The following is a 72,089-nucleotide window of genomic DNA, read 5'->3' on the forward strand; positions in this document are numbered from 1 at the left end:
TCAGGTACGGAAATTGAGAGAGGATATTAAAGAAAGTCTAAGGAATTTTTACAGGAGCTTATGGGCTCATCTTTCAGAAATAGATCAAAATTTAATGAAATGGAGAAAGAAATACTGGATTTTAAAGATTTGGTGGAAGAGCAGAGTAAGGAGATGAAAAAATTAAAGGAATCAATTACTCCATTATTGTTATCTAGTACACAGACAGAAGAAAGACTGAATGAATTTAACCAAATTAATTTAGATTTGCAAAGGAAAATAGATGAAGTTCAAATTAATTTGAATTTAGAAAATAAAATAGATGATATTCAGGTTAAGGCTGATAAGGCAGAGGAAGAAAGGGTTATATTACAATATAAATTAATGGAATATGCTATAAGGGTAAGGGGCTTAAGAGAATCTAAAGAGGAAAATTTGAAAGAGATTTTTATTCAGGCCTTTGCCCAGATAGAGGGAATGGAACCAGAAGATTTTGAAGTTAATATTGAAAAAATTTATCGTGTTAATTCCTGGTGGGCAAGGCAGAAGTGTTTACCGAGAGATGTGGTTATTTATTTTACAAATAAGAGGATTAGGTATGGAATTTTGCGAGCATTTTATAAAAATAAATTTCAAATATTAGGACAAGATATAATAATGATGAAGGAAATTCCTCCTAAAATGTTAAGAAAGAGAAAAGAATTTGCCTTTCTGGTGGATGAGCTTAAGAAACATCAGATATATTTTAGATGGGAGGTTCCAGTAGGTTTAACACTGAATTATAAAGGAAGAAAGTATTTTCTCAACACAATTTGTAAAGCACGAGATTTTTATACTAATGTATTAAAGATTGGGAATTCTTTGTTAACAGATGTTAAGTTGAATGGTGAATAGATGGTCGAAAATGTGTAAGATAGAAGAAGGGGAGGGAGAATGTTTAACTTTATTACATATGATTATGGTTAATTTTGTAAATGATTTATTGTGGATATAAATGTGTAATTTTAGGGGTACTATATGATATATTAAAGGTATAAAGGAATAGGAAGATGGAATATTGTTTAATTTTGGAGGATAGATAGTAAAATTTAGGAATTTGGATTAAATATTATATTTAAGAGATGGATGTAATGTTAATTAGAATGTAATTGTTATAATAGATATATTTTGGATAAGTTATAGGTGTAATTTTAACAATGTTATTTGATATAAGTAAGGTAAAGTGAAGATTTTAATTACTACAATTGATACTTTGGATATTTGTAATATTATTTGTTGTATATATAAATGTTAAAGATGTGAAAAGATGGACTATTGCTTACCCTGAAGGTTGGACAGAAAAATTAAAGAAACTAAGTTGGAAATATGAACTATTTTGAGAGACTGCTAAGGAAGAAAGACATTTTAGAAGAACCCTTGGTGAATATTGGAAGATGGAACGTTGTTTTGATATTGATTGATGAAGGTTGGATATTAAAACTATGTACTTTATTCAAGAATAAACACTAACTCAATCGGAAACTTCTGAGAACTCTAGGAGTGGAATGGTCTGATATATAATGGAGTGGAAGAAAAGTATCTTCTTTGTCTTTGGAAGGGGAGTGGAGGTTTTAAGGAATGACTATGGATTATGATTTGTGCTAGATTTTAATTTTTGTTGTTAGTTTTATACCCTGTACTCGGTTCTCGGAAGTCCTGGGGGGTGGGGGGAGGAAGGGGAAGGGAGGGGCAGAAAATGGATTGATAGTTAATGTACAAAGATGATTGAAGATGTATAATTAATGTAAGATCGGACCTGCCTGGCTACTACTTTAGAATGAAGGAAAGAAGGAGTAGAAGAGAGAAGGAGGAAAGAGAAGAGGAGGAGGAGGAAAGGAAGGAAGAGGGAAGAGGGAGAAGAAAGGAGTAGGGAGGAAAGAGGAGAGGATGTAGATAAGAGAGGGGGAGGATGGTTATGGAAAGTAGAAGAAGGTAGAGAAGGAGAGTAAAAGGAAAAGGAAGGGGGTGGTGACCGGGCAGACCCGATTAATTGTATATGATGGTACATTAAATATGTTATTGGATATGTTATTGGATAAGAATGTCAAAATAAAACTTTTTGAAACAAAAGAAAACTACAAAGCTCAGAAAACCCTAAGAATTCAACAATCCATGGCAAAGTTTCTCAGTAATAATAATAATAATAATAATAATAATAATAATAATAATAATAATAATAATAATAATAATAATAATAATATCAGAGTTGGAAAGGACCTTGGAGGCCTTCTAGTCCAACCCCCTGCCCAGGCAGGAAACCCTACACCATTTCAGACAAATGGCTATCCAATATTTTCTTAAAAATTTCCAGTGTTGGAGCATTTACAACTTCTGCAGGCAAGTTGTTCCACTGATTAATTGTTCTAACTGTCAGGAAATTTCTCCTTAGTTCTAGGTTGCTTCTCTCCTTGATTAGTTTCCACCCATTGCTTCTTGTTCTTCCCTCAGGTGCTTTGGAGAATAGTTTGACTCCCTCTTCTTTGTGGCAACCCCTGAGATATTGGAACACTGCTATCATGTCTCCCCTAGTCCTTCTTTTCATTAAACTAGACACACCCTGTTCCTGCAACCGTTCTTCATATGTTTTAGCCTCCAGTCCCCTAATCATCTTTGTTGCTCTTCTCTGCACTCTTTCTAGAGTCTCAACATCCTTTTTACATCGTGGCGACTAAAACTGGATGCAATATTCCAAGTGTGGCCTTACCAAGGCATTATAAAACGATATTAACACTTCACGTGATCTTGATTCTCTCCCTCTGTTTATGCAGCCCAGAACTGTGTTGGCTTTTTTAACAGCTGCTGCACACTGCTGGCTCATATCTAAATGGTTGTCCACTAGGACTCCAAGATCCCTCTCACAGTTACTACTATTGAGCAAGGTACCACATATACGGTACCTGTGCATTTTGGGTTTTTTGGCCTAAATGTAGAACCTTACTTTTTTCACTGTTGAATTTCATTTTGTTATTACTATTATTATTATTATTATTATTATTATTATTATTATTATTATTATTATTATTATTATTATTATTATTATTTATTAGATTTTTATACCGCCCTTCTCCCGAAGGAGTCAGGGCGGTGTACAGCCAAGAATAAAACTCAATATATATACAATTAAAACCAGAAGTTAAAACAAAGCAAATTACAGAAAAAAGGCCGACCTTAAAATTTAAAAATTTAAAAACCCTAAAATAGTAAAAACCCAATTTAAAATAGTAAAACTATTAAGCCAGTCCCGCTTGAATAAATAAGTGTGTTTTTAGCTCACGGCGAAAGGTCCGAAGATCAGGCACTTGGCGTAAGCCAGAGGGAAGTTCGTTCCAGAGCGTCGGAGCTCCGACAGAGAAGGCCCTTCCCCTGGGGGCCGCCAACCGACACTGTTTGGCGGACGGCACCCTGAGAAGACCCTCTCTGTGAGAGCGTACGGGTCGGTGGGAGGCATAAGGTAACAGCAGGTTAGCTATCGGAGTATTCCAAAATACTGGAATACAGATAGTCTTAGATTGACAGTTGAGGCCAACATTTATGTTGCTAAGCGAGACAGTCATTAAGCGAACGCTGCTTCATTTTATGACCTTTTAGACACAGTTGTTAAGTGAATCACTGCAGTTTTTAAGACACTAACACGGTTGTTAAGTGAATCTGTCTTCCCCATTGACTTTGCTTCTCAGAAGGTCACAAGAAGGGGGGGGTGTCACGTGACCCCCGTCCCCTCTCCCCAGGACACTAAAACACTTTCTACTTATGACTGTATGACTATAACTTGTTGCTGGCAATCCTTATGATTTATATTGATATATTGATCATCAATTGTGTTGTAAATGTTGTACCTTGATGAACGTATCTTTTCTTTTATGTACACTGAGAGCATATGCACCAAGACAAATTCCTTGTGTGTCCAATCACACTTGGCCAATAAAAATTCTATTCTATTCTGTTCTAAAACCACAATAAATAAGAGTCAGTTGCCAAATATTGCTGCAGAGGTCATAAGTGTGAAAAACAGTCATTTTCAGTGCTGCTGTAACTTTGAATGGTCATTAAATGAACGGTTGTAAGTCAAGGACTACCTGTATTTTAGATTCAAAAGTTGTAAGCCACACTGATCGTTGACATGTTAATAATAAAGAAAGAAAACGTTTTGGTCTTTTTCTAAAATTCTGCTTCAGGATCAAATCAATAGTAGAATCCAAGCTTTATGCAATTCAGGTGGGAAAAAGGAGGATCTCTACAAATGATGACCATGCGATGGCTAAAATATATAAACTTGAAACAAAGAACAAGTGAAAAAGAGTACGATTAAAGGAGTTAAGCGCTTTGGAATTAATATACTGATGGAAAAATGGGAAAACATATGGCTGAAAAAACTAAATCTTTCGTTACAATTTGAAAGAGAACTTTATTTATTTATTTATTTATTTATTTTGTCACACAGTATATATAAGCATAAGCATGAAATAATTATACGATATATAAGCATATATATGAGTATGTAATAACTATATTAATTGGATATAACGAAAGGAAACAATAGGACAGGAACGGTAGGCACGCTTCTGCTCTTATGCACACCCCTTACAGACCTCTTAGGAATGGGGGTGAGGTCAATAGTAGACAGTTTTTGGTTGAAGCTTTGGGGATTTTGGGAAGAGACCACAGAGTCAGGTAGTGTGTTCCAAGCATTAATAACTCTGTTACTGAAGTCATATTTTCTGCAATCAAGATTGGAGCGGTTAACATTAAGCTTAAATCTATTACGTGCTCGTTTATTGTTGCGATTGAAGCTGAAGTAGTCTTCAACAGGAAGGACATTGTAATAGATGATTCTACGAGTTAAACTCAGGTCATGTCGAAGGCGGCGGAGTTCTAAATTTTCTAAATCCAGGATTTCAAGTCTGGTGGGATAAGGTATTTTGTTGTATTCAGAGGAGTGGAGAACTCTTCTTGTAAAATATTTCTGGACACGTTCAATTGTATCGATGTCAGAAATGTGGTATGGGTTCCAGACAGGCGAGCTGTATTCAAGAATTGGTCTAGTAAATGTTTTATATGCTCTGGTTAGTAGTGTAGTGTTTTTGGAGAAGAAGCTACACAAGATTAGGTTTACAATTGTTAAGGCCTTTTTTGCGATGTAGTTCCAGTGGGCTTTGGTACTTAGATCATTTGATATGAAAACTCCAAGATCTTTAACAGGGTGAGGGTCATCAGTAAGGTAATGTCCATCAAGCTTGTACTTGGTGTTTAGGTTCTTTTTTCCAATATGTAAGACTGAGCATTTGTGGGTTGAGATTTGGAGTTGCCAAGTTTTAGACCATTCAGATAAAAAGTCAAGGTCTTTTTGGAGGATAGCTGTATTGTTGGTGGTGTTAAATAGCTTGACATCGTCAGCAAAGTGAACACAATTACTTGTAAAATGGTCACAGAGATCATTAATGTATAATATGAAGAGTGTTGGCCCAAGAACGCTGCCTTGGGGAACGCCACTTTTAATAGGAACAGGATTTGATAGAGCATCGCCAATTTTGACCACGTTGTCTGTTTGATAGAAAAGCTGTTATCCAATTGTGGAGGGGTCCTGAGATGCCGTAGGGTTTTAGTTTTAGGAGAAGTTTATCATGTACTACTGAGTCGAAAGCTTTACAGAAGTCTATGTAGATTGCATCTATTGCTTTGCCCTGATCAAGATTTGTAGTCCATATGTTTTTGCAGTGAAGAAGTTGTAAATTACATGATAAATTTTTTCTGAAACCAAATTGTTTATTAGAGAGTAGGTTGTTTGATTCTAGATGGAGGGTAATGGATTGGTTGATGATAGATTCCATTACTTTGCAGGTGACACATCAAAGAGAGATAGGTCTGTAATTTTCAACTAGGCTGGGGTCTCCTTTTTTGAAGATAGGGATGACCGTGGCAAGTGACCAAAGTTTGGGAAGGGAACTGGTCATGAAAGCTTTTTCAAAAATTATGCTTAGGGGTTCTTCTATATTAGTGGAAATCTTTTTTAAGAAGTATGCACATAGTCCATCAAGTCCTATAGATAGGGATGGTTTAAGTTTGCGAAGAGCTTTTTCAACATTAACTTCTGTGAAATCTATGTGTGTTAGGTTGTTGCATTCATTGTTGGTATGATTGGGGAATGTTGGGTATAAGTCATTACTGTTAACAAAGACTGTGCCAAAAAAAGTGTTGAAGAGGTTTGCTTTAGCTGTTTCATCATTATATTCTTTGTCATTAGAATCTTTTAGTGGTGGAATGGATCTCAAATCTTTAAGTTTGTTGTTCACAAAATTATAAAAAGCACGATTGGAATTTTTATTATTATTATTATTATTATTATTATTTAGATTTTTATACCGCCCTTCTCCCGAAGGACTCAGGGCGGTGTACAGCCAGATTAAAACAATTCAATATACAAAATTAAAACAACAGTTAAAATACATATTCTATAAGTGGCCGAGAATTAAAACCATCGAATTGACCCATACTAAAATACCCCCATTAAAATTATTAAAAATTCAAAAATTTAAAAATTTAAAAATCAAGCCAGTCCCGCTTGAATAAACAGATACGTTTTCAGTTCACGGCGAAAGGTCCGAAGGTCAGGTAATTGGCACAAACCGGGGGGAAGTTCGTTCCAGAGGATAGGTGCTCCAACAGAGAAGGCCCTTCCCCTGGGGGCCGCCAGCCGACATTGCTTGGCGGACGGCACCCTGAGAAGACCCTCTCTGTGTGAGCGTACGGGTCGGTGGGAGGCATAAGGTAACAGCAGGCGGTCCCGTAAGTACCCAGGCCCTAAGCCATGGAGCGCTTTAAAGGGGGTAACCAACACCTTGAAGCGCACCCAAAAGACCACAGGTAGCCAGTGCAGACTGCGCAGGAGCGGTGTTACCCGGGAGCAACGTGTGGCTCCCTCAATCACCCGCGCAGCTGCATTCTGAACTAACTGGATCCTCTGAGTGCACTTCAGGGGTAGCCCCATGTAGAGAGCATTGCAATAATCTAGACGAGAAGTGACGAGAGCATGAGTGACTGTGCATAAGGCATCCCGGTCAAGAAAGGGGCGCAACTGGCGAACCAGGCGGACCTGGTAAAAGGCTCTCCTGGAGACGGCCGCCAACTGATCTTCAAACGACAGCCATCCATCCAGGAGAACACCCAAGTTGCGCACCCTTTCTGTTGGGGCCAATGACTCGCCCCCAACAGTCAGCTGCGGTTGCAGCTGACTGTACCAGGGTGCCGGCATCCACAGCCACTCCATCTTGGATGGATTGAGTCTGAGTCTGTTTCTCCCCATCCAGACCCATACAGCTTCCAGGCACCGGGACAGCACTTCGACAGCTTCGTTGGGGTGGTCCGGGGTGGAAAAGTACAGCTGAGTATCATCAGCGTACAGCTGGTAACTCACCCCAAAGCCACTGATGACCTCGCCCAACGGCTTCATATAGATGTTGAACAGGAGAGGCGAGAGAATCGACCCCTGAGGCACCCCACAAGTAAGGCGCCTCGCGGTCGATCTCTGCCCTCCTGTCAACACCGTCTGCGACCGGTCAGAGAGATAGGAGGAGAACCACCGATAAACGGTGCCTCCCACTCCCAAACTCTCCAACGGGTGCAGCAGGATACCATGGTCGATGATATCAAAAGCCGATGAGAGATCTAACAGGACCAGGGCAGAGGAGCAACCCCTATCCCTGGCCCTCCAGAGGTCATCCACCAACGCGACCAAAGCTGTCTCCGTACTATATCCGGACCGGAAGCCGGACTGGAACAGGTCTAGATAGATTTTGTGCGCAAGAGGTCTTCTACTTGCTTGGTGTGGTAATTGGTGCATTCAGTTTTTATTTGATTGCATGTAGCGGTTTTTGAAATTTGCTACATAGCCCTTTTCGTTTCTTCTCCAGAGGGATTTTTTTTTTTTTTTTTTGGATTGCAGCTTTTTTATTGATATGGGTAATTTGCTTTTTCTGGTTTTGGTGGTGGTTTGTGGTATGTAAAGATTAATGACTCTATTGACTTCAAGTAGAAAAACTTTATAGTAGTCTTCTGCAGTGATGCAGGTTGAGAACAAATTTTGCCAGTCAAGAAATGAGAGGTTGTAGTTTATAAGGTCATAGTTGGCTTTTTTGAAATTGTAGTTTGGAATACCATTATTATGACGATTTATGTAAGGGCATATATTGAGACAAAAGTCTATCATGCTGTGGTCACTGTTGGAAAAGGGTTCTTTTATTTGTAGTCCATAAATTGAGTTTGTGTTGTTGCAGAAGATGAGGTCAAGGCAGTTGTTGAGTCTTGTATTGTTAGTTACTAGTTGTTCTAGACCAAGGTTTGTAACAGCGTTGTATAGGGTAGTATGGATGGGTTCAGTTGTACAGTCATTTGTTATCCAGTTAATAGAAGGTAGATTAAGGTCACCCAGGAAGATGAGAGGATATGGGCAAGAGGTAGCCCATGTTAGCAGTGTTATTAATTTGTTCGCATTAGCGATGTCGTAGTCAGGGGCTCTGTAGCATAGTAAGAATCAAAGGGTGATGTTAAGGGACAGATTGCATACAATAGTCTCAGGAAGAGAAAGTTTATGTGTAACTTTAGGGGCCTCTAGTGGTTCAGATTGCTAAGACAGTCTGTTATTAACACAGCTGCTTGCAATTACTGCAGGTTCAAGTCCCACCAGGCCCAAGGTTGACTCAGCCTTCCATCCTTTATAAGGTAGGTAAAATGAGGACCCAGATTGTTGGGGGCAATAAGTTGACTTTGTATATAATATGTAAATGGATGAAGACTATTGCTTAACATAGTGTAAGCCACCCTGAGTCTTCGGAGAAGGGCGGGATATAAATGCAAATAAAAAAAAACTTCAATATTTTTTAGATTCAGTGACTTTTTGTAAAAGATAGCCACTCCACCTCCTCTGCGGGTTTCGCAATCTGACCGAAAAACATAATACTCTTTGTTTGAAATAATGGAGTCAGGGAGGGATGAGTTCAGCCATGTTTCGCAAACAAATATAATATCAAATGTACTAATGTTTAACAAGAGGATAAATTCAGGCAATTTATTTACAATGCTTCTTGCATTTATCAATTTGCATTTAAGATCTGCAGTGTTTGGTGTAGAAGAAGTAAGGGGCGTCTGTACCTAGTTTTGAATGATAGTTGGTTGAGGGTTATGTACGACGGGTGGTTGGAGGTTGGATGGTTGTTCAACATTTGGTTGAACAATGGATGGTTGAGCATTGGATGGTTGGAGATTTTGCACAGGTGGTTGGGGGTTGGTTGGTTGAACAAAGGTTTGTTGAACATCGGTTGGTTGCACAGTGGATGGTTGATGATTCTGTAAGATGGATGTTTGGAGGCTGGATGGTTGATTGAGGGTTCTGTACAACTGATGTTTTGAAGTTTAGTGAGAAAGATGTTTGGATGTTTTGATTGACGGATGTTTGGATGCTTTGATTGAAGTGGGGTTGGGTGTTGGCTAAATGATTATAAGTTTTTCTTTTTATGCAGTCAGCATGGTAGTCAATGTAAAGGTTGGTTTCACCTTCTTCTTGCCGTCTTTTGAGTTCTGTGCGAAGTTCACGGGATCGAATTTGTTGCATAAATGATAGGTCAGGTCTTGCTCTAAGTTTGTTGGGGCTGAGGTTGGTTCTGGCAATTGTGTTTATAATATGAATGAAATTACGTTTGCTGGACTCATTTATGCAGGTGACTGTACAGAATTTAGGTGCCACTGAGCCACCACTGTTTTTGAATTCAGGTCCATCTCTGGAGACTTAAGTTATTTCATTAGGGTTGAAGGTGGAGGATGAATTGTAATTTAAAATGATGTTACGTATTTTGTCGATATCTGGTTCATTTGTATTTTTTAGTCCAAATAATATAGCATTTTGGCATTTTTGTTCTCTCTCAATGGTATCTTTTACTAATATTGCTACATTGTTTGGATGATTGGCAGATGTTTGTGGTTTAGTTTGTGTAAAAGGCAATGTTTGTTGGATTGGGAATCGATTTTGATCAGCTGCATTTTCATTTTTTGTGCTGTAATTTTATTTTCAAGATTTGTGATACGTGGTTCTAAACATGCTAGTATTCTTTTTTCTAAGTTTGTTTGAATGGAATCAATGATAGTTTTTTCTAAGTTTGAGTGGAGTCAATGATATTTTGTTGTGATTTTTTAGTTGTATCCATGGTTTGTGTTCTATCAGACATGCAAATTAGGTTGTCTAATTTTGGAAGACAAGATGAACAAAGATGGATAAATTGAGTTTCAGATTGTAGTATGTTACCTAATGTTTTGTTTATTTTCAGGCAGGAGAGATGGGCATAGTTTATGCATAGTTTGCATTTCTTGATTTCTTCACTTTCTTTTATTAAATCATCACATTTATAGCATATTATTGATTCAATTTGGGCATTATTTGACATCTTTTGTTTGAGGACATTTGGCGTTTTTGTTGGAATTTCTTCTTGGCATGATTTATGTTCTGTTTATGTTTTACTAATATTAATATACTAATATTAATTTGATTAATATCAATAAATGGTAAGGTACACTCCTTTTGTTCTCCTTTTGTTCTCCTTTTTTGGAGATTTTTTTAGAGATTTTTGGAGATTTTTTTAGAGACTTTTGGAGATGTTTTGGATATTTTTGGAGATTTTTATGATCCTTTGTTTGAGACCTCTATGGGGTTTCCCCTGATGGAGTCGAGCAGAGTTTCTCTCTCTCTCTCCCTCAGTGGCAATGATGGGAGAATGGACTTGGGCAAAGGGCTGGAGGATGGGGGTGATGCCTTCCCAAGGACTCACCCGAACCTGGCGATTCCGGTCCTGGAAAATTCCGGTCCTGGCAATCACCGGTTCAGGCAGTCCCTGTTTAGCTGTGTTGGTGGTTGTTGCGGCAGTAGCGGCTGTTTCCTCGGTGGGGTTTTTTGTGGCTAGCCTCGCTAGCCTCGGAGCCAAATTCAGAGGAGATCCAGTTGCCAGCTTCAGGCTCGGCGGCGGTGGGGCGGCAGTGGCCTCAGCGGAAAAGCGGCTAGCCTAGGCTACCTCCAGCGGGGCTTCGGCGGCAGCGGCCACTTTGGTAGGGCGCCCAGCGGCGGCGGCTGCTCCGGCGGTGATTCTGACGCGGCGGACGCTCTGGTGGTGATTCGGCGGCGGTGGAAGGGCGGCTAATCAGGATTTGGCTGCGGCAGGTGTTTCAGCTATGGTGGCGGTGGTAGCTTGAGCAGCGGCCTCTTCTTATCACATTCTTGCAAGGCCAGCAATCTTTTTTATAACATTATGTGCAATTGGTATATGCCTCCAGAAAAATTATCTAGAATATATAAAGATGCTTCAACTTTATGTTGGAAATCCGGAACACACAAAGGCTCATTTTATCATGCTTGCTGGGCTTGCAAAAAAATAATAATAATTGGAGTTTAAATACCTACAGCTATATAGAGAATTGTAAAGATTACCCTTAAAGTCTATTCTATTCTATTCCAATAAAATTCTATTCTATTCTATTCTATTCTATAAATTCTATTCTATTCTATTCTATTCTATTCTATTCTATTCTATTCTATTCTATTCTATTCTATCCAGTTAAAACCAGAGTTTTTGCAATTAATGCATAGTTAATTTTAAAAGAATTGTGGAATATTGTTTTTATATATAATAACTGCTGCACAATTATACGCACAAAAGTAAAAAGATTCTAAAATATCCACAATGGAAGAATGGCTGGTAAGATATATAGGGTGGGTTGTGGCAGGGCAGGGTGGGGCGAGGTGGGATCGGCGGGGCCAGCTGTTGGTGAGATTTGCCGATTCTCCGAACTGTGCGGAATCATTACTTACCAGTTTGGTAGAACCGGTATGAACCAGCTGCATACCACCTCTGGGGGTGTACCCCTCTCATCTCGAAAGAGAAGACTTGAGGCACCGTCCCCTCCTTCAAAGAAGCAGACACCGTAGCATGGACAGGACAGGTATAGGAGAATCCGGCACAGAGGTGGCTAAGCTAACAGCACAGAGAGACCTCCCTACTTCATCAAGAGTCACAAGGTCAAATTTGGGTGCTTCAGCTGGACCCTAGTTGGAGTCCAGGTTGGAGTGGATCTGAGTATCTGCCAGATACTCAGAATGCCATGCCTGTCTCTACCCAACCTTTCTCTGAATCCTCATCAGATACCCAAATCTAATATGGAACCCCTGATATGCATTGGGCTATTCATAACTTGGGGACGCGGTGGCTCAGGGGCTAGGACGTTGAGCTTGTCGATCGAAAGGTAGGCAGCTCGGTGGTTCGAATCCCTAGTGCTGCCGTGTAATGGGGTGAGCTCCCATTACTTGTCCCAGCTTCTGCCAACCTAGCAGTTCGAAAGCACATAAAAAATGCAAGTAGAAAATTAGGGACCACCTCCGGTGGGAAAGTAACAGCGTTCCGTGCGCCTTTGGCGTTGAGTCATGCCGGCCACATGACCACGGAGACGTCTTCAGACAGCGCTGGCTCTTCAGCTTTGAAACGGAGATGAGCACCGCCCCCTAGAGTCGGCAACGACTAGCACGTATGTGCGAGGGGAATCTTTACCTTTACCTTATTCTTAACTTGGGAGAGGTCCACGGTTGCCATGGGTCACCCCAGAGTTTATGCTGCCAAGACCTGAGCACCAACAGATTAAGGGGACTCTATTGCCAGCTCAGCAACAGAATCCAGGTAGGGGCACCAGGGAAGTCAGTACAAAACCAACAATTTCAAGTGTTCCCAAATAAACTCTGTTGTTGTTTTTCCAGTTCTTTGTTATTTTTCTAACCTACCCTTCCTATTTGGAGAAATCATCTTCAATTCTGAGTCCTTCATTTTGGGTAAATATGATAATGCATATATGAAGACATATAAACCTATGTCACTAAGCAAAACTATGAAAAAAGAGACATAAAAGTAACGAATAAAAACAAGCTACAGGAGGGTCAAAAATCCATCGCAACTGATCTTGCTCTGCCAACACTGGGATTAACGAGGAACTACACGGATCTTCAACGGGAAAAGTTGCAACCCGGCCCCTATTACATGCTCCATGTTAAGTTCTTTTAGCCCTTCTGGATGCTGGAAGGTAAATGCTTTCATAAGGCTGGTGAAGAAAATGAAGAGCTCCATCAGAGCCAAAGTCTTCCCCAAGCATTCACGGGAGCCTAAAAATAATAAACGGAAGATCGTGAGATGCAGGCATGAACCACTACCAACGCTGATTGCGGTTATAACCTAGACCAGGGGTGTCAAACTTAAGGCCCGGGGGCCGGATTTGGCCCACGGGGTGTCTAGATCTGGCCTGCGGAGCCACCATGGAAATAGTGATGGACTGGCCCACTGTGCCTCTTGCCAGTGAAAACAGAGCTCGGGAAGGCCACGCGCTGTTCTTGCGAGCTCTTTTTTCACTGGCAGAGGGTTGCAGGAGGCTGTCATAGCCGGAAACGGAGCTCGGGAGCCGTTTTAGCTAGCCCACCCTGGCCGCGCCTACCCCAGCCTCCTGAGGTCAAAAACAACCCTCAATGAAAATGAGTTTGACCCTTCTGACCCAAATGCAGCTTGGTGAGCATTTTTTTAAAATAGCAATAGCACTTAATATACCGCTTCACAAGAGGGACACGGTGGCTCAGGGGCTAGGACGTTGAGCTTGTCGATCGAAAGGTCGGCAGCTCAGCAGTTCGAATCCGTAGTGCTGCCGTGTAACGGGGTGAGCTCCCATTACTTGTCCCAGCTTCTGCCAACCTAGCAGTTTCGAAAGCACGTAAAAATGCAAGTAGAAGAAATAGAGACCACCTTTGGTGGGAAGGGAACAGCGTTCTGTGCGCCTTTGGCGTTGAGTCATGCCAGCCACATGACCACAGAGTTGTCTTTGGACAGCGCTGGCTCTTCGGCTTTGAAACGGAGATGAGCACCGCCCCCTAGAGTCGGCAACGACTAGCACATATGTGTGAGGGGAACCTTTACCTTTTACCTATACCGCTTCACAGTGCTTTACAGCCCTCTCTAAGCGGTTTACGCAATCCACATATTGCTCCCAACAATCTGGGTCCTTATTTTATCGACCTCGGAAGGATGGAAGGCTGAGTCAACCTTGAGCCTGGTGAGAATTGAACTGCTGGCAGTCAGCAGAATTAGCCCGCAATACTGCATTCTGACCTCTGCGCCACCAGCGGTTAGAATGCTAGGGAAACTCTGGTCTCAGTCATGGAATGAGCAGATTAAAAAAGAACCAGTTGATGGTGAAAAGTTCCATGCAGTACAATTAGTCCTTGACATGAAGCCGGCCCATTATGATCGTATGTCACAATAGTCATAAAATGGGTGGGTTGTGTGAACTCATTACAGGACTTTTGCAAAACCTAAGGGTTGCCCAAGTGCCGAATCTATGGTTCAAAGCTACCGCTAAAGTTCGAAGATAGATCTGTTATATTGTCAGTGTATTTACCTGCCCCAAAGGAAAGGAAATCGTCTCTGGATACAAATTTCCCATCTTGATCCAAAAAGTGGTTCGGGTTGAACTGTCGAGGTCTCTCCCATTGTTTGGGATCCAGCAGAACAGAGCAGAGATCAGGGATCACCAGGCTACCCTGGAAAAAGAGAACATTATTAACTGCTGTTTTTGCAAAGCATGCTTAGTTTAGCCTGATGCCCCAATTAATATTCTCTCTCTCCCTCTCTCTCCCTTTCTCTCTCTCTCCCTCTCTTTCTCTCTCTCCCTTTCTTTCTCTCTTTCCCTTTCTTTCCCCCTTCTCTCTCTCCGTTTCTCTCTCCCCCTCCCTCTTCCTTCTCTCTCTCTTTCACTTTTTCTCTCTTACTCTTTCCCCCTCTCTCCCATCTCCTTCTCCCCCTCTCCCTTTCTCTCTCTCTCCCCCTCTCCCTCTCTCCCTCTCTCTTTCTCTTTCTCTCTTTCCTTCTCTCTTTCCCTTTCTCTCTCCCTTTCTCTCTCCCTCTCCCTTTCTCTCTCCCCTCTCTCCTCTCTCCTCTCTCTCTCTTTCCTTTCTTTCTCTCTCTCCTTTCTTTGTCTCTCTCTTTCCTTCTCTCTCCTCTCTCTTTCTCTCTCTCCTCTTTCTCTCTTTCCTTTCTTTCCCCTTCTCTCTCTTTCTTTCTCTCTCTCTTTCACTTTTTCTCTCTTACTCTTTCCCCCTCTCTCCCATCTCCTTCTCCCCCTCTCCCTTTCTCTCTCCCCCTCTCCCTCTCTCCCTCTCTCTTTCTCTTTCTCTCCCTTTCTTTTTCTCTCTCTTTCCCTTTCTCTCTCCTTCTCCCTTTCTCTCTCTCTCTATCCTTCTCCCTCTCTCCCTCTCTCTCCCTTTCTCTCCTTCTCCTTTTCTCTCTCTCTCCCCTTCTCCCTCCCTCTCTCTCTCTCTCCCTTTGCACTGTCCCAGATCCTCTTTTGCGACCTCCTGACCAGCAAAGTCAACGGGGTGACCAGATTCACTTAACAACCAGGTTACTAAACTTAAAAACCGCAGCGATTCACTCAACTGTGGCAAGAAAGCTCATCCTCTGGGGCAAAACACGCTTAACAAATGTTTCATTTAGCGACCTAAATTTTGGGCTCCATTGTGGCCATAACTCGAGGACTACCTGTATAAACTACCTTCATTGGCATGTCCTCAGGATGCCCACGTCTGAGGGACTTAAAGCTGTCCTTAGCCATTCCAATTTCAAAGAAAGATTTTTTCCTCTTTGGTCAACCGGACCTTTTCTGTGGGCATGACCTGGCACGATTCCCTGGTCCCCTTGAGGGGTTTTAAACTACTGGAGGTTTTTAAGACTAGATTGGACAACTGTTTGTCTGAACTGGGACAGGGTTTCTGTCATGTCCCACTCCTCCTCTGACGGCCGGGTCTGGGAAGTCTGTATCAAGCGTGGCCACGAAGCCTCTGCAGCTTTGCCAAATTCCTGTCAGAGTTCTCAGGGCAGGCAGGAATCCAAGGTGTGACTTCAGCAATCCAGATTAGACTTTGCCTGACTCAAGGAATGCCAGAAAGCAGATCCTTTATATAGGCCATGGGGTGTGGCTCCATGACTCAGCACTTATCCAGGCCTGCCCCTCCCTTCCTTTTGCTGACGTCGCCTCTCCATTCTCCGGAAGCGGGGATCTGTCCACTTTTCGTCTTCCTGCTCAGCTGCCGGCAATTCTAGCTCGTGGCTGGCTTCATGCTCACATGCTATAGGAGGGAGGTTTGTTTGCTCAGTCTGTCCGGGCATGGTGCCAGGGCTAGGGGCTGGAGGCATGCCAGGCCATTTTTCTTCACTATCAATCTCTGGCTAAGATAGCAGGAGATGGGAGGGGGTTGGACTAGATGGCCTCCAGGGTCCCTTCTGACTCTGTTCTTCTGTTATCCGCTCCTATTGGTCACCTTGGGATCCTGCATTGATGTCTCTCCCTTCCATATTGTCCTTGGAACTGGATGCCAAATACTGAACAACAGAGTTGGAAGGAACCTTGGAGGTCACTTAGTCCAACCCCCTGCTCAACCAAGGAGCCCCTATACCATTCCTGACAAGTTACCCGCTCTTACTTGAGCCTGTTATGACAGGGACTCAAAAAACCAGTGGTCCTGTTTTTATTTTTTAAGCGTGGGGTTAGTGCTGTCTTGTAGAACCGCTGATCCTGTGTTGCACAAAAAGATCAACTACACTTGGAGAAGTTGTGTTATGCTAATGCGGACTCCCCTGCCGTTTTCTATTGCTTTGACTGACAACATTGGGGTTTTCGTTTGTTTGTCTGGCATTGCTGTACTGTTATTCTGTACCTTTGGAATATAATAATCAAGTACGTGCAAATCTATTGTGCACAACCTAAAGAAGGTGGGAAATGCCACACTGCTGAGGCGCTGGGTTTCGTGAATGACGGCATAGGAATAAGGCAGTTTCTTCCGATCTTCATAGCAGATTGTTTTGTGGGGATCCAGGGCATTTTCGATCTCCTTCTGTACTTTCTCTGAGAATAAAAGAAATGAGCTCTGATTGACAAGCAAGTGAATAAATCTCTTTAGGGAAGCCTCAAGAAATTTGGTCTCCGCTTAATTGAAGCTCAGGGTAAATTTCAGTTACTAGCTAATCCGGCAAGAACGACATAACTAAAGGGAAAATTAATGCTATTATCAATACTTAGATAAATGAAATGAAATAGAGGTAGTTCTTGCTTAACAACCATCTAGGAATGACATGATAGCAGTCTTCCAGTATCTAAGGCAGGGGTGAAATGCTCCCGGTTCAGACCGGATCACCTGATCCAGTAGCGATGGTGGCGGGTGGTTCAGAGAACTGGTAGCAAAAATCCCTCCCCCCCCCCCCAGCTGAGCCGTGTGATCATCAGAGGTTGTTTTTTTTTTACTTTTAAAAACATTTATTCTTTGGCCGAAAAAATGCTTTTAAAAGGTTCCGGCGATCAGCAACTCAGCTGGGATCGTCAGAACCCTTTAAAAGCTTTTTTTCCTCTGGCGATCCCAGCTGAGTTGCCTGATCATCACAGGCTTTTTAAAAGCATTTTTTTACAACCTCTTCGGCCGAAGAGGTTGCAGAAAAAATGCTTTTAAAAGTAAAGGAAAAAAAGTTGGCCACGCCCACCCAGTCACATTACACACACACCCGCCACCAAGCCACGCCCACGGAACCGGTAGTAACAAATTTTACATTTCACCCTGATCTAAGGGGCTGCCACAAAGACAAAGAAGAGGGGATCAACCTACTCTCCAAAGCACCTGAAGGCAGGACAAGAAACAATGGATGGAAACTCAAGGAGAGAAGCAATCTGGAAATATGGAGACATTTCCTGACAGTGAGAACAATTAATTAATGGAACAGTTTGCCTCCAGAAGTTGTGGGTACTCCAATACTGAAGGCTTTTAAGAAGAGATTGGATAACCATCTGTCTGAAATGCTATAGGGCAGGGGTCTCCAACCTTGGTCCCTTTAAGACTTGTGGACTTCAACTCCCAGAGTTCCTCAGCCAGCTTTGCTTACTCTCTTATAATCCCTTCCTCTGCAATCTCTCCACTTTGGCGGATAAGAGGGGAAAAAACAGACATGTCCGGCTGAGGAATTCTGGGAGTTGAAGTCCACAAGTCTTAAAGGGACCAAGGTTGGAGACCCCTGCTATAGGGTTTCCTGCTTGAGAAGGTGGTTGGACTAGAAGACCTCCAAGGTCCCTTCCCTCTCTGTTATTCTTTTGTTATCATTCTGTTATTATTACCATTCATTCCGCAATCATCTGAGGTCACAAGAGCATTCAACGAATGGGATTCATGCTCAGTCCTCCGAGTTACGGCCATGCAGTCATGCGATCAAAATTTGGGCACTTGGTAGGCCCACCTACATTTAGGACCCGCAATGCAGCTTTGTAACCATTCATTTAGTAACTGTTCGAACTTAACGCGATCAAAATTCAGACCCTTGGCAACGGATTCATATTTACGACGATTGCAGTGTCCGGGGGGCTCCCGCGATTCCGTTTTGCGACCTTCTGACCAGCAAAGTCAATGGGGAAGCCAGATTGACTTAACAACCATGTTGTCAGTGTTCCAGAAAAAAACCCCCAACTCTAAGTAAAAACTCTGAAGCAAGCATTTTTTTAGAGTTCTATTTACTAGAATAGGTAAACTGGAACATCTGGGAAAACCCGAATCTGAGAGTTCTGGGTTTTCCCCCAGTAAATCAAAAACCCCTAACTGCATAACATAACTGCAATGATTCACTTAACAACTGTGGTGAGAAAGGTCGTAAAATGGGGCAAAATTCACATCCACCCTCTCACTTAGCAACATAAATATGCCTTTGAAAATCTTTTTTTCTACTGAAGGCTCTGATGATCAGGCAACTCAGCTGGGATTGTCAGAGCCTTTAAAAGCATTTTTTTACAACCTCTTCGGCCAGAGCCTTTTAACCTCAGACCCTTTTAAAAGCATTTTTTTTTCAGCCAAAGAGGTTGTAGAAAAAATGCTTTTAAAAGGCTCTGAAGATTCCCAGCTGAGCCGCGCAATCATCAGAGGCTTTTTTTTTTTTTGGCTGAAGAAAAAATGTTTTTAAAAGTTTTTTTTAAAAAATCTCTAATGATCGCACAGCTCAGCTGGGCATGGGGGGAGGCAGGGATTTTTGCTACCGGTTGTTGTGACCCAGGTTCCCGGACTTGGACTCCTGGAGGAGGATGATTCAGAAAGTGAGGAGGAACTGGTAAGGCCTGCTTCCCCTGGGCCGTCTCCCTCCCTGGCACCCACCCAGGAGGAGGAGGAGGGGCTGGCAAGGCCTGATTCTCCCGGGCCTTCTTCTGATTTGGCAACACCCCAAGAACAATCTTGGCTTGATGCAAGACTGCGCAGACGTAACCGGCGCGCGCACCAGAGGAAGTGTTGGGACAAGGTCAGAGAATGATGAGTCACGGGGTGACACCCACAGGGGCTATAAAGCAGGAGGCGGAACTTCCTGGCTTTTTGTCTTGGACAAAGCAGTGAATTTGCGTGGGCAAACTGTTTCAATGGAGGGAAGAAAATATTCGTAAGTAACTCTGGCCTTATCTATAATTTCCTAGTTATCTCCAGAGACTTGGCAGGCACGTGAGTAGACGTGGCCAGAAAATCTCTGTGCCAGAGGAATCCAGCCAAATCCAGCCATTTATGTAAATAAATTTGAAAAGAAGGCCTTTGACTGACTCTTTGTTGGGAGTATTGGGAGAGGGAAACAGAACACCGGTTCTCCGAACCACCCGCTGCCATCGCTACAGGATCAGACGATCTGGACTGAACCGGGAGCATTTCACCCCTGGATTCTATCCTTCCTATCTCCTTCTGTCTCTGGCTTTTTGGCCATCCTGCTCCATCACCGCCTCTGCTGCTTTGCCACCCTGCGCTTTAGTGCCTCTGCTACCCAGCACTCCATCCTGCACCCCCCCCCATCACTCTGTGCTCCGCTGCTCCTGCCACCCTGCACTTTGCCACCCCTGCTGTCCTCAGTTGACCTTTGCTGCTCCACTTCTTCCTGCTGCTGTACTCATGATGTACTCATCTTGGTCATTTTTGAGGCAGCTCAGTTGCGGGAGACAGGTGCAGAAGAGCCCAGAGCGACCAAAAGAGGAGAAATGGGGTGGAAGGGTTGAAGTGGAGGCCAGCGTGGCATGGCAGAAGCAGGAGGACCTTGCCTAACAGGCATGACAGTTTCTCCCCCTTCAAACACACACGGCCTCCAGGTCCTGGGGACAGAACCTCAAAAACCTCCCTTGGACAGCCCACAATTGGAAGATCCGAAGGTAAAGGTTGAAAAATGGAGGGAGGAGAGCTGTGGTGGGTTGCTCCCGGTTCTGTCTGTTCTTGCAAACAGGTAGTAAAAGCGGCGGGAGGCTCCGCCCACCTGCCCAGACGTCAGAATGGGCATGCGCAGAAGCACGTGCTCCCATTACGAACTGGTATTAAAGGTATGTAGAACTGACCCCTGGAGGAGAGCCTAGAATTCTTACCACAAGCAGGGGTGGAATTCTACCGGTTTGGACCGGTTTGAGTGAACCGGTATCTCTGACGGTTAGCTGGGAGCGAACTGGTTCGCTCCGACAATCAGGTTGGCCTACCCACCCACCTCTGCACTTTACTTACCTTTATCTTCTCAGCTGATTGGCGTGGCAGAGCAGATTACCCCGCCTCAGCTGTGTTACTCCCAAGCGGTAACACAGAAGGTTAGTATTTGTGAAACTGGGCATGCGTTAGGTGCGCTCACACGCAAAGCACATGTGCACGCACAAAGCGCGCGATCACCGAACCAGTTGTTGAACCGCCAGCATCCCGCCACTGACCACAAGCTTTTCTCACCTTGAATATTGGGGTGAACCGCCATAAAAAACAGACCCCAAGAAAGAGTGACAGCTATGGTGTCCGTGCCTGTGAGGAACAAGTCGATGATAACTTGAACCAAATTGTCTTCATGAAAAGTCGAGGTGGAGTCCTTTTTCTCCTATGGATCGGATGAACAAAACAAAACTGAAGCCCAAGATATTCAGAGTTATGGAGCCTTAATTCCAACCATTGTACGGCATTGTCACTTCGGAGGAGGGATTCCTGGCCACTGTATTATACCCCAGATCTGTCCGCGAGATGAGGAATCTTCTAAACAGACCTTAATACATAAGATAGATGGACTGGAGAATATATTTTTTTTGTATCCTAAGCCACTTAAGGCTGTATTTTCTTTTTTAGGACTAATGACCTTTCGACAGGAGGGCCGAATGTCAGCCTCTGCGTGCTAGGTTCCTTGTTTTATACTGATAGTTAATTGTTTTATTGTTTTCTTGCTGCTAGCTAATTGGTTTAGTGTCCTAGGTTTTATTGGGGAGTTTAGCTACAGGGTTTTGTATCTCTGATTGGGGTCTTGCAGCTTCGACTGTCATTAAATGGTGGGTGGGGGGAGGATTTGGCAGAAACGAAAATTATCTATAGAATTAGCTTTCTTCTGCAGAAATGAAACTTATTGTGTCTGCGAGATAACGACTTCTGACGATGATCCTCAAGTAGGGCTGGAGACGACGGTGGACTGGATGAGACTGCCTGAACTTTGGGGGGAGGCAGGATCAATGTGTGAACTTTATGTGTAACCCACCCCTATTTCCTCAGTGCTTGCTTTACTTGCATTGTATTCAGTTCATTCTCAGTCAAAGTACCTTTCTCTATAAACGATGGAGTTGGGGGTTTTCTTTCTTGAGTTTTGAAAGGAGGCAACGCCTGACAGTAGCCCAGTGTTAATATTTAAATTGTGCTTGATAGGTGATAGCAAACTATCCAGCATTTTTGGGATCATTGTTATATGGTTCCATTTAGCTACTTCACTTAAGGGCTGAGTAATTTCCTCCATAGAATGCACTGCAGTTAAGAAAGCAAGAGGTTTTTAGGGCAGGGATCCCTGAAGCTAAGTTACTCCATAGAATGCATTGCAGTTAAGAAAGCAAGAGGTTTTTAGGGCAGGGATCCCTGAAGCTAAGTTACTCTAAGTTACTCTTAGCTACTCTGTAGCTAATTAGCTACAGACATAGCTAGAACCCCAGCTGAGACCGAGCAGATGTTCATAATTATGGGGCTGTGGTGGCTCAGGCTGTAAGATAGCCTGTTATTAAAACACAGCAGCCTGCAATTACTGCAGGCTCGAATCCCACCAGGCCCAAGGTTGACTCAGCCTTCCATCCTTTATAAGGTAGGTAAAATGAGGAGCCAGATTGTTGGGGGGGCAATAAGTTGACTTTGTAAATATATAAATAGAATGAGACTATTGCCTTACACACTGTAAACCGCCCTGAGTCTTCGGAGAAGGGCGGGATATAAATGTAAATTTTAAAAAAATTATGACGGTCCTGGGGTCATGTGATCCCCTTTTGCGACCTTCTGACAAGCAAGGTCAATGGGGAAGCCAGATTCACTTTACAACCCTGTTACTAATTTAACAACTGCAGTGATTCACTTGCCACAAGTGTGGCAAGGAAATGGGGCAAAACTGACTTAACAATCATCTTGCTTAATAGCAATGGGAATTTGGGGCTCAGTTGTGGCCATAAGTCAAGGACTATCAGTAGTTGTATTTTCAGACTGGATTCAACGAAATTTTTCAAGTGAGACGGACTGTTTCTTTTGGCGGGAATAGTTGGCTCACTCGTAGCCTAACAATTCCTTAGTCACAATATCTCAGTCTTAACCTGGACGGATCATCTAATCCAGGGGTGTCAAACAGGATTTCTTCGAGGGCTGGATCAGTATTGTAGTTCTCCTCTGTGGGTCAGCCGGGGGAGGGCAGATGGGACAGACGCCTCCTGCAGCACCCTGCCGGCCAAAATGGGATGTGGAAGGGTGTCGCGAGGACCTCCGCAGCCCGTTTTCGGTCTGGACGGCCTCCTGCAGCACCCTGCCGGCCAAAATGGGATGTGGAAGGGTGTCGCGAGGACCTCCGCAGCCCGTTTTCGGTCTGGACGGCCTCCTGCAGCACCCTGCCGGCCAAAATGGGGTGCCAGGGGGCCACGTGAGACCCCTGTGCTCCATTTTAGGCCTCCTGCAGCACCCTGCCATCCAAAATGGTGCATGGGGGGCTCACACTGCCCCCCTGCACCCTATTTTGGCTGGCAGAGTGCTGCAGGAGACTGTCTAGGCCAAAAATGGGGCATGGGGGCCCATGTGCAGCCCCCCCAAGCCTCATTTTGGCTGCTAGAGGCACCACGGGCCGATCCTTGGCTATTTCCAGGCTGGCCCCACAGGCCAGATTTAAGCACCCCACGGGCCAGATCTGAGTTTGACACCCCTGATCTAATCTAACTCTGCCTGTAGGTAATTGTTAAGCAGCTATATCACCTCTCAGGTGGAAAGGAGAAATAGAACCAAATGCCAGCAACACTATATTCCAAACAGAGGTGGTATTAACTTACCTTCTCTACCGGTTCGCAAATGTGAGTGCACACGCCACCTCCCCACATGCTCAGGACCTTCTGCGCATGCGCAGAGCTTCAAAAACGGCATGTAGTAACGGGAGCCACCCGTGGCTCCCACGTAACATCACTGCTACGCAGTCTGCACTGGCTTCCTGTGGTCTTTCAGGTGCGCTTCAAGATTTTGGTTACCACGTTTAAAGCGCTCCATGGCTTAGGACCTGGGTACTTACGAGACCGCCTGCTGTTACCTTATGCCTCCCACCGACCCGTACGCTCTCACAGAGAGGGTCTCCTCAGGGTGCCATCCGCCAAACAATGTCGGCTGGCGGCCCCCAGGAGCAGGGCCTTCTCTGTCGGAGCTCCGACGCTCTGGAACGAACTTCCCCCTGGCTTACGCCAAGTGCCTGATCTTCGGATCTTTCGCCGTGAGCTAAAAACATACTTATTTATTCAAGCGGGACTGGCTTAATAGTTTTATTAAATTTTAAATTGGGTTTTTATTGTTTTAGAGTTTTAAATTTTCAAATTTTTATGTCGGCCTTTTTTGTAATTTGCTCTGTTTTAAATTTTGGTTTTAATTGTATATATATTGAGTTTTTATCCTTGGCTGTACACCGCCCTGAGTCCTTCGGGAAAAGGGCGGTATAAAAATCTAATAAATAAATAAATAAATAAATAAATAAATAAATAAATAAATAAATAAATAAATAAATAAATAAATAAATAAATAAATAAAATGTGATGATGTCCGGGGAAGTGGGCAGAGCCTCCTGCAGCCACAGCTACCGGTTCACCCGAACCGGATAGAACCGGCTGAATCCCACCACTGATTCCAGATTTGTAGATGTCCACCCAAAAATGTCAGGAGTCTGAACAGAACTCTCACTGCTATTCTCTACCACCCATCCTGCGTGCTTAAGTGCCATCGGGTGGCAGTCACGCACAGAGGAACAGATCTCTCATAGCAATATTGTGTCCTATCTGCATGCCGAAGGGGACAATTATCCCAGAGCCATGGTGGCGCAGTGGTTAGAATGCAGCATTGCGGGCTAATTCTGCCAACTGCCAGCAGTTCGATTCTCACCAGGCTCAAGGCTGACTCAGCCTTCCATCCTTCCGAGGTCAGTAAAATGAAGACCCAGATTGTTGGAAGCAATGTGTTGACTTTGTAAACCACTTAGAGAGGGCTGTAAAGCACTGTGAAATGTTATATAAGTCTAAGTGCTATTGCTATTATAGAATAGAATAGAATTTTTTAGAATTTTTATTGGCCAAGTGTGATTGGACACACAAGGAATTTGTCTTGGTGAATATGCTCTCAGTGTACATAAATGGGCCATGCCCATTTCAGTGTAGGCCCATCACCACAGCTGATCCACTCCGGGCATTCCTCCTTGACTGGTCCTCTGCTGGCACTTCTCCCCTGCACCCTCATTCCCCAAGAAGGGAATCCATTAGCCTCTTTAAAAGAAAGGCGTAAGACTGTAAGAAGAAGTAATATGTGAAGTTGGTATCGCTTCTTTTCTTTTTTTCTTTTTATTATTCTTTCCTATCTCTTTATTTTTATTGTGAGGGGATCTAAAGTTTCAAATTTTTAAAGGTGGGAGGTTATGTATATTTTGTATACTTTAGCTTGTGATTGTTGGTCATAATACCCGGTATTTGCTCTGGGAAGTCTGGGGGGGGGGGGAAGGGGGAGGAGGGGGGGAAAGGGGGGGAAATGATACATGGATAGATTATTAATGTGCAGTAATTTTTGAAGATATGAAATTAAAATTTAAAATGATATTGGGGATGCTCGACTGCCATTTCAGAAAGAAAAGGAGAGAGGAGTAGAAGGAGGGAAGAAAGTAGGTAGGAAAGAGTAGAGAAGGAGGAGGGGAATAAGAAGGTTAGATAGGGTGGAAGAAGGGAGGAGTGGAGAAGGAGGAGAGGAAGTAGTAAAGTGAAGGAGATGAAGGATGGGAAAGTAGTAGAGGGTAGAGAGGGAGGTTGTGAAGAAAGGAAGTGGCAATCGGGCAGGCCTGAATCAGTAATAAATAAAAATTAATGATTAATGATGGATAATAGTTTGTACATAAATATGATGTTGGAAAATGGAAATAAAAATTATTTATAAAAAAAAAGAAAAGAAAAGAAAGGCATTTTCTTGTAATAGATAATCCTGTCTTAGCACACAATTATGCTCCTAGCCAATACATTTCCTTTGATCTTATTAAGTCAATGTTTCTGATGGATTTCAATACAGGTAGTCCTCAACATACGACCACCGTTGAGTCCAAAATTTATGCTGTTCAGTGAGAATTGACCAGGCTGTTGGCTGTTTGCTGCAAGGAGGTAAATTGTTGGGAGGCAGAGGCAGAGGCAGATTTCTTTTTGCTTGTTTTCCTCCCCAAAAGCTAGGTGCATTTTATAGTCCGGAGCATCTTATAGTTTGAAAAATATGGTATTTCAGTTTTGGCAGTGAATGCTTCTTTAAAACCAAGAAAAGGATATTCCAAAAGTGTTGGTTTTTTTTTCAAAAGGCAACTGGACTTTCTTTCTTTTTTTTCCCCTTGAAAACATTTCACATCTCACTGAAGAAAGTTTTTCAGGTCAGAAGTACATACATAATACAACAAAATACCTTATGCCACCAGACTTGAAATCCTGGGTTTAGAAAATTTAGAGCTACGCCGCCTTCGACGTGACCTGAGTTTAACTCATAGAATCATCTATTGCAATGTCCTTCCTGTTGAAAACTACTTCAGCTTCAATTGCAACAATACACGAGCACACAATAGATTTAAGCTTAATGTTAACCGCTCCAATCTTGATTGCAGAAAATATGACTTCAGTAACAGAGTTGTTAATGCCTGGAATGCACTACCTGACTCTATGGTCTTTTCCCAAAATCCCCAAAACTTTAACCAAAAACTGTCTACTATTGACCTCACCCCGTTCCTAAGAGGTCTGTAAGGGGCGTGCATAAGAGCACAAGAGTGCCTACCGTTCCTGTCCTATTGTTTCCTTTCATTATATCCAATTAATATAGTTATTACATACTCATACTTATATATAGGCTTATATATTGTATAGTTATTTCATGCTTACGCTTATATATACTGTTGTACCTTGATGAACGTATCTTTTCTTTTATGTACACTGAGAGCATATGCACCAAGACAAATTCCTTGTGTGTCCAATCACACTTGGCCAATAAAATTATATTCTATTCTATTCTACTGTGTGACAAAATAAATAAATAAATAGATAAATAAATAAATAAATAAATAAATAAATAAATAAATAAATAAATAAATAAATAAATAAATATAAAAGTTCAGAAGCTTCTTGGATGAGAAGCGAGACATTTTCAAGGGAAAAAAATCCAAGGAAGTCCAGTAGTCTTTTGGAAAAACACCTTTGCGACAGGCCATATACATTAACTGCATTGAATTCAGTTCAGTTTTGCTTGCCTTGAAAATGTGTTTAGCCAAATTCTGGTTTTTGACTCTGCTCTTCCTGCTCCTACGTTGGAAAAAAAAGTTTTGTATTACTGTCCTGCTGGGCTAAGTCAATATTTTGGGCTTGGTGAATCAAAAACTAGGTACATGAAAACATGGAGGCTTACATCATCCATGTGAGCTAAATAGAAGTCGACGTAGCTTTGTGGCTCATGAGAGGCCTGAGAATTCTTAGAATTTTCCATCCTCTTTTTGATATAAGAAATCATAAATTCAAAGGATGAAACCGCCTTCTTGTGAGGCCCAGGGAGGTATTCCACAAGCGAAGGGAAGATGTTATACATCTGCAGGGAGAGAAAGAATCTTAATTATAATTCTCAATAACCTTGACAGCTTGGACATGTAACATATAAGCCACTGCGAGACGTTCTTGGAGCTCTCTTTCCTTAGTTATTGTCTTGTAGATGTTTCATCTGAAATGGTAGATGGTCCCCCGCTTGAGAAGCAGACCGTCAAAGTTCCCTTCCTGCTCTGCTATTCATCACCCAACTAGATAATACAATGATAAATATAACTTTTTTTTAAATTTGCATTTAAATCCCACCCTTCTCCGAAGACTCAGGGCGGCTTATACTATGTTAGCAATAGTCTTCATCCTATTTGTATATTTATATACAAAGTCAACTTATTGCCCTCAACAGTCTGGGTCCTCATTTTACCTACCTCAAAAAGGATGGAAGGCTGAGTCAACCTTGGGCCTGGTGGGACTAGAACCTGCAGTAATTGCAAGCAGCTGCTGTTAATAACAGACTGCATTAGCAGTCTGAGCCACAGAGGCCCAACTTATGCCTTGGTAAAAGCCAGTGATGAAATCTGAACCGGTTTGGTACCGGTTTGCTACTGGTTTGCTACCGGTTTGCTGGCTGTGCATGCACACTGCGCACCACACGCACGCTGTGCACGCATATGCACAGTTTGCACCAAATGCGCGCTGCACACTCATGCGCAACACACACCAAAAGGAAGGCTTGGGAAAGTAAGTAGAACAGCGGGGGTGGTGGAAGCGGAATCAGCTGTGGTGCGCGAACTTGGAAACCTTTTTATAACTTTTTTAAAGCATTTTTTACTACCTATTTGCCGGAACCAGTAGTTAAAAAATGCTTTTAAAAGGTAAAAAAAACCGGTTCTGACAATCGCGCAGCACAGCTGTGATCATCAGAACCTTTTTTTTTTTTTTTTACCTTTTTAAAGCATTTATTTACTACCGGTTCTGGCAAATAGGTAATAAAAAAAAGCTTTAAAAAAGAAAAAAAAAAGGCTCAATCACAGCTGTGCCGCGCAATCATCTGAGCCTTTTTTTTTACTTTTTTAAAACATTTTTTACTACCTGTTGTTCTGTCCTCCTTCGCCTCCGTCCGAATGATGGCTTAATTAGTCAGCACTATCAGCTCTGGCAGCAGAATAGCCAGCGTATGCCAAGTGGCTCTGTTATCTCCCTTGATGCTAATGAGTCACCCAGGAACAAACTTCAGCTCTTAGTTAATCAGTTGATTTGCCTGCTACGAAGAGGCATAGCACTCTCACTCCCTTTATATCTTGTGGGATGTGGCTTCATGACTCAGCACTTCCTAGGCCTGCCCCACCCCTGCTTCTGTTGTTCCCGCCTCTCCTGCCTACGAAACCTAGGGTCCAACCAAGCCTGATTGCCATCATCTGAGTCTGAAGGCGTGGCCTGGGGGGGAAGAGTCAGGGGATGGAGGCCTCGTTATCTCTTCCACCTGGCCTGCCTCTGGCTCCTAGAGCTGAGCCAGGGAAGCTGGTGCTCCTGAGGTAAGTCCTGACGGCCCTTCCCCCTCACTTTCCAAGTCACTTTCTGGCAGGAGGCCCGGCTCGGGGGGCGCAGACACAACACCTATTTTCCCGAACCGGTGGTAAAAAAATGCTTAAAAAGTAAAAAAAAAAAAAATCCGACAATCGTGTGTCGCTCAGCTGATTGTCAGAACATATTTTTTTTGCATTTTTTTACTGCTGATTCAGCAAACCAGTAGCATTTTTTTACTACCAGTTCGGTAGAACCGGCCCGAACCGGTAGCATTTCACCCCTAGTTAAAACCAGACTTGGAACATGCATTCAATTTTGGTCAGCACAATATTAAAAAGACTTTGAGACTCTGGAAAGAGTGCAGAAAAGAGCGACCAAGATGACTGATGGGGTGGGGGGGTGGCTGAAGGCTAAAACATATGAAGAATGGTTGCCAGAATTGGATATGTCTAGTCTAGTGGAAAGAAGGATTAGGGGTGACATTAAAACAGTGTGCCAATATCTGGGGGACCTCCACAAGAAAGAAGGGGGATCAAGCTATTCTCCAAAGCACCTGAGGGCAGGACAAGAAGCTATGGATAGAAACTACTCAAGAAGAGAAGCAACCTAGAACTAAGGAGAAATTTCCTGATAGTAAGAAAAACCAACAAGTGGAACAGCTTGCCTTCAGAAGTTGTGGGTGCTCCAACATTGGAGGCTGTTAAAAACCAGTATGGGGGTTGGATAGAGTTGTTCCCTTCCAACTCTGTTATTCTGTATGATTTTCCCTCTGCATTTCAAGATATATTTATATCTGTGATATAGATAGCATTGGACAAGGTGGATCAATAAAGCTGTTCTGTCCCCCCTCGCCTCTTTCTGAGCGATGGCTTAATTAGCCGGCACTATCAGCTCTGGCAGCAAACTAGCGAGCGTCTGCCAAGTGCCTCTGTTATCTCCCTTGATGCCGATGAGTCACCCAGGAACAAACAGTACTTCATCTCTTAGTTAAGCAGTTGATTTGCCTGCTATGAAGAGGCACAGCAGCTCTTGCTGCTTTTATATCCTGTGGGATGTGGCTCCATGACTCAGCACTTCCTAGGCCTGCCCCACCCTTGCTTCTGTTGTTCCCTCCTCTCCTGCCTACGAAACCTAGGGTCCAGCCAGGCCTGATTGCCATCAGCTGGGTCTGGAGGCGTGGCCTGTGGGGGGAAAATAGTCAGGGGACGGAAGCCTCATTATCTCCTTCACCTGGCCTGTTTCTGACTCCTGGAGCTGAGCCAGGGAAGCTGGTGCTCCCAAGGTAAGTCCTGACGGCCCTTCCCCCTCACTTTCCAAGTCACTTTCTGGCAGAGGGGGCACAGACACAACAAAAGCATTCCAGGAAGATATAAGGCCATACATTCTAAGACATTAAGAGGAAAACTTTCATTTACTTTATTTGCTTACCATTTCTCCAAAAGTGCCTCTGCATTTTGTAATGTTATTGATGTGTTCAACAAGTTTTTGGAACATGTCATCCACTCCGAGAACAGGTTCTCCAAAAACTGCTGTGTGAATCATTTGGGAGGCTGAATGCATGATCAGTGGGGAAGGATCCAGCGGTTGTCCTATACCCAGAAGTTAACAATCTGTTACAAACACAACAAAGCTGGTAGAAGAGAAAAAAATATTCTATAAAGCAAATTGCCTGCCATTGTTGCCAGCTGTCACCTTATGTATACTTGTGGTTTGCTGCCATGCAGTGAGTTTGTCATGAACTCTGGAGAGAGTGAATGGGAGGAGGGGATACTTGGGGGGAAATGAAAGTAACTGCCCTATCTCCTCATGATGCTGCTTCAAGGTCACCTGGCTGGGAGAAGAAGGCAGCTGCATACCAACCTACTTCTGAATTGATCATTCTGAAAACATCTTTTATTTTTATTTTATTTTATTCATTGATTTTGTCAAATACACATTAGATAATATATAGAAGCATACATTGAAAACATAAAATGAATACCTCTGGTGGCTCAACAGACTAATGCAGTTTGTTATTAACAGCAGCTGCTTGCAATTACTGCAGGTTCAAGTCCCACCAGGCCCAAAGATGACTCAGCCTTCCATCCTTTATAAGGTAGGTAAAATGAGGACCCAGATTGTTGGGGGCAATAAGTTGACGTTGTATATAATATACAAATGGATGAAGACTATTGCTTGACATAGTGTAAGCCGCCCTGAGTCTTCGGGGAAGGGCGGGATATGAATGCAAATAAAAGAAAAAAAGAATACAACTAAAGGGAACATAAGGACAGGAACAATAGGCTCGCTGGTGCTCTTATGCACGCCCCTTACAGACCTCTTAGGAATGGGGTGAGGTCAACAGTGGACAGTTTTGAGTTAAAGATTTGGGGATTTTTTTAATTTTTTTTTTAATTTGCATTTATATCCTGCCCTTCTCCGAAGACTCAGGGTGGCTTACACTATGTTAGCAATAGTCTTCATCCATTTGTATATTATAGAATAGAATAGAATAGAATAGAATAGAATAGAATAGAATAGAATAGAATAGAATAGAATAGAATAGAATAGAATAGAATAGAATAGAATAGAATTTTATTGGCCAAGTGTGATTGGACACACAAGAAATTTGTCTTGGTGCATATGCTCTCAGTGTACATAAAAGAAAAGATATGTTCATCAAGGTACTACATATATACAAGGTATTATATACAAAGTCAACTTATTGCCCCCAACAATCTGGGTCCTCATTTTACCTACCTTATAAAGGATGGAAGGCTGAGTCAACCTTGGGCCTGGTGGGACTTGAACCTGCAGTAATTGCAAGCAGCTGTGTTTATAACAGACTGTCTTACCAGCCTGAGCCACCAGAGGCCCATTTGGGGATGATCTTGCCTGAACCTGATTGGTTTTGGAGGGGGATCAGCAATGGGAGGCAGTTCTGGGAGGGGAAAGTTGAACTTAGGGATTTTGGCATGCAATTCTCTGTACTGGCTATGTTATAGTGACCAGATGTCCCGCTTTTAGCGGGACAGTCCCACTTTTTAATAATTTGTCCCGCGTCCTGCAGCAATTCCAAAAAGTCCCGATTTATTTTTTTTTGTTTGTTTCACTCCCATTCTATGCATCCATCCCAATGCATCTATCATCCAAAAAGACCTTGATCATCTAACCACTTGGTCTAAAACTTGGCAACTCCAGATCTCAACCAGCAAATGCTCAGTCTTACATATAGGAAAAAAGAACCCAAACACTAAGTACATACTTGATGGACATTACCTTACAGATGACCCCCATCCCGTTAAAGACCTTGGAGTTTTCATGTCAAATGATCTAAGTGCCAAAGCCCACTGCAACTACATCGCAAAAAAGGCCCTAAGAGTTGTTAACCTAATCCTGCATAGCTTCTTTTCCAAAAACACCACACTACTAACCAGAGCATATAAAACATTTGCTAGACCAATTCTAGAATACAGCTCGCCTGTTTGGAACCCTCACCACATCTCTGACATCAATACAATTGAGCGAGTCCAGAAATATTTTTATTTTATTTATTTATTTATTTATTTATTTATTTTTGTCATAACAATATATATATACAAGCGTTGCATAAAGGGTTATAAATATATGAACGTATATATGAGGAGAAATGAGGTACTAAAAACGTATATATACATAGGGAAAGAAACAGTAGGACAGGAACGGTAGGCACGTTTGTGCTCTTATGCACGCCCCTTTTGAGTCCTCTTAGGAAAGTGGTGAGGTCAACCGTGGACAGTTTTTGAGTGAAACCTTTGGGGTTATGAGAAGAAACCACAGAGTCAGGTAATGCATTCCAAGTATATACAATTCTGTTACAGAAATCGTGTTTTCTGCAATCTAAACTGGAATGGTTGACATTGAGTTTGAATCTGTTTGTAGCTCTTGTGATATTGTTATTGAAACTAAAAAGTCATTGACAGGAAGGACATTACAACGGATGATTTTATATGCTAAACCCAGATCCAGTCAAGGCGAAAGTTCCAAGTTTTCTAGACCCAAGATATCAAGTCTGGTGGAATAAGGTATTTTATTAGTTTCAGAGGAATGGAGAATTCTTCTCGTAAAATACCTTTGGACACGCTCAACTGTGTTGATGTCAGATATATGGTAAGGGTTCCAGACAGGAGAGCAGTAATCAAGAATTGGCCTAACAAATGTTTTATATGCTCTGGTCAGTAGCGTGGTGTTTTGAAAAGAAGCTACGTAAAATTAAGTTGACAACTCTTAGAGCCTTCTTAGCTATGTAGTTGCAGTGGGCTTTGGAACTTAAATCGTTAGATGTAAAAACTCCAAGGTCTTTGACAGGGTGGGGTCATCTGCAGGCAATGTCCATCAAGCATGTACTTTGTGATTGGGTTCTTTCTTCCAATGTGCAAGACTGAGCATTTACTGGTTGAAATTTGTAGTTGCCAAATTTTAGACCAGGCAGATAGATGATCAAGGTCCTTTTGAATTGTGGATGCATTGTCAGTGGTGTTGAAAAGTTTGACATCATCAGCAAAGAGAACACAGTTACTTGAGATATCAATACAAAGATCATTTATGTATATTATAAAGAGAGTAGGTCCAAGAACGCTGCCTTGAGGAACACCACTCTTGACAGGAACAGGATTTGAAAGAGCATTACCAATTTTAACTATTTGTTGTCTGTTTGACAAAAAAGCAGATATCCAGTGGTGTAAGGGTCCTGAAATGCCATAGGATTTTAATTTTAGGAGAAGTTTATCATGTACTACTGAGTCAAAAGCTTTGCAGAAGTCTATGTATATTGCATCTATTGATTTACCTAGATCAAGATTAGTAGTCCATAGGTTTTTACAGTAGAGAAGTTGTAGATTGCATGATAATTTTTTCCTGAAGCCAAATTGTTTATTTGAGAGAAGGTTGTGCATTTCTAAGTGTAAGGTAATGGATTGGTTGATGATGGATTCCATAACCTTGCAGGCGACGCAACATAGGGAGATAGGTCTATAATTATCAACTAAGCTGGGGTCGCCTTTTTTGAAAACTGGAATGACTGTGGCTAGCGACCAGAGACTGGGAAGGGAACTGGTTCTAAAGGCTATATTAAAGATTATACTTAGGGGTTCTGCTAGATTACTAGAGAGTTTTTTTAAAAAGTAAGCACAAAGACCATCAGGTCCAATGGATAGAGATGGCTTCAATTTACTTAGAGCTTTACCAACATTTTCTTCTGTAAAATCAACATTTGTTAAGTTGTCATGCTCATTGATTGTACAAATTGGGAATGTGGGATGAGTGCCATCACTGTTGACAAAAACTGATGCAAAGAATTTATTAAAGAGGTTTGCTCTAGATTCTTCATCATTGTATTCATTGCCATCAGGATCTTTTAGAGGTGGCATGCGTCTAGAGTTTTTAAGCTTGTTGTTGACAAAATTATAGAAGGCACGACTGGAATTTGTGCGCAGAAGATCTTCTTCTTGCTTGGTGTGGTAATTTGTGCATTCAGTTTTTATTTGGTTGCATATAGTTCTGTAGCGTTTTTTAAAATTAGCTACATAGCCCTTTTTGTTTCTTTTCCAGAGGGATCTTTTTTTAGATTGAAGCTTTTTTATTGATATGGGTAGTTTGCTTTTCCTAATCTTGATGGTAGTTAGTGGTACGTATAGTTCGATGACTCTGTTGATTTCGAGTAGGAAAACTCTATAGTGGTCTTCAGCAGTTATACAGGTTGAGAACAGATTTTGCCAGTCTAGAAATGAAAGATCATTGTTTATAAAGTCATAATTGGCTTTTTTGAAGTTGTAAATGGGAATGCTATTGATATGATGGTTTAAGTCACAACGTATATTAAGATGGAAGTCAATCATGCAATGATCACTGTTGGAAAAGGGTTCTCTTATTTGTAGTCCATAAATGGTATTGTTATTGTTGCAGAAGATGAGGTCAAGGCAGTTGTTTAGTCTTGTATTATTGGTTACAAGTTGTTCAAGACCTAGGTTAGTAACAGCGTTGTATATTGTTGTGTGGATTGGATCAGTTGTACTTTCATTTGTTATCCAGTTGATGAGAGGTAAATTTAGGTCACCCAGGAAGATGAGTGGATATGGGCAAGAGGCAGCCCAAGTTAGTAATGAGGTTAAAATATTAGCATGAGTAATATCGTAGTCGGGGGCTCTGTAGCATAGAATGAATCGAAGTGCGGTATTAGATGATAGATCACATACAATAGTTTCAGGAAGAGAAAGTTTGTGGGCAACTTGTATGTTTTTTAGTTTAAGTGACTTTTTATAGAAAATAGCCACTCCACCACCTCTTCGGTTTTCACGATCTGAACGGTGAACTTGATATTCTTTGTTTAAAATGATGGAATCAGGGATGAATTTTACAAGAAGAGTTCTCCATTCCTCTGAAAACAACAAAATACCTTATCCCACCAGACTTGAAATCCTAGGCCTAGAAAACTTGGAACTCCGTCGCCTTCGACAAGACCTAAGTTTAACTCATAGAATCATCTACTGTAATGTCCTTCCTGTTAAAGACTACTTCAGCTTTAATTGTAACAATACAAGAGCAACCAACAGATTTAAACTTAATGTTAACTGCTTTAATCTAGATTGCAGAAAATATGACTTCTGTAACAGAATCATCAGTGCTTGGAATACTTTACCTGACTCTGTGGTCTCTTCCCATAATCCTAAAAGCTTTAACCAAAAACTTTCTACTATTGACCTCACCCCATTCCTAAGAGGACCATAAGGGGCGTGCATAAGCGCACAAACGTGCCTACCGTTCCTGTCCTATTGTTTTTCTTTTCTTCTTCCTATATATATATAGATGCTTATACCTCCCAATATTTACTCATATATATGTTTATATACTATATAATCCTTTTTATATGATGTTGTGACAAAAATAAATAAATAAAAAATAAATTCTGAAAATAGGAGGCGGCAACACAAGAGGAGGAGGCGGAGGAGGGGGAGTGGCGGAGAAGGGGGCGCGAGAGGGAGGAGAGACGTCGCTTGACTTTACCCGAGAGGAAGACAAGAGCCGAGAGGAGAGCCGAGGAGAGCCCAGCCTGCCTGGAAGAGCCGAGAGGAGAGCCGAGCCCACCTGGAAGAGCGGAGAAGCAGCAGCCATTCCTCCTCCTTCAGGCAGGTGGCAAGACTCAGCGCGCATGCGCAGCCCCTTCCCCCGCCCCCCTCCCGTCAATGGTTTGGCTTTGCCATCGCTGAAATCTGGTCACTTTAGGCTATGTTTGACTACAATAGACTTCTAATAAAACTTTCCCAATGAATGGAGCCAAGGATCGTTTTTACTTAGAGATTTAAGTTGTGATAGTTCTGCCTCCCTAACCTTTCACCCATCAGCTACTGTACATACCATTGGTCTGGGCAAAAGTCTTTACCAGCTGACTCGCCTCCTCTTGTATGTGTTCTTCCAGCCCCTTTTTCATTTGTCCCAATTTCTGAAGGGTTGAATTTCCAAACTGTCTCTGCTGCTTCCAGGTTCTTCTATCGGAAAACATGATGCCTGCAGGAAACATGAACCGTTTGGATGCTTTATTAGAAATGTATTATTTTTATTAGAAACATTTACATTCAGGAAATCATGGCTGTATACATCACCGCCTCTCCTCCATTTTTCCCCACAGCAACAAGCCTGTAAGGTAGGTTGGGCTGAGAATGATTGGATCAAAATCACATTCAGTGGTTGAACCATTTAATCTCCTAGGTCCTTTCAAAGGCAACATCTGATTGGATCTCAGTAATGGTGATCTTGAATTTGAGCCAGCCGTGTGCAGCAGCAACCAAAAAAGCTAACAAAATCCTGGGTTGCATAAACAGAGGCATAGAATCAAGATCCCGTGAAGTATCTAGACCTATCAGCCTGACCTCAATACCGGGGAAGATTCTGGAAAAGATAATCAAGCAACGAATCATTGAACACCTAGAAGCAAACAAAGTAATAACCAAAAGCCAACATGGATTTGTCAAAAACAGATCGTGCCAGACTAATCTTATTGCATTCTTCGACAAAGTAACAAAATTAGTGGACCAGAGGAATGCTGTTGATATAATTTACTTGGACTTCAGTAAACCATTTGATAAAGTAGACCATAACCTACTACTGGATAAAGTAGAAAAATGTGGGTTAGACAGCATCACCACCAGATGGATTCGTAACTGGCTGACCAACCGCACTCAATGTGTAGTCCTCAATGGAGCTACATCCACATGGAGGGAAGTATGCAGTGGAATACCCCAAGGCTCTGTATTAGGCCCAGTACTCATCAACATCTTCATCAATGACTTGGACGAGGGGATAGATGGGGAACTCATCAAATTTGCAGATGACGCCAAGCTGGCAAGAATAGCCAACACTCCAGAAGATAGGCACAAGTTACAGAAAGATCTTGATAGACTTGAACATTGGGCGCTATCTAACAAAATGAAATTCAACAGTGAAAAGAGCAGGGTTCTACATTTAGGCAAAAAAACCAAAATGCACAGGTACCGTATATGTGGTACCTTGCTCAATAGTGGTACCTGTGAGAGGGATCTTGGGGTCCTAGTGGAAAACCATTTAGATATGAGCCAGCAGTGTGCAGCAGCTGCCACAAAAGCCAACACAGTTCTGGGCTGCATAAACAGAGGGATAGAATCAAGATCAGGTGAAGTGTTAATACCACTTTATAAGGCCTCGGTAAGGCCACACCTGGAATATTGCATTCAGTTTTGGTCGTCACGATGTAAAAAAGATTTTGAGACTTTAGAAAGAATGCAGAGAAGAGCAACAAAGATGATTAGGGGACTGGAGGCTAAAACATATGAAGAACAATTGCAGAAATCGGTATGTCTAGTTTAATGAAAAGAAGGACTAGGGGTGACATCATAGCTGTGTTCCAGTATCTCAGGGGTTGCCACAAAGAAGAGGGAGTCAAGCTATTCTTCAAAGCACCTGAGGGTAGAACAAGAAGCAATGGGTGGAAACTAATCAAGGAAAGAAGCAACTTAGAACTAAGGAGAAACTTCCTGACAGTTAGAATAATCAATAAGTGGAACAACTTGCCTGCAGAAGTTGTGAATGCTCCAACACTGGAAGTTTTCAAGAAAATGTTGGATAGCCATTTGTCTGAAATGATGTAGAGTTTCCTGCCTGGCAGGGGGTTGGACTAGAAGACCTCCAAGGTCCCTTCCAACTCTGTTATTATGTTAAGTATTAGTACAGTTTTATCAAACCCTAGTGAAACCACACCTGGAATACTGCAACCAATTTTGATCACCATACTACAAAAAAGATGTTGAAACTTTGGGAAAAGTTCAGAGAAGACTAACTAAGATGATCAAAGGCCTGGAGACTAAAACATATGAAGAACGGCTGCAGGATTTGGGGTTTGTCTAGTCTAAGGAAAAGATGAATTAGGGGTGACATGATAGCAGTATTCCAGTATTTGAGGGGCTGCCACAAAGAAGAGGGGGGTCAACCTATTCTCCAAAGCATCAGAAGGCAAGGCAAGAAACAATAGATGGAAACTAATCAAAGAGAGAAGCAACCTGGAATTAAGGAGAAACTTCCTAGCAGTGAGGATAATTAACCAGTGGAACAGCTTGCCTTCAGAAATCGTGGGCGCTTCATCAGTGGAGGTTTTTAAGAAAAGACTAGAGTAGATAGTCACTTATCTGAAAGAGTATAGGTTCTCCTGCTTGAGAAGGGGACTGGACAAGAGACGTCCAAGATTCCTTCCAGCTCTATTCCTATTCCTATTCCTATTCCTATTCCTATTCCTATTCCTATTCTCTTCTATTCAGTAGTCTCTTCTACTCTACTCTACTCTACTCTACTCTACTCTACTCCACTCTACTCCACTCCACTCCACTCTACTCTACTCTACTCCACTCCACTCCACTCTACTCTACTCTACTCTACTCTACTCCACTCCACTCCACTCTACTCTACTCTACTCCACTCCACTCTACTCTACCCTTCTCTACTCCACTCCACTCCACTCCACTCCACTCTACTCCACTCTACTTCACTCCACTCCACTCTACTCTACTGCAACCAATTTTGGTCACCATACTACAAAAAATATTCTATTCTAATATACAGCAAGATCTGAGACCTGGGTTCCAAAGTTTTGATCTATCCATCATCAAAATCCCTATCTCCCCAAACCACTGAACCCAGCCTACCCTAAACTTTCACCAAATATTAAAAATCCGCATAAAGTCACATTCTTATTATCCTGGTGGCAATAAAAAATAAAGACCTACTCCAGTACAAAAAGACTGAAAGGAGCAAGCGTCTATTTTCTTTCCACTTACCTTTTCCGCTTCCCAGAATTTTTGAAAAAGGAAATATTGGTCGCTCAGACATTGCTTCAGAATTATTCATTAATCCATTTTTCACAGCTATGAATCCAGTTAGCACAATCACAGGTGTGTGTCCTATCCAAAAGGTGAAGACATTCCCATATGTGTCGGTAAGCTGTAAATGGGGTCAAAATACTCAACAAAGTCACGGCAGGGAAAGGGTTAAGCGTTACGTGAAAAATATTGTTGCATTCCAAATATCCTTGACTGGGACTCCTTGCGCACGGTCACTCACGCCCTCGTTACTTCTCGCCTGGACTATTGCAATGCTCTCTACATGGGCTCCCCTTGAAGAGCACCAGGAGGCTCCAGCTAGTCCAGAATGCGGCTACGCGGGTAATAGAGGGAGCACCACATTGCTCCCATATAACACCTATCCTGCGTGGCCTGCACTGGCTGCCGGTAGCCTTCCGGGTGCAATTCAAGGTGTTAGTGACCACCTTCAAAGTGCTCCATGGCTTAGGACCGGGCTATTTACGAGACCGCCTACTGCCACCGCTGGCCTCCCAACGACCTGTGCGCTCCCACAGAGTGGGCCTACTCAGGGTGCCGTCGACCAAACAATGTTGGTTGGCGGCCCCCAGGGGAGAGCCTTCTCTGTGGCAGCACCGGCTCTTTGGAACGAGTTACCTCCGGGGTTACGCCAACTCCCTGATCTCCGAACCTTCAAGCGGGAACTGAAGACCTTACTATTTAATCGTGCGGGACTAGCCTGAGTGCATTTTAATTATAATTTTAAATTTTAAGGGTTTTTACGTCGGTCTATGACCGTTTTAGTTAAATTAGGCCTATTTAATATTTGTTTTAAATTTGTTTTAAATTTGTTATTTATATTATGTATTATTTGTGTTTTTAATAAGGCTGTAAACCGCCCTGACTCCTTCGGGAGAAGGGCGGTATAGAAATTAAACTATAAATAAATAAAATAAAATCTGTGTTTATTCATTTCTTTGTTTAAAAATAAATTATTAAATATTACAGATCAAATGAATACAAATAAAAATGAAAGAGTAGAGAGAAAAGTAAAAATAAAAATAATGAAATACTGTAAAAGAAAAATTGAGGGAAAAAATAAGAATAGAAAACAAGAAAAAAGAAATATAAAGAAGTAACATCTCCTTCCATCTAACAAGGATAAAAATTTAATAGCTAATCATTTTACCTTAAAATACAACTAACAAACTCTTCAGATCACATCTCTTATCTCTTAAGTAATAAATCTTTAAGACCTCATCATTTTAACATTTTTTAAAAAAATAAATAAATTTATAATCTTTCCCTTCTGTTTTATCAATCTTGATCTTTTTCTTCTTTCTCCCTTTTCATCAAGTTTTTCGAGGAACGAGGTGGCTCATGTCGTTAGGATGCTGGCTTGGAAGTTAGCAAGCCCATGTTCGAGACTCGAGTGCTGCCGTGAAGTGGAGTGAGCTACTGTCATTTGCTCCAGCTCCTTGATAGGGACATGAAAGGAGCCCCCACAGGATCCCGCAAGCAACAGTGATCTCACCAGATAATCATTTCAACCTGGAAGTGCCTTATGAGTTGCCTCTGACACAACTGGGATGGGGATCAAGTCTTTTAAAATTTTAACAGATCTCCTTTGTATATCCAATGGAATAAAATTACCCAAATCTCTCTCTTGATTGGTTAGTTGGTTATATGTTCTTTTTAATTATTAAAACAACAGCTACTCTCTTTGTATATCCAGTATTTCATTTTGTTCCAAATCATTCTTGTAGCCTGTCATTTTTAAATTCACATTCAGATATATTTCACTCTTAGCCAGTAAAACCTGTTCCTCTTCCATAACATCATTCACACAAAGTCTATTTATGATGGCAGACATTGTTAAAATTAACTTCTGAGACCACTGTTCACATATGTCCTCAGTATATTCAGTGTTAAGGTACTTTGCTCTATTCTGTGTTAATAGGTCAAATGATTAATTGTAATCCTTATTTCCTTTTAGTTATGGCGTCCAACCTTCAAAGTGTCTTCCTATCACTTTTTTTCCTGAAATTCCTAATATGTGTGATTTTTCCACAGGAAGGATACATTCATTTTATTTCAAAATTCATTTGAAGTCCATCTAGACTCTTAATCTATTTATTATTTTCCAAAAACTATACTCCAATGTCCTTTATTTGCTGTTCACACTTTTGCTTAGCAAAAATTGCTAACTCTTTGACATTACACTTAAAATTTCTTTTGTTAAGAATTGAGGGAAACTCACCCTGTATATGCAATCAGACTTTTGCCATTCAAAAGGTTCTTAATATTTGAAAGCAGCTTAAAAAGTAATTCTAAAAGTGATTAATAATAATAATAACAACAACAACAACAACAGAGTTGGAAGGCCTTGGAGGCCTTCAAGTCCAACCCCCTGCCCAGGCAGGAAACCCTACACCATCTCAGACAGATGGTTATCCAACATCTTCTTAAAAATTTCCAGTGTTGGAGCATTTACAACTTCTGCAGGCAAGTCGTTCCACTTATTAATTGTTCTGTCAGGAAATTTCTCCTTAGTTCTAAGTTGCTTCTTTCCTTGATTAGTTTCCACCCATTGCTTCTTGTCCTGCCCTCGGGTGCTTTGGAGAATAGCTTGACTCCCTCTTCTTTGTGGCAAAGAAATCCCTGAGATATTGGAACACTGCTATCATGCTAGTCCTCCTTTTCATTAAACTAGACATATCCAGTTTCTGCAACCGTTCTTCATATATTTTAGCCTCCAGTCCCCTAATCCTCTTTGTTGCTCTTCTCTGCACTCTTTCTAGAGCCTCAGCATCTTTTTTACATCACGGCGACCAAAACTGAATGCAGTATTCCAAGTGTGGCCTTATCAAGGCATTATAAAGTGGCACTAACACTTCACGTGATCTTGATTCTATCCCTCTGTTTATGCAGCCCAGAGCTGTGTTGGCTTTTTTGGCAGCTTCTGCACACGGCTGGCTCATATCTAAATGGTTGTCCACTAGGACTCCAAGATCCCTCTCATAGGTACTATTATTGAGCAAGGTACCACGTATATGGTACCTGTGCATTTTGTTTTGGTTTTTTTTGCCTAAATGTAGAACTTTACTAACCAAAACGTCCAGGATTCCTGAGCCCAGGACAATCCACCTGCTCTCTGATACTTGAGGTGCGTGGAGAGAAACTCAGACCACCATGGCAGAGGGCAGGATCACTGAAGAAAGCCTGCACCTGGAAACCCAGATGGAGAGAGAACCTGCCCCCACCCAGGAAACTCGAGGAGTTAGCAGCCCAAGCGGAACTCAACTACAACTGTCTCTGACCACAGAAGCCAAAACACCCAGGATGCCTGCCTCAGCAACCAAAGCAGAAAGGGATGAGTATTGGTGGAAGAGAATCCCTAAAGCAGTCGAGGTCGCAACCCCACCACCACCTCCCTTCACTGAGGCAATACATAAGTGAGTTAGAAAGACTGGAGTGGATGTGTTCTGTCCCCCCTCGCCTCCGTCCGAGCGATGGCTTAATTAGCCGGCACTTTAAGCTCTGGCAGCAAAAGAGCGAACATCTGCCAAGTGTCTCTGTTATCTCCCTCAACAACAATGAGTCACCCAGGAACAAACAGTACTTCAGCTCTTAGTTAAGCAGTTAATTTGCCTTCTACGAAGAGGAACAGCAGCTCTTGCTGCCTTTATATCCTGTGGGGTGTGGCCAGTGGTAGGATTCAAGTAATTTAACAACCGGTTCTCTGCCCTAATAATTTCTCCCAACAACCAGTGTGCCAAACTGCTCAGAAAATTAACAACCGGTTCTCCTGAAGTGGTGCGAACTGGCTTAATCCCACCACTGGGTGTGGCTCCATGACTCAGCACTTTCTAGCCCACCCCTGCTTCTGTTGTTCCCGCCTCTCCTGCCTATGAAACGTAGGGTCCAGCCAAGCCTGATTGCCATCAGCTGGGTCTGGAGGCGTGGCCTGGGGGGGAAGAGTCAGGGGACGGACGCCTCGTTATCTCTTCCACCTGGCCTGTTTCTGGCTCCTGGAGCTGAGCCAGGGAAGCCAGTGCTCCCAAGGTAAGTCCTGATGGCCCTTCCCCCTCACTTTCCAAGTCACTTTCTGGCAGGAGGCCCGGCTCGGGGGGCACAGACACAACAGGATGAAGGAGTGGGAAGAGGTCAGAACCCCAAAAACTCTACTGGGAGCCCCAGGTGATTCCTTAGAGCAACTGAGGGAGGAATTTGACCAAGCCACCCTTCATGATGAGGAGCCACCGTGCCACCCAAAAGAAAGGAGAAAAGAGATGTGGGGGGGTGCAATTGATCCCCATGAAGTGAGGTGAAGCTCCATCCAACCCTGCTTTTATTAGGGCATCGGGTCGGAACACCGACGCATCAAAGTTACAAAGAAACTGTCCCTTGTGCCAACAGTTTAATGATGGCTTATCTGTAGCAGAAGATCCTGTGGAATTTAGGGGAGGAGGAGGAAGAGAAAAAAAAATCTATGTGATTTATTAGCTGGTTGGTTTCATTCCCACACTGTGAGCCAAATGGTTGCATTCATTAACATAAAATGATAAGATTTGAATCTGTTCTTACAGCAAGCCGTTGTCATGCTTGGAAGTATATTTTACTTAGCGTGAATTTTGCGACAAAATTACATGGCTGCATTCAGCACCACCTTCCTGAAAAATCTGTGGATTTCCTGGACAACGTTGTCCCACGGTAATATCAGATGTGACCGCTGGGCTGAGCCTAGCCTTTTCAAAACCCAAAAGCAATTTTTTTCCCCAATTTTTTTCTCCCACGGCTCAGACTATTCTCATTCAGATTGCCAGACTGAAGGAAGCAGTTCTAGGGCACCCAATTTGAGGCCTACCTGTTGTGCCTGTCCTAAATTGGAGTTTTCCATCGAAATCAGATGCGTAGCATCCACAAACCTGGGAACAGCAAGTGCAAGGGCCGCGGTGTGGCTCAGGCTGTAAGAATTTATTTATTTATTTATTTATTCATATTTGTATACCACCCTATCTCCCGAAGGACTCAGGGCGGTTCACAGGCAAATAAAACATTTATGTACAATTAAGATAACCATTAAAAAACTTATTCTAATGCCAAATTATTAAAAATATAAATATAAATATTAAAACCAATTTAAAACCCTATGAATTTAAAATCTAGTCCAGTCCTGCACAGATGAATAAATGTGTCTTGAGCTCGCGACGGAAGGTTCGGAGGTCCGGAAGTTGAGTCCTGGGGAGTTCGTTCCAGAGGTGGGAGCCCCACAGAAGGCCCTTCCTGGGCGTCGCCAGGCGACACTGCCTAGCTGACGGCACCCTGAGGAGTCCCTCTCTGTGAGGCGCAGGTCGGTGAGAGGTATTCGGTAGCAGCAGGCGGTCCCGTAGATAACCCGGCCCTATGCCATGAGCGCTTTGAAGGTGGTTACCAAAACCTTGAAGCGCACCGGAAGGCCACAGGTAGCCAGTGCAGTCTGCGCAGGATTGGTGTCATCACAGGGAGCCACGAGGCTCCCTCTATAACCCGCGGCCGCATTCTGAACTAACTGCAGCCTCCGGATGCCCTTCAAGGGGAGCCCCATGTAGAGAGCATTGCAGTAATCCAGGCGAGACGTCACGAGGGCGTGAGTGACCGTGCATAGGGCATCCCGGTCTAGAAAGGGGCGCAACTGGCGCACCAGGCGGACCTGGTGGAAAGCTCTCCAGGAGACGGCCGTCAAATGATCTTCAAAAGACAGCCGTTCATCCAGGAGAACGCCCAAGTTGCGCACCCCTTCCATCGGGGCCAATGACTCGCCCCCAACAGTCAGCCGAGGACTCAGCTGACTGTACCGGGATGCCGGCATCCACAGCCACTCCGTCTTGGAGGGATTGAGCTTGAGCCTGTTTCTCCCCATCCAGACCCGTACGGCCTCCAAACACCAGGATAGCACTTCGATAGCTTCGTTGGGGTGGCCCGGTGTGGAAAAGTACAGCTGGGTGTCATCAGCATACAGCTGGTACCTCACACCGAAGCCACTGATGATCTCACCCAGCGGCTTCATATAGATGTTGAACAGAAGGGGCGAGAGAATCGACCCCTGCGGCACCCCACAAGTGAGGCGCCTCGAAGCCGACCTCTGCCCTCCTGTCAACACCGTCTGCGACCGATCGGAGAGATAGGAGGAGAACCACCGATAAACGGTGCCTCCCACTCCCAATCCCCCCAACCGGTGTAGCAGGATACCATGGTTGATAGTATCAAAAGCCGCTGAGAAGTCTAATAGGACCAGGGCAGAGGAACATCCCCTATCTCTGGCCCTCCAGAGATCATCCAACAACGCGACCAAAGCCGTCTCAGTGCTGTAACCGGGCCGGAAGCCGGACTGGAACGGGTCTAGATAGACAGTTTCATCCAGGTGTAGGGGAAACTGATATGCCACCATACTCTCTACAACCTTCGCCGCAAAGCGAAGGTTGGAGACCGGACGATAATTATCTAAAACAGCCGGGTCCAGGGAAGGCTTCTTGAGGAGGGGTCTCACCTCCTCAAGCCTGTTATTAAAACACAGCTGCCTGCAATTACTGCAGGTTCTAGTCCCACCAGGCCCAAGGTTGACTCAGCCTTCCATCCTTTATAAGGTAGGTAAAATGAGGACCCAGATTGTTGGGGGGGGCAATAAGTTGACTTTGTAAATATACAGAATGAGACTATTGCCTTACACACTGTAAGCCGCCCTGAGGCTTCGGAGAAGGGCGGGATATAAATATAAATAAATAAACAATAATAAGTAAATAAAGTTGTTTCAGTTTGCAGAAGAAAGGCTTCCCAGATCGGGTGTTGGTGTTGGTGTGTGCATTTGCCAAATTTCATAACAGTAATAATAATCGCTGACCGTGCTGCAAATGCCAAAACAGTAAACAAGTAAAAAAACACTCTTGTCTATTTGGGATTTTAACAAGAGTAAGAATTTATTATTTATTTTACTTATTTAGAATAGAATAGAATAGATTTTTTTATTAGCCAAGTGTGATTGGACACACAAGGAATTTGTCTTGGTGCATATGCTCTCAGTGTACATAAAAGAAAAGATACGTTCATCAAGGTACAACATTTACAACACAAATGATGGTCAATATATCAATATAAATCATAAGGATTGCCAGCAACAAGTTATAGTCATACAGTCATAAGTGGAAAGAGATTGGTGATGGGAACTATGAAACGATTAATAGTAGTGCAGATTCAGTAAATAGTCTGACAGTGTTGATGGAATTATTTGTTTAGCAGAGTGATGGCCTTCGGGGAAAAAACTATTCTAGTTGTTCTGGTGTGCAGTGTTCTATAGCGTCGTTTTGAGGGTAGGAGTTGAAACAGTTTATGTCCAGGATGCGAGGGGTCTGTAAATATTTTCACGGCCCTCTTCTTGATTCATGCAGTATGCAGGTCCTCAATGGAAGGCAGGTTGGTAGCAATTATTTTTTCTGCAGTTCTAATTATCCTCTGAAGTCTGTGTCTTTCTTGTTGGGTTGCAGAACCAAACCAGACAGTTCTAGAGATGCAAATGACAGACTCAATATTAACAAACTCTTCCTCACAGAGTGTTCTTGGGAGGTGTTCGGCTTCTGATGAAAAACTTCATTTGCCAAAGCATTCGTCACAAAGGCCGTTTGCAAAATATTTAGAGATGCGGTCAGGAGATCTGTTGGTAAATGTCAGGATTGCAAAAGAAACTGACCTTGGCTGTGGCAAACAGTGATTGAGGGCTTCACCCCTAGCCCTGCCTCTTGAAAAGTCACGTCTACCATGCCCATGTCCCAATAGGACAGCCATGTAAAGTGGAGGGAAGGGAAGGAAGAAGAAAGTGGTGAGGAAAAGGCTGGGAATCCCTTACAAACTACACCCATGTGGACACACACACACACACATGCTGATTCTGGATGTAATCTCCACCAGAGCAAAACTGAGATCACCTCAACTGAAGCAAGAACCAGACTTGAAATCCTGGGTTTAGAAAACTTAGAACTCTGCCGCCTTCAACAGGACCTGTGTTGAACTCATAGCATCATCTCTTGCAATGTCCTTCCTGTTGAAGACTACTTCAGCTTCAATCGCAACAATACAAGAGAAAACAATAGATTTAACCTCAATGTTAACCACTTCAATCTTGATTGCAGAAAATATGACTTCTCCGTCGCCTTCGACATGACCTAAGCTTAACTCACAGAATCATCTATTGTAATGTCCTTCCTGTCAAAGACTACTTCAGCTTTAATTGCAATAATACTAGAGCAACTAATAGATTTAAACTTAATGTCAACCGCTTTAATCTAGATTGCAGAAAATATGACTTCTGTAACAGAATCATCAGTGCTTGGAACACTTTACCTGACTCTGTGGTCTCTTCCCATAATCCTAAAAGCTTTAACCAAAAACTTTCTACTATTGACCTCACCCCATTCCTAAGAGGACCATAAGGGGCGTGCATAAGAGCACAAATGTGCCTACCGTTCCTGTCCTATTGTTTTTCTTTTCTTCTTCCTATATATATATATATATGCTTATACCTCCTAATATTTACTCATATATATGTTTATATACTATATAACCTTTCTGTATGATACCTACATATATTGTTGTGACAAAATAAAATAAATAAATAAAATAAAAATAAATAAAATAAATAAATAAATGCCTGGAACACACTACCTGACTCTATGGTCTCTCCTCAAAATCCCCAAAGCTTCAACCAAAAACTCTCTACTATTGACCTCACCCCATTCCTAAGAGGACCATAAGGGGCGTGCATAAGAGCACAAACGTGCCTACCGTTCCTGTCCTACTGTTTCCTTTCATTATATCCAATTAATATAGTTATTACATACTTATGCTCATATATATGCTTATATATTATATAGTTATTTTCATGCTTATGCTTATATATACTGTTGTGACAAAATAAAATAAATAAATAAATAAATAAAAGGAGGGAGGTCTGGTTGGAAGCCTTAAATGTTTAGCCAGTACAAGTGACGATGAAGGAAAAATACGTTAGCATAACAAGCTGGGTTTAACTAATTCCTATGGCTTAGAACAGCGCTCTCCAACCTTTCCAGCTTGGCGGCCCGGCACAGAGGGGAGCGTGCGAGTGGCAGGTGCAAACACATGTGCACAACTCCATTTGTGTGAGTGGAGGGAATGGCGCTTCGAATGGAGGGCGTTTGCGCTCGCACACAAAAACTCCAGTCAAGCGAGCGGAGGGCACTCGCGCTCATGTGTGAAGCTCCAGTCATGTGACTTATTTATTTATTTATTTATTTATTTTGTCACAACAATATATGTAACTATCATACAGAAAGGTTATATAGTATATAAAGGTATAGAAGAAAAGAAAAACAATAGGACAGGAACGGTAGGCACGTTTGTGCGCTTATGCACGCCCCTTATGGTCCTCTTAGGAATGGGGTGAGGTCAATAGTAGAAAGTTTTTGGTTAAAGCTTTTAGGATTATGAGAAGAGATCACAGAGTCAGGTAAAGTATTCCAAGCACTGATGATTCTGTTACAGAAGTCATATTTTCTGCAATCTAGATTAAAGCGGTTGACATTAAGTTTAAATCTATTGGTTGCTCTTGTATTATTGCAATTAAAGCTGAAGTAGTCTTTGACAGGAAGGACATTACAATAGATGATTCTATGAGTTAAACTTAGGTCTTGTCGAAGGCGACGGAGTTCCAAGTTTTCCAAGCCCAGGATTTCAAGTCTAGTGGGATAGAGTATTTTGTTGTTTTCAGAGGAATGGAGACCTCTTCTTGTAAAATATTTCTGGACACGTTCAATTGTATTGATGTCAGAAATGTGGTGAGGGTTCCAAACAGGCGAGCTGTATTCTAGAATTGGTCTAGCAAATGTTTTATATGCTCTGGTTAGTAGTGTAGAGTTTTTGGAAAAGAAGCTACGCAAGATTAGGTTTACAACTCTTAGAGCCTTCCACACACGAGCGCAAGCTCCCTCCACTGGCATGAGCGGAGCTTCGCACATGTATGCTTGCCCGTCACTTGTGTGAGTGGAGCTTCACATGTGCCTGGGCTTGCCCATCACTCATGTGGCCTGGTTTCTAACAGGCCGCAGCCTGGTACTGGGCCACAACCTGAAGATTGGGGATCCCTGGCTTAGAATTTTGCTGGACAGACTATCTTGAACCGAACACACTCAAAACTGTACAGATTATATTAGATTTTAGGAGAAGCCCTCATAGTCTACCATCTCCTACAATATTAGACAACACAGTATCAACAGTAGAGACCTTCAAGTTTCTAGGTTCTACAACATCTCAGGATTTAAAATGGAAACTCAACAGAGAAGAGAAGAGAAGAGAAGAGAAGAGAAGAGAAGAGAAGAGAAGAGAAGAGAAGAGAAGAGAAGAGAAGAGAAGAGAAGAGAAGAGAAGAGAATTCTTTACTGGTCAAGTGTGATTGGACACACAAGGAATTTGTCTTTGGTGCATATGCTCTCAGTGTACATAAGGAGAATAAAATACATTCATCAAGAATAAAAAGATACAACACTTAGTTATAGTCAAGGTTACTAATAAGTATCAAACTGTTCTAGTAAACAAATAAAACAATATAAATTGAAAGATACAAGCAACATGGTTATAGTCATAAGTGGGAAGAGATAGGTACCAGGAAGGAAAAGAATAATAATAGTAATGCAGTCTTAGTAAATTATTCGACAGTGTTGTCGGAATTAGTTGTTAAGCAGAGTGACATCAAACATCAAAAAGTCATCAAAAAAGCACAACAGAGATTATTCTTTCTGTGCCAACTGAGAAAGCTCAGGCTGCCCAAAGGAGCTGCTGATACAATTCTACAGGGAACTATTGAGTCTGTCATTTGCATCTCTATAACTGTCTGCTTTGGGCACAGCAACCAAACAAGGCAGACTTCAACAGATAGTTAGGACTGCAGAAAAAATAATTGCAACCAGCCTGCCTTCCATTGAGGACCTGCAGGAGCCAGAAAGAGCTGTGAAAAGATCTACAGACACCTCCCATCCTAGACATAAACTGTTTCAACTTCTTCCCTCAAGACAACGGCTATAGGGCATTGCACACCAAAACAACCAGACACAAAGACAGTCTCCACCCCCATACTATCACTCTGCTAAACCACTAATTCCCATCACAATGATTTATGGCCTGGAATGTCAAACTACTTGTGGTAGTACGGATGCATTACTATTACCCTTCTCATCTTTTATTAGCTTTTTATGACTATAACTTCGTTGCTTTCATCTCATGATTTACATTGATTGCTTTTATTTAGTGTCCTATTGTGATTTATGTTGATTATTTAGTATCCTATAACTGTCACTGTCATTATCCTATGACTGTAATCTATGAATTTGAATCTATGAATAATCTATGAATAGGGGGCCTCTGTGGCTCAGACTGGTAAAACAGTCTGTTATTAACAGCAGCTGCTTGCAATTACTGCAGGTTCAAGCCCCACCAGGCCCAAGGTTGACTCAGCCTTCCATCCTTTATAAGGTAGGTAAAATGAGGACCCAGATTGTTGGGGGCAATAAGTTGACTTTGTATATAGTATACAAATGGATGAAGACTATTGCTTGACATAGTGTAAGCCGCCCTGAGTCTTCGGAGAAGGGCGGGATATAAATGCAAATTTTAAAAAAAAATGAATGCTGTATCTTATGATTGTATTTTATGATTAGGATCATGATTTATCACTTACTGCTTGCATGTACACTGAGAGCTTATGCACTGGAGACAAGTTCCTTGTGAGTCCAATCACATTTGGCCAATAAAGTTTTCTATTCTATACTCTACAATAACAGAATCTTGAAAAACCTAATCATGTTCCTCCTTCTTTTCCTTTTATGCCAAAGAGACTCAAGGCAGGGTGATCTTGAGCATTTTCTTCACCCAGTTTTTCTGGGCTAAGTTTGTATTTTCCTAATGGCTGCCAGATATACAGTATTTTTCAAGGTTCAACAGTGAAAAAAGTAAGGTTCTACATTTAGGCAAAAAACAACAACAAAATGCACCGGTACCGTATATGTGGTACCTTGCTCAATAGTAGTACCTGTGAGAGGGATCTTGGAGTCCTAGTGGACAACCATTTAGATATGAGCCAGCCGTGTGCAGCAGCTGCCAAAAAAGCCAACACAGTTCCGGGCTGCATAAACAAGAGGGATAGACTCAAACTCACATGAAGTGTTAACATCACTTTATAATGCCTTGGTAAGCCCACACTTGGAATATTGTGTTCCGTTTTGGTCGCCACGATGTAAAAAAGATGTTGAGACTAGAAAGAGTGCAGAGAAGAGCAACCAAGATGATTAGGGGACTGGAGGCTAAAACATATGAAGAACGATTGCAGGAACTGGGTTTAATGAAAAGAAGGACTAGGGGAGACATGATAGCAGCGTTCCAATATCTCAGGGGCTGCCACAAAGAAGAAGGAGTCAAGCTATTCTCCAAAGCACCTGTGGGCAGGACAAGAAGCAATGGGTGGAAACTAATCAAGGAGAGAAGCAACTTAGAACTAAGGAGAAACTTCCCGACAGTTAGAACAATCAATAAGTGGAACAACTTGCCTGCAGAAGTTGTGAATGCACCAACACTGGAAGTTTATAAGAAGAGATTAGATAACCACTTGTCTGAAGTGATGTAGGGTTTCCTGCCTGAGCAGGGGGTTGGACTAGAAGACCTCCAAGGTCCCTTCCAACTCTGTTATTATGTTAAGGTTGTCTCCATACTCCCCCACAATAGGATACAAGACATTCCATATTCAGCAGCACATATAAACAAACAAACAAACAAACAAACATGGAAGGATACAGATCTTATGCAGGGGTGACCCCCCTAACAATGTGTGATACTGAACGCTGCTCATTGAGAAAGAAGGAATAAATCCCAATACCTTGGGAAATAGTTATTACTGTGGGCTGGAAAAAGTAATAATCAGTTGATCCTAGAGCAACTCTAATTACTCTTGATTACTGCTTTGAGGTAATGATAAGCAAATAAGCATGATATTAATGATGGGGAACAAGCAGATGATGAACTAAAAAAAAAATCCTTAGTCCTGAAATGCCACCTATTGTCTCCTCCCGCCCCTTGCTATTGCAATCAATCCACAAATGCCTTTAAAACGAAAGAAGACATCCCTTCAAAAATTGCACACCTTTGGGCAGGGGTGAAATGTAAAATTTGTTCTATGGGTGTGGCTTGGTGGGGGGGGGGTAATGTGACTGGGTGGACATGGCCAACTTTTTTTTTTTTACTTTTAAAAGCATTTTTTTACAACCTCTTCAGCCGAAGAGGTTGTTAAAAAATGCTTTTAAAAGCATCTGACGACCCCAGCTGAGCCACGCGATCATCAGAGGCATTTTTTTTACTTTTAAAAGCATTTTTACAACCTCTTCAGCCGAAGAGGTTGTTTAAAAAATGCATTTAAAAGCCTCTGACGACCGCAGCTGAGCCGCGCGATCATCAGAGGCATTTTTTTTTACTTTTAAAATCATTTTTTGCAACCTCTTCAGCCAAAGAGGTTGTTTAAAAAATGCTTTTAAAAGCATCTGATGACCCCAGCTGAGCCGCACGATCATCAGAGGCATTTTTTTTTATTTTTAAAAGCATTTTTTTACAACCTCTTCAGCCGAAGAAAAAATGCTTTTAAAAGTTAAAAAAAAACTTGATGATCGCGTGGCTCATCTGGGCATGGGGTGGGCAGGGATTTTTGTTACTGGTGCTCCGAACCACCCGCCGCCATCGCTACCGGATCAGGCGATCCGGTCCGAACCGGGAGCATTTCACCCCTGCCTTTGGGATATTTCTCCTAAACTTTCTTCTCTGGATCTTCTCCACCACCACTCCTATAAAAGCCTTCATCTATTTAAAAACTTCAACTATGTTCTCCCGATCATCAGAGCCAAACAGACCCATCGGACTCCAGTTTTTATCATAATTGACCCTAGTTCCTTTTGTCACACTTCTCCCAAATATACCTGCTGCCTTATTTAGAAAAATACCTTCATGAATGTATCCTGGCGGATCTTCCATCCGATCCTCCACAGGCTTCCAAAGAGAGGGAAAGGGACAGGTCCAGGAGGAAGTTTCCTTCGTGTCCAAAGGAGCATTAGGAACTGCACTATCAGAAAGCATATTCCCGTAGCAATCAGGAACTGACTCACTTCCATCTTTAACCGATAAAAGCCAAAGTATTGTCCTTGCTTCTTTTCTGGTTTGTGTTCTTAACAATATTCGCTTGAGAATGCCAACTGCTTATATGTGATGATTAAGTAGGCAAAACAATCAAGCCGATTGGCATCTTCTCCAACACATTAGAAATATTTCCTGCCTAGGAACGTGCCTTCCATCCTGTGTGCGTTATCTACACAAGCATAATTGCAACGGATCCTATGACTGTTTTTAAGAAGTTTGGCAGGGAAATAAGGAGCTATTAGTTCCACTTGAGTTTTTCTAACAGGTCAGGGGACCCTTAATTTTGAGTGGCAAGGACTCACAGGATGGAGGGATCAGCTACATTCCCAGTAACAATGTCTGACCACGTTGGCGAATTAAACCATTTGATCACTTTAACACGCTACACTAAACCAACACAAACCACCCAGTCGCTACACCACAAAATTATCTCACCGAGGTTCATACCAACCAAGCTTAGGTGGCTGTGCAACGTGACCTGGTCAAACATGTTGCACCAAGACTGCTCTAGGGGGAAGAAGAAAAGTTTCAAGGTAAATTGTCTATTAGAGAGAGGCCGGAGAGAAACACTGTGATACTTATAGACACCAATGGGCCCGTGCTGGGTACCATATTTGATACCCAAGACTCCTTACCTCGTTGCCTTTAATTTTGTTGAATTAAAATGAGCAAATAAATGTGAAAGCTGAACCACTGCAAAGCAGCATTCTCCAGAAGTATCTTTATTTATAAGAACGACCCTAGTTTATATATGAGAGTTTTGTATAACAGTTATTTATTTATTACCTGCTTGCTTGCTTACTTACTTACTTACACATGAGCCAGCAGTGTGCAGCAGCTGCTAAAAAAGCCAACACAGTCCTGGGCTGCATAAACAGAGGGATAGAATCAAGATCACGTGAAGTGTTAGTGCCACTTTATAATGCCTTGGTAAGGCCACACTTGGAATATTGCATTCAGTTTTGGTCGCCACGATGTAAAAAAGATGCTGAGGCTCTAGAAAGAGTGCAGAGAAGAGCAACAAAGATGATTAGGGGACTGGAGGCTAAAACATATGAAGAATGGTTGCAGGAACTGGGTATGTCTAGTTTAATAAAAAGAAGGACTAGCATGATAGCAGTGTTCCAATATCTCAGGGATTTCTTTGCCACACAGAAGAGGGAGTCAAGCTATTCTCCAAAGCACCCGAGGGCAGGACAAGAAGCAATGGGTGGAAACTAATCAAGGAGAGAAGCAACTTAGAACTAAGGAGAAACTTCCTGACAGTTAGAACAATTAATCAGTGGAACAACTTGCCTGCAGAAGTTGTGAATGCTCCAACATTGGAAATTTTTAAGAAAATGTTGGATAACCATCTGACTGAGATGGTGTAGGGTTTCTTGCCTGGGTAGGGGGTTGGACTAGAAGGCCTCCAAGGTCCCTTCCAACTCTGTTGTTATATATTATATATTATATAAATTTATCTGCCAGCCATCTCGTATCCAACAACTATGGGTGGCTTACAACAAAAGGCGCTGATGGTTAAGGCATCAGGCTAGAAATCAGGAGGCTGTGAGTTCTAGTTTCACCTTCGGCACCAAGCCAGCTGGGTGAACTTGAGCCAGTCCCTCTTTCTCAGCCCTAAGAAGGAGGCAAGGGCAAAGCACTTCTGAAATCTTGACAAAAAAACCCGCAGGAACTGGACCAGGCATTCATCAGGAATCAAAGCATGTAGTCCTCAACTTACAACCATTGGTTTAATGACCATTTGTTGCAATGAGAGTGAAAAAAGTTTAGAACTCACTACTTCTGCACCATCTCCATGGTCACAAGATCAAAATTTGGCGCTTGACAACCGGCAACTGTACTTGTGACAGTTTTTTTTTTATTTTATTTTGTCACAACAGTATACACAAATAAATCAGCAAAATATCACATAAGCATATATACGAGCAAAAGTATGTAATAATTGTATTAATTTGATGTAATTAAATTAATTTAATTAATTAATGTAATTTGATATAATTTAATTTGATATAATGAAAGGAAACATTAGGACAGGAACGGTAGGCACTTTTGTGCTCTTATGCACGCCCCTTATAGTCCTCTTAGGAATGGGGTGAGGTCAATAGTAGACCGTTTTTGGTTAAAGCTTTTGGGAGTCTGAGAAGAGACCACAGAGTCAGGTAGTGTGTTCCAAGAGTTAACAACTCTGTTACAAAGATCATATTTTCTGCAATCAAGATTGAAGCGGTTAACATTAAGTTTGAATCTATTGGTTGCTCTTGTATTATTGCGATTAAGCTGAAGTAGTCTTTAACAGGAAGGACATTGCAATAGATGATTCTGTGTGTTAAACACAGGTCTTGTCAGAGTCGGCGGAGTTCTAAGTTTTCTAATCCCAGGATTTCAAGTCTGGTGGTGTAAGGTATTTTGCTGTTTTCAGAGGAGCAGAGAACTCTTCTTGCAAAATATTTCTGGACACGTTCAATTGTATTAATGTCAGAGATGTGGTGAGGGTTCCAGACAGGCGAGCTGTATTCAAGAATTGGTCTAGCAAATGTTTTGTAAGCTCTGGTTAGCAGTGTAGAGTTTTTGGAAAAGAAGTTGTGGTGCCCAAGGATCATTGATCACCTTTTGTGACCTTCTGACACAGTCAATGGAGAAGCCAGATTCACTTAACAACCGTGTTACTAACGTGACAAGTTACTATCTTGTAATGATTGACTTAACAACTGCAGCAAGAAAGGTCATAAACTGGGTCCTAAGTCACTTAACCGCTGCCTTGCTGAACAACAGAAATATTGAGCTCAATTGTGGTCGTAAGTCAAGGACTACCAGTACTAAGTCGAAGGCACCAAAAATTCCGTATGGTCTTCAGAGAAATTTGTAAAATGGGGGGGGTGGGGAAATGGTGGCATGGATAACTGCATTGAGCATTCAGCTCACTGTCCAAGTCTCTTGTAAAAAGGAAAGAAAGCTAAGATGCTTCTTGGAACAGAGATTATATATTTGCTTTTTGTGCTTTGCGGCAGGAAACCCACACAACATGGCAACCATTTTCTGATTTGGCAAGTCCCTCATCCTGGCAGCCATTTTGTGACTAGGCAAGTCCCTCATCCTGGCACCCATTTTCTGACTAGACTAGACTAGACTAGACTAGACTAGACTAGACTAGACTAGACTAGACTAGACTAGAATAGAATAGAATAGAATAGAATAGAATAGAATAGAATTTATTGGCCAAGTGTGATTGGACACACAAGGACGATGCCGTGGCTGCAGCCCAGACAATAGTCACACACAGGGGCGCTTTCAGATGCCGCCGCCTCCAGTTTGGAATCAGTGTGGCCCCAGGTTTGTTTCAGAGCCTCATGGAGTGGCTATTGCAGGGCATACCGGGAGTCGTCCCATACTTTGACAACATTTTGGTCTCTGCCACCAGCCAAGCCGCTCTCATTAGCCGCCTAAGACAAATTCTCACTCGGTTTCAACACACGAGCCTTAAGCTTAAATGGTCTAAATGCAAATTTGAGGAATTAATGAAGGGATGGAGGCTTGAAGGTAACAACAACTCTTTATTTAGAAGGCTAACAGGCAATTAACAACGTCTGGCAAGCAAGGCAGTGCTAATTAAGGAAGAACAGAACCTTCCTGTCACAGCCACTATTTATATAACCGGTTGTCAAACTATCAGCCAATGGCAGCTGCTCAATTCTTCGCCGGCTAAAACCCCAGCGTCCCAGCCAATAGAATAGAATAGAAAAGAATAGAATAGAATAGAATAGAATAGAATAGAATAGAATAGAATAGAATAGAATAGAATAGAATAGAATAGAATAGAATAGAATAGAATAGAATAGAATAGAATTTATTGGCCAAGTGTGATTGGACACACAAGGAATTTGTTTTGGTGCATATGCTCTCAGTGTACATAAAAGAAAAAGAAAAAAATACCTTCATCAAGGTACAACATTTACAACACAAATGATGGTCATAGGGTACAATTTAACCCTTAATGATAGCAGCAAAAAGTTACAGTCATACAGTCATAAGTGGAAAGAGATTGGTGATGGAAACGATGAGAAGATTAATAGTAGTGTAGATTCAGTAAATAGTCTGACAGTGTTGATGGAATTATTTGAGTGATGGCCTTCGGGAAAAAACTGTTCTTGTGTCTAGTTTTTCTGGTGTGCAGTGCTCTGTAGCGTCGTTTTGAGGGTAGGAGTTGAAACAGTTTATGTCCTGGATGCGAGGAGTCTGTAAATATTTTCACGGCCCTCTTCTTGATTCGTGCAGTATAAAGGTCCTCAATGGAAGGCAGATTGGTAGCCATTGTTTTTTCTGTAGTTCTAATTATCCTCTGAAGTCTGTGTCTTTCTTGTTGGGTTGCAAAACCAAACCAGACAGTTATAGAGGTGCAGATGACAGACTCAATAATTCCTCTGTAGAACTGGATCAGCAGCTCCTTGGGCACTTTGAGCTTTCTGAGTTGGCGCAGAAAGAATAGTCTTTGTTGTCCTTTTTTGATGATGTTTTTGATGTTGTTATTATTATTATTATTATTATTATTATTATTATTATTATTATTATTATTATTATTGTTATTATTATTATTATTATTATTATTATTATTATTATTATTATTATTATTATTATTATTATTATTTATTCAATTTTTACACCGCCCTTCTCAGGGCGGTGTACAGCCAAGGTAAAACTGATAATGTAATATACAATTAAAATACGAATTAAAAAACTTATTACATAATTGGCCTAAAACTTTGGAACATAAAAACTAAAACCCACTAAAAATTAATAATAAAAATTTAAAACCAATAAAATTTAAGCCAGCCCCGATGTTAACTGTCCATTTTAGATCTTGCGATATGATAGAACCTAGAAATTTGAAGCTTTCTACTGTTGATACTGTGTTGTCAAGTATTGTGAGAGGTGGAAGTATGGAAGGGTTTCTCCTAAAGTCTACCACCATTTCTACAGTTTTGAGTGTGTTCAGTTCCAGATTGTTTCGGTTGCACCACAAGGCTAGTCGTTCAACCTCACGTCTATATGCGGATTCGTCATTGTCTCGAATGAGACCAATCACTGCTGTGTCATCTGCGAACTTCAGTAGTTTAACAGATGGATCATTGGAGATGCAGTCATTGGTATACAGAGAGAAGAGAAGTGGGGAGAGCACACAGCCTTGGGGGCCCCCTGTGCTAATTGTACAGGTATCTGATGTGATCTTGCTTAGCTTTAATTTTGACTCCTCTGTCCAGATCTTCACTGATTTAATTGTTGGTGTTGTGGTTTTAAGTCTTTGCCTTTACAGATAAATCTTGACACCAGCTAATGTTAATATATAGGCATAAATCTCCACCCTTCATTTTACCAGATGCTTCTGTAAATTAGGGTTAGGCAATTTAGGGTTAGGCAATGTTTCCTAGTTGCCAGGCAGAGGCATGGCTGTGTACGCTGCAAAAAAGATAGGATAAAATAGAATAGAATTAACAATTAAATCCAGGGTTCCTGATGGAGAATCCATTGCTTCCATGGCTAAGTAGATGATGATACATCTGACTAATCTTGTCTTGTCTCAGAAGCCAAGTAGGGTCTGCTTTAGAGAAGAATGAGAATTCCAGTGTTGCTGGCCAGCATAAAAGTTATAAAAATATATTGGAGGGTGGAGGTTTATGCAGTGGTGGGATTCAAGTAATTTAACAACCGGTTCTCTGCCCTAATGATTTCTTCCAACAACCAGTTTGACAAACTGCTCAGAAAGTTAACAACCGGTTCTCCCGAAGTGGTGTGAACTGGCTGAATCCCACCACTGGGTTTATGCCTATATACTAACATCAGCTGGTGTCAAGATTTATCTGTAATTTACAAATTCTGCGACAACCATTTAGAGACTTTAATTATCAACTGCACACCATACTATTCGCCTCCTGAATTTTCCTCATTTCTTCTAATTGCTGTTTATGTACCACCTCAAGCCTGTGTAAACAGGGCATTACAAACTCTAGCTGACCAAATCATGGAGGCTGAAGCCAAATACCCTGATTCACTGGCCATTATTTTGAGAGATCTTAACAAAGCAAACTTAAGGAAAGAGCTACCAAAATACTTTCAGCATATCAATTGTCCCACTAGAGGCAAGAATACTTCAGACCATTGCTACACAACACTAAAAGATGCTTATCAGTCTTTACCACGTGCAGCTGTAGGACACTCTGATCCTTGCATGATTCACCTTGTACCTGCTTACAGACAAAGACTTTTGTTAATTGTTAATTCTATTCTATTTTATCCTATCTTTTTTGCAGCGTACGCAGCCATGCCTCTGCCTGGCAACTAGGAAACATTGCCTAACCCTAAATTGCCTAACCCTAATTTACAGAAGCATCTGGTAAAATGAAGGGTGGAGATTTATGCCTATATATTAACATTAGCTGGTGTCAAGATTTATCTGTAAAGGCAAAGACTTAAAACCACAAAACCAACAATTAAATCAGTGAAGATCTGGACAGAGGAGTCAAAATTAAAGCTAAGCTGTCCCCTTCTTCTTTTGCCCTCAATCTTTCCCAGCATTAGGCTCTTCTCCAGTGAGTCCTTCCTTCTCATTAGGTGGCCAAAGTATTTGAGTTTCTTCTTCAGGATCCGGCCTTCTAAGGAGCAGTCAGGGTTGATCTCCTCTAGGACTGACCGGTTGGATCGCCTTGCAGTCCGAGAGACTCGCAGGAGTCTTCTCCAGCACCAGAGTACAAAACAAAAAATGGGTCTTTAGAGATGGATATTTTGTACTCCTTAAGATAGCCAGGCCATTCATAAACAAAACACCTTCAGCCACAGTCTCCCACAGAAGGCTGGAGCTGATGGGATTAAGATCTACATTCACCACCCAACTCCAAGGACAGGACATGAACTCCCAGCCATAATAGGAATTGGGCAACAATAATTAGAATAATTAGAATACAGCACCTTATAGAATTAACACCAAAAAATGATGTCCTTATCATCATGGGGGATTGGAATGATAAAGTAGGAAGCCAAAAGATAACCGGAATAACAGGCAAGTTTCGCCTTGGAGTACAAAATGAAGCAGGCCACAGGATGATAGAATTCTGTTAAGATAATACAATGGTCATAGCAAACACTCGTTTCCAACAACCCAAGAGACGACTCTACGCATGGACATTACCAGATGGTCAACACAGAAATCAGATTGACTATGTGCTCTGCAGCCAAAGATGGAGAAGCTCTATACAGTCAGTAAAAACAAGACTAGGAGCTGACTGTGTCTCAGATCATGAGCTTCTCCTTGCAAAATTTAGGCTTAAATTGAAGAAAGTAGGGAAAAGCCCCAGGCTACTCAGGTATGAACTAAATGATATCCCTGATGAATATACAGTAGAGGTGACAATAGATTTAAGGAATTAGATCTGATAGATAGAGTGCCTGAAGAACTATGGACGGAGGTTTGCAACATTGTACAAGAAGTAGCAACTAAAACCATTCCAAAGAAAAAGAAAGGTAAAAAAACAAAATGGCAGTGTGAGGAAGCTTTGCAAATAGCTGCAGAAAGAAGGGAAGCGAAAAGCAAGGGAGAAAGAGAAAGATACATCCAGTTGAATGCAGAATTCCAGAGAATAGCTAGAAGAGATAAGAATACATTCTTAAATCAACAGTGCAAAGAAATAGAAGAAAACAATAGAATAGGGAGGACCAGAGATCTCTTCAAGAAAATTGGAGATATGAAGGGAACCTTTCATGCAAAGATGGCCATGATAAAGGACCAAAGTGGCAGGGACCTAACAGAGGCAGAAGTGATTAAGAAGAGGTGGCAAAATTACACAGAAGAACTATACAAGAACGAGCTTAACATCCCTGATAACCACGATGGGGTGGTCACCGACCTTGAGCCAGACATCCTCGATTCTGAAGTCAAATGGGCCTTAGGAAATCTGAGCAACAACAAGGCTAGTGGAGGAGACAGTATTCCAGCTGAGCTATTCAAAATCTTAAAAGACAATGCAGTAAAAGTGCTACACTCAATTTGTCAGCAAATTTGGAAAACTCAGCAATGGTCACAGGATTGAAAAAGGTCAGTTTACATTCCAATTCCAAAGAAAGGCAATGCCAAAGAATGTTCAAATTATCACACCGTTGCACTCATTTCACATGCTAGTAAGGTTATGCTTAAAATCCTACAAGCTAGGCTCCAGCAGTATGTGGATCAAGAACTACCAGAAGTACAGACAGGAGAGGCAGAGGAACTAGAGAGCAAATTGCCAACATACGCTGGATCAGGGAGAAAGGTAGGGAGTTCCAGAAAAACATGTACTTCTGCTTCATTGACTATGCTAAAGCCTTTGATTGTGTGGATCACAACAAATTGTGAAAAGTTCTTAAAGAGCTGGGTGTACTAGATCATCTTATCTGTCTCTTGAGAAACCTGTATGTGGGTCAAGAAGCAACAGTGAGAACTGGACATGGAACCACTGATTGGTTCAAAATTGGGAAAGGAGTCAGGCAAGGCTGTATACTATCACCCTGCCTATTTAACTTATATGCAAAGCACATCATGAGAAAGGCGGGGCTGGATGAATCAAAAGTTGAAATTAAGATTGCCGGGAGAAATATCAACAACCTCAGATATGCAGATGATACCACTCTAATGGCAGAAAGTGAAGAGGAACTAAAAAGCCTCTTGATGCGGGTGAAGGAGGAGAGTGCAAAAATTGGCTTGAAACTCAATATTAAGAAAACTAAAATCATGGCATCCAGCCCTCTCAATTCCTAGCAGATAGATGGGGAAGAAATGGAGGTAGAGACAGATTTTATTTTCCTGGGCTCCAAGATCACTGCAGATGGGACTGCAGCCAAGAAATTAAAAGACGCTTGCTCTCAGGGAGGAAAGCTATGGCAAATCTAAACAGCATACTAAAAAGCAGAGACATCACCCTGCCAACAAAAGTGCGTATAATCAAAGCTATGGTTTTCCCAGTTGCAATGTATGGCTGTGAAAGCTGGACCACAAGAAAGGCTGAGCGCCAAAGAATGGAGGCCTTTGAACTCTAGTGCTGGAGAAGACTCCTGCGAGTCCTTTGGACTGCAAGGTGATCCAACTGGTCAGTCCAAGAGGAGATCAACCCTGACTGCTCTTTAGAAGGCCAGATCCTGAAGATGAAACTGAAATACTTTGGCCACCTAATGAGAAGGACTCACTGGAGAAGAGCCTAACTGTTATGTATTTGAATTCTTGGAGGGAAATTTGGGCGGGAAAAAGCACGTTTCTAATTGGCTGGTGCTTCAGCCCAAATGCTATATAAGGAGGACTGTTCTCCAATTCCAGTTGCTGGGTTCTCACAATAAACTTAAGAGCTGTTGTTACTGAAGTCCTGTCTCCTGCCTCCTTATTTTGCGAACACAACGCTAAAGTTGGGAAAGATGGAGGGCAAAAGAAGAAGGGGACGACAGAGAACGAGGTGGCTGGATGGAGTCACTGAAGCAGTCGGCGTGAGCTTAAATGGACTCCAGAGGATGGTAGAGGATAGGAAGGCCTGGAGGAACGTTGTCCATGGGATCGCGATGGGTCGGACACGACTTCGCAACTAACAACAACAACAACAATTAGAATACTATCTAAGGGCAGACTCAGGCACAGGTCAAAGTACATTTCACAACAAGCAGGCATCTCAATAATAAAGCCACAAAGAATGTATAAAGCCTTCCTCGATAGATAGATAGATAGATAGATAGATAGATAGATAGATAGATAGATAGATAGATAGATAGATAGATAGATAGATAGATAGATAGATAGATAGAGGTAGGTAGGTAGATGATGGATGGTTGATTAGTTTACTGTACATCTAACAACAATAAAATAGATGGCCTTAAGCCCTTTAATGCCACCAGCAACCGTGGCTTTCTTTAGCCAGGCTAATAACTTGCATAGCATAGACTTTTAATTCAATTGTGTTGGAAATGACTTCTGTTAAGTTCGGGAAGTAACGAGGCTGGAGACCAGGGTAGTGACAACAGCTCTTTAATATATGGTGAACCCAGCAACCAGGCTGGGGAAAAACCTCTCCTTATATACAGTCTAACCGGCGGCTTCAACCAATCAGCAACGTGCTTGTTTCCCGCCAAAATATTTAAAGATACATTACACTCCTTCCCTCCCAGAAAACACTTTACCCCTATTTACATGGTATTTACATATTATTTTTCAATGTAATCACGCAAATAGGCTGGGCGTCTCCTGACTCTTTCGGACCTGCACAGTTCATTCCCTGGGAGTGGGTCGAGCTGACCGGAGGGGCTGTTTGCTCCTCTCAGCTCCTCCTCTAGGCCATCCGGCCCTGGATTATTTGCAGAGTCGTCCCTGCTGTTTTCTAATGGAACCTGTTGGGGTCGCTGGACCTCCCGGAACTCAGATAAGTCCTGCGACTTTCCGGGGTTTGAGTCAGCTGTGGATTCAAACATTGTATAGTCAGGGCCTGTTTCGTCTAGATCGGATTGTTCGGCTATGCGTTTTCGTATTTGGTCTATGTGGCGCCTCCATACTCGGCCGTCCCTTAACTCCACCAAGTATGATTTTGGACCTGTTATGTTTAAGATTTGTCCTGCTACCCAGATTGGGCCTTCACCATAGTTGTGTGCCCACACTTGGTCACCTATTTCCATCCCTCTAGTTTTTTCAAGTCCCCCCTTGTACTCCTCCGGTGTATAGTTTGGATTTAACCAAGGGGACGCAGCATAGAGAGATTGGTCTGTAATTTTCAACTAAACTGGGGTCTCCTTTTTTGAAGACAGGGATGACCGTGGCTAGTGACCAAAGTTTGGGAAGGGAACTGGTCGTGAAGGCTTTTCCAAAGATTATGCTTAGGGGTTCTGCTATATTAGTGGAAAGCTTTTTTAAGAAGCATGCACATAGTCCATCAGGTCCTAGAGATAGGGATGGTTTCAGTTTGCGAAGAGTTTTTTCAACATTTTCTTCAGTGAAATCTATACGTGTTAGGTCGTTGTTGGTGCAGTTTTTCCTTTTGTGTAAAGACAGATGCAAAATATGAGTTAAGTAGATCTGCTTAATCCCTGTTGCTTGTCACCTTCTTGCCATTTTCTCCCAGCAATGGGCCAATTGTTTCCTTGACTTTTTTCTTGTTTTTAACCTGTTGGAAGAAGCTTTTTTTGTTATTTTTTACTTTTGTCACTAGCCTTTGTTCATTGTGAGCCTTAGCTTTCCTCACTTCATCTTTACAGGCTCGGGCTATTTGCTGATATTCTGCCTTAGTTATTTGCCCCTCTTTCCACTTTTTATATTTGTCCTTTTTGTCTTTCAATTTGTCAGATAGTTCTTTATGCATCCATGCTGGTTTCTTTTGAGATCTATTATTTTTCTTCTTCATTGGTATTGTGCTAGACTGCGCTTTTATAATCTCACTTTTCAAAATTTCCCAAGCTTCTTGAGTTGTTTTCCCCCTGAGGATTCTCATCCATTGAATCCTTCTCAAGCTCTCTCTAAGTTTATTGAAATTAGCTCTCTTAAAGTCCAAGACTCTAGTTTGACTTTGTTCTACTACTTGTATTTGCTTAATGTTGAATTCCAATATTGCGTGGTCACTTGCCCCCAAGGTTCCTGTAGCTTCAACACCTTCTATCATTTCATCTCTGTTAGTGAGAATTAAGTCCAGTATGGCTGATCCCCTTGTTGCCTTCTCTATTTTTTGGGAAACAAAGTTGTCTGCTAGGTTTGTTAGGAACCTGTTGGATCTTCCACTTGGTGCAGAGTTTGTTTCCCAGTTGATGTCAGGGTAGTTAAAATCCCACATTACTACTGTGATGTGCTTCCTAAATACCTTAGTTAGCTGACTAGCAAAAAGTTCATCTACTTCCTCTGCTTGGTTGGGTGGCCTATACTATAGACCTCTGGCAATATCGTTTTCACCCTTTTATATTGACCCAAATACATTCAAGATGATTTTCATCATTGTTGTGCTCTATTTCTGTAGAGATGTAGTTATTTCTTATATATAGTGCAACTCTACCTCCTCTTTTATTTGGTCTATTTCTTTTAAATAATTTATATCCCTCTAGCTGTATGTTCCATTTGTCAGTTTCATCCCACCAAGTTTCTGTAATGGCAACAATATCATATCTGCCCTCATTTACTTGAATTTCTAATTCACCCCGTTTATTCCTCATACTCTGTGCATTGGTGTATAGACATTTGAGTCCATTTGGATTGACCTTGTGTTTACTGTCTACATAACCTGTGTTGACTGCCCCTACTTTCTTGCCACCTGTTGGTTTAGTGTACATGGTATGGCACTCACTGTTAAATGCTTGGTTTTGCTTGATAGCAGGGCTGATAGTCTTACCCATACAGACATCTATGTTACATGCACTGATAACCCTTTTAGTTTTCGATTGCTGGGGACAGAAATTTTCTGTATCAGTTAATTCTCTGTCAGTAAGTTCCACAAGTTATAGATCAGTAAGTTCCACAAGTTATAGGTCAGTAAGTTTCACAACCACCTCCCCATTATTTCCAAAGATAATAACTACTTCTTAATAAGACCATTATTGCCTAATGATCTGCCGAGACTTTCACAATGTCTGTTGCATAATACAGAATCTCATACTATTCTCTGTGGTATCTACAATATCTGACCTTGACACCCGAACTGATACTGTCTGAGAACTTGTAACTAGATGTTGTGAGAAAACAAACAACGCAATTACAGGTAGTCCTTGTTTTGCAACAGTTCAATTGTTCAATTGTCGTTGTGAGCTAAGGACGACCTGTAGTGGATTCTCCCCTGGCTTTGCTTTCCCATCATCAATCCTCCCACTAAACATCACTGCCAGTGGGAGTAACAATCTCCAATTATTCTCCTTAATGCGATAAAAAGCTTTTTCGGAGTATGAAGTTTCCTTTGATGACAAATTTAGCTATAAGGTCACCCAATTAGAAGATCACAAGGATAGATGTTTTCCATGTCTGTGATCTACCAGAGATCTAAATGTCTATCGAGATTCTTAGACATACAGGTCGTGGCTGTCCCAAAACTACTGTTCAAGAGACTTTCAAGGTCTCAAGGAAAATAACCAAGAAAGTCCAGTTGCCTCTTGGAATATCAGTAGTCTTGTGCTCTTAATTTCCAAAAATGGAGGAGCTGAGAGGTCCCAAACTGAAAGCAGGATGGAGGGTGAATTACGGGACGTCTCCTACCTGGAATTGCCAGATGAATTATTATCTGGACTGAGGTTTAGCATTCTTTCAAAAAATGGCTTTAAGCTATTTCAAATATGTAGAGAAGGCAATGGCTACCTTACAGTCTTGTAGAATGTTTTAATGGTTGGTTTTTATTTTTATTTTTTTTATTTTTTTATTTATAATTTAATTTCTATACCGCCCTTCTCCCGAAGGACTCAGGGCGGTTTACAGTCATATTAAAACACAAAATACAAATAACAAATTTAAAATTTAAAAATTTAAAAAAGAATTAAAAACAAATATTTAGTAGGCCGAATCAATTACAACGGTCATAGACCGACATAAAACCCATTATTAAAATTACAATTAAAAAATACACTTAGGCTAGTCCCGCACGATGAAATAATAAGGTCTTCAGTTCACGTTTGAAGGTCCGGAGGTCGGGGAGTTGGCGTAACCCTGGAGGCAGCTCATTCCAAAGGGCCGGTGCTGCCACAGAGAAGGCTCTCCCCCTGAGGGCCGCCAACCGACACTGTTTGGTCGACGGCACCCTGTGAAGGCCCACCCTGTGGGAGCGCACAGGTCGTTGGGAGGCTATCGGTGGCAGAAGGCGGTCTCGTAAATAACCCGGTCCTAAGCCATGGAGCGCTTTAAAGGTGGTAACCAACACTTTGAATTGCACCCGGAAGGCTACTGGCAGCCAGTGCAGGCCGCGCAGGATAGGTGTTACATGGGAGCAACGCGGTGCTCCCTCTATCACCCGCGCAGCCGCATTCTGGACTAGCTGGAGCCTCCTTTTCTTGTATGCTGCCCACTTTGATTAACATGATTACCTCCATGGAGTTGGCTGATGTTTTTTTTTTAGTATTACTCATACTGTTAACAGAATTGCAGTTATGTTGCCCTTAAGGTAAGAACATAATACTCCTGTAATCAGGCAGTAGTCCTTTTCAGAGATGGATTAGAAATGGAATGGAGTAGCACGGATGGGTGTGTGCCTCCTGCCGACCAGCTGGTCTTCAGGTCTCTGCTGCGCATGTGCAGTGGGGGGTGGGCATGTGCGGGGGGTGGGCTTGCACACATGCGTGGGGTGGTGAGCCACATGCATGGAGGCTGTGCACACATTGCATTTGGGGGGAGGTTCGGGCGTGTGTATGCGTGCTTGGTCCGGGAAAGGTTAGCCATCACTGGAATAATTAGAATAGAATAGAATAGAATAGAATAGAATAGAATAGAATAGAATAGAATAGAATAGAATAGAATAGAATAGAATAGAATAGAATAGAATAGAATAGAATATTTGTTATTAGCCAAGTGGGATTGGACACACAAGCAATTTGTCTCTGGTGCATAAGCTTTCAGTGTACATACAAACAACAAAGTGTTCATAATCCTAAAATACAGTCATAAATCATAAATAAAAACAAGTAGCCTTGTGGTGCAACCAAAACAATCTGGAACTGAACACACTCAAAATCGTAGAAATGGTGGTAGACTTTAGGAGAAACCCTTCCATACTTCCACCTCTCACAATACTTGACAACACAGTATCAACAGTAGAAACCTTCAAATTTCTGGGTTCTATCATATCGCAAGATCTCAAATGGACAGCTAACATCAAAAACATCATTAAAAAAGGACAACAAAGAATGTTCTTTCTGCGCCAACTCAGTAAGCTCAAACTGCCCAAGGAGCTGCTGATCCAATTCTACAGAGGAATTATTGAGTCTGTCATTTGCACCTCTATAACTGTCTGGTTCGGTTCTGCAACCCAACAAGAAAAACACAGACTTCAGCGGATAATTAGAACTGCAGAAAAAATAATTGCTACCAACCTGCCTTCCATTGAGGACCTGTATACTGCACGAATCAAGAAGAGGGCCGTGAAAATACTTGCAGATCACTCGCATCCTGGACATAAACTGTTTCAACTCCTACCCTCAAAACGACGCTATAGAGCACTGCACACCAGAACAACAAGACACAAGAACAGTTTTTTCCCGAAGGCCATCACTCTGCTAAACAAATAATTCCATCAACACTGTCAGACTATTTACTGAACCTGCACTACTATTAATCGTTTCATAGTTCCCATCGCCAATCTCTTTCCACTTATGACTGTATGACTATAACTTGTTGCTGGCAATCCTTATGATTTATATTGATATATTGACCATCAATTGTGTTGTAAATGTTGTACCTTGATGAACGTATCTTTTCTTTTATGTACACTGAGAGCATATGCACCAAGACAAATTCCTTGTGTGTCCAATCACACTTGGCCAATAAAAAAAATTCCAATAAAATAAAAACAAGTGATAAGGTAGTTGAAAGATGAGAGATTGAGAAAGGTGAGAAGATGAGAAGGATAATAGCAATATAGCCCTACTACATGGGTAATATCTTTAGGCTAGTCCTGTGGAAATTAGGTGTTTGCTAACCTAAGTGGTTGCATAAGGGAAAACTGATTTTGTACTTTGTTTTATTTTTAGTTATTTATGTTATTTGTTTTATTTTTGTACTTCTATCACTTTCTAATCCCTGCAACAGATGCTTGGAATTGTTGCTTCTAATTCAGAAATAATATTGAAGCGTCGAAGCTGATGACTCTGATAAAAAAATAGCCTTCTCTCTAGTTCTCAGGAATAATTGACTCACTGAACCTGTTTGATGGAATTTGATAGTACTAACATAATGGCTATCAGTGTTCCAGAAAACCCCTCCTGCAGAAAAGACTCCGAAACCAACATCTTTCAAAGTTATTTTACTAGCATAGGTAAACTGGCACAGTTGGGTGAAAACCGAAACTGGGGATTCGGGTTCATCCCTCAGTAATACAAACCTCAAAATCTCCACCCTCATGACTCCTCTGCCAATCACATGTTCCAATCCCCAACCCTCCCAGGTCGAAACCTCACTCCAGCCACTCCTTCTCCAGATGCTAACCCAGCCTGACCTTGACCGTCACGAAAAAAAAGTTGTTATGTCTAATCATCCCTTGCACTACCATCCTCCTCCCCTCCTTTCCCACAGAGGAGAATTGTGGCAGCGTATGGAAGCCTTCGGCCTAGTATGGCTTCCAAAGCTGACAGTGGCTTTCCAAGAGGTTATTCATTATCAACCATCTATAATAGACTATCTGACATTCTGCTTTCTCAGGAAGCCATTGATTTGTTCCATCAAATTGGATCAATCCATATTCTTCTTCATTCTCTCAGAGATCTCCAATATTTGATAAGACATTCCTTTCACCATTCATATGAGATCACTGAAAGGACACTGTGTTTTTTCCTCCGCAAGATTTGAATTTGTGTGTGTAGATGATAGATAGATGATGGATGGATGGATGGATGGATAGATGGATGGATGGGATAGATAGATAGATAGATAGATAGATAGATAGATAGATAGATAGATAGATGATAGATAGATAGATAGATAGATAGATAGATAGATAGATAGATAGATAGATAGATGATAGATAGATACCCTGTTTCCCCGAAAATAAGACCCAACCAGAAAATAAGTCTTAAAATGATTTTTCAGGATACTCATAATATAATCCCTACCCCCGGAATAAGTTAAGATTGTCAGCCATTTTGTCAGAAAATGAAGGCCAACACCAGCTAAAGAGCTGGGCACAGTGATATCACGCTGTTATATAATAATAATAATAATAATAATAATAATAATAATAATAATAATAATAATAATAATAATAATAATAATAATAATAATAATAATAATATATAATATATAATAATATAATAATAATAATGTAGCAAAGAACTGGTGGGATCATAAGCCTGAAAAAGTGATTGAAAATGAGCATGCAAAACTACTGTGGGATTTCCAAATACAGACTGATAAAGTTCTGGAACACAATACCCCGGATATCACGATTGTGGAAAAGAAAAAAGTGTGGATAGTCGACATTGCTATACCTGGTGACAGCAGAATTGATAAGAAACAACTTGAAAAAGTCACCAGATATCAAGATTTGAGAATCGAATTGCAGAGGCTCTGGCATAAACCAGTGCAGGTGGTTCCAGTGGTACTCGGCACACTGGGAGCTGTGCCTAAAGACCTAGGCAAGCACTTAAAAGCAATTGGCGCTGACAAGATCACCATTGGTCAGCTGCAGAAGGCCACCTTACTGGGATCTGCTCACATAATTCTCCTTACTGGGATCTGCTCGCATAATTCTCATAATTATCATGCAGTCCTAAACACTTGGGAAGTGTTCGACTAGTGATCTGTGATACGAAATCCAGCATAGTTATCTCGTTTGCTTGTATACTGTCATTTTGTGTAAATATAATAATAGTAGTAGTAGTAGTAGTAGTAGTAGTAGTAGTAGTAGTAGTAGTAGTAGTAGTAGTTGGATAAAAATGCCAAATCTAATCTATACATCTGGCTGACAGTGCGGCAAATCATCATCATGCGGCCAAGAAGAATTTATGGGGATTTTTAAATAGATTTTTAAATAAGGGGTTTTTAGGGGGGGGGAGGGACAAGACGGGTGGGGGAGAGAACCCGTCGGGGAGGGATCCAGCCCCGGTGCTTGTTCGCGGCATTACGACATCTGGTCTGGAGGCAGGGGGGGAGGGGTCTGTTCCAGGATTAGAGGGTGGTTCAATCTGTACGGTAAGTGGGAGAGGCAGATATGGCGGGGGGGCCCGTATTGAGTATGGGGAGCACGTGCTCGATGTTTGAAAGCGATCACGTGCTCTGGCCCCTCAGTCCCTACCCGTTCCTTGGGCGGCCATGATCCTCAGAGCTTGGATCTTCGGTTGATGTTATGTAATGCCCGGTCCGTGGCCAATAAAGCTCCCCTGATTTGTGATCTTATTCAGGGGGAGTCCGCGGACCTTATGGGCATTACGGAGACCTGGTTGGGTCCAGAGGGGGGGGTTCCCCTCATTGAGTTGTGCCCTCCGGGTTTCCGAGCATTTCATCAACCGAGGGCCCAAAGTAGGGGTGGGGGGGTGGCGGTTGTCATTAAGGAAGATCTAGAGCCAAGGGAGGCCACTGTTCCTCAGATTGCTGGCTGTGAATCCCTCTATGTGAGGTGGGGCCATAGGAATCAGTTGGGTTTGTTGATCGCGTACCTGGCTCCTTGCTACGTGACCACAGCCCTGCCCGAGCTGCTGGAGGTACTTGCCAGTGTGGCGGTTGAGACCCCCAGACTTATAGTCATGGGGGATTTCAACCTGCCATCAACTGGCTTGTTATCAACGGCAGCTCGGGAGTTCCAGGCTTCCATGACGGCCTTGGACCTGATTCGAGTAAATGATGGCCCTACGCACATGGGAGGAGGCACGCTAGACCTAATTTACATCTCTGGACAGTGGCTAAATGATCTGGATTTAGATGACGTAGTAACAGAACCGATGTCATGGTCAGATCATTTTCTCCTTCGCCTGGACTTCCAAACCGCCGCCCACCATCGCAGGGAGACGGAACCTGTACGTTGGTTCCGTCCCAGGCGCCTGATGGACCCTGAGAGGTTCCTGACGGAGCTTGGGCCATTCCCTGAGGATCTGGCCCACGGCTCGGCTGAGGAACTAGTTGTGGCCTGGGAACAGGCCGCGGCTGGGGCCTTGGACCATGTCGTG

At 42.1% G+C, this 72,089-nt stretch overlaps 1 protein-coding gene across 1 annotated transcript; it reads right to left on the reverse strand.

Annotated features, from left to right (window-relative positions):
• Window positions 1-12,790: 12,790 nt before the first annotated feature.
• On the reverse strand, window positions 12,791-53,340 carry LOC131200727 (cytochrome P450 2A3-like). The gene is made up of 9 exons (XM_058187923.1): window positions 53,072-53,340; window positions 39,009-39,171; window positions 36,064-36,213; window positions 30,121-30,281; window positions 27,038-27,214; window positions 20,834-20,975; window positions 16,793-16,980; window positions 14,479-14,620; window positions 12,791-13,198 (listed from the first exon to the last, which is right to left on the reverse strand). The coding sequence occupies exons 1-9, from the start codon at window positions 53,237-53,239 to the stop codon at window positions 13,020-13,022; spliced, it is 1,470 nt and encodes a 489-aa protein (XP_058043906.1). The 5' UTR covers window positions 53,240-53,340; the 3' UTR covers window positions 12,791-13,019.
• Window positions 53,341-72,089: the final 18,749 nt, after the last annotated feature.

The sequence above is a fragment of the Ahaetulla prasina genome, chromosome 6, assembly GCF_028640845.1.
Source record: "Ahaetulla prasina isolate Xishuangbanna chromosome 6, ASM2864084v1, whole genome shotgun sequence".
NCBI lineage: Eukaryota > Metazoa > Chordata > Lepidosauria > Squamata > Colubridae > Ahaetulla > Ahaetulla prasina.

Bases quoted from the DNA above. Each gene is read 5' to 3' on its own strand.
- LOC131200727 (XM_058187923.1), bottom strand. From the start codon at position 53,239: ATGGAAGTGAGTCAGTTCCTGATTGCTACGGGAATATGCTTTCTGATA. The intron at 36,214-39,008 runs GTAAGTGGAAAG...TGTTTCCTGCAG, and splicing joins AATTCTGGGAAGCGGAAAAG to GCATCATGTTTTCCGATAGA. The intron at 27,215-30,120 runs GTAAGCAAATAA...CTCTCCCTGCAG, and splicing joins GAGGCACTTTTGGAGAAATG to ATGTATAACATCTTCCCTTC.